The following is a 72,089-nucleotide window of genomic DNA, read 5'->3' on the forward strand; positions in this document are numbered from 1 at the left end:
TCTCAATTCCAAAAGAAAGTACTCTATTTTATTTTGGCACGAAAATCGAGAAAAAGGGGTAGATGGTTTCCATCTCTCAAAACTTTTAATCTCATGTCAAAAAATTAGAATATAAAGAACGTTCATATTTTCCAAACTAATGGAGTCAAAACTCATCAAAACTCCACTCATTTTCATAGTAAATGTCATAGTTAAAGGTTCCAAGTTTCGAATATAAAACTAGTGAAATTTTCCAAGAATTACTCTAGTCAAAACGCTTCCTTTTAAAGTTCCAATCTCATGGAAATCAAGGGCATAAGACTAGGGTTTGAAATCCATTTCTCAAGTATAAGGTGAGGTGCAATTATCCAAGAAAGTTAAACAATCAAGAAAACACATTAAGGGAAGTTTAATCCTTTGGAAACTAAGATTCAAAATGAAGGTCTAATGTTCAAAGAGACCTTGTATCAAATCATGAAATCAAACTTAAAACGGACCCCGACAATCTCAAAGGAAGGTTGAAAGTGATTAAAAGAGTCCTTTGTTTGAAACCAGAAAATTTCCAGTTTGGTGCGACACTATTTGGAAAAATCCTATCTCGAGTTCCATAAGTCCAAAAATTGGAAAATTTATACCGTTGGAAACTAGATTCAAGGTACTAAGACTTTCCAGAAGACACTTTTCCCAGATTCAAATCAGAAAGCATTCAAATCTCAGCTCAAACTGACTATTTTATTAAAACAGGGCAGAAACAGTCTTGATTTTTCAGTAAAGTTTGAAAATTCACCAAAATTCACATGAATTGAATTAACCTCTGAAATTTATAACACAGCAAGAATTTCAAGTCAAGTTTCAAACACAACAAGTGAAACTCAGTTTGGATTCTCCAACACCAAGATACAACAGTTTTAAGAAAACTGGTTTTCGCAACCTGTTCCGTTGATTCTCAGTCATAAAGCTTTGGCACAGTTTCGAAATCAGGCTATAACTAACGCTACACAAGTCGAAATTGGAAATGGTTTTTAACGTTGAAACTAAATTCAAAATTCCATAAATCATCAGAAGAAATCATGTTCAAACTCTTTTCACAAGAGGGATGAAATTGAGTCACAAGATGCAGCCGTATAATTTTCTCGGGTAAACAGGTGAAGCAAATTAGTCCACTTTGCCGGTTCGCTACGGCTCACTCAAAATGAATTAGTAGGGGAATTTTATACCGTTGGAAAGCTCTTGGTGTCTAGTTTCAAATGCCGTAAAAGGCACTTGATTTTGGCTTTTGTACAAAGATTTATGAATAGTCAAAGAGCCCCCGGTCGGCTGGCCTGGGCAACTTTTCCAGTTTTCTTTCTTTTCTCAAAACTCAAGTTTTACCCAACCAATTGAAACAATATTTGAGAGATAATTTTTACCCACACAATACAACATATGAAAAGCATTTTTGTATCCATTGGAGCAACAAAATTCGAAATTAAAGCAAGGAAACAAGACAACCAAATTCGGTCAGCCCCTTCCCCTTTATTTTCAAGTTCCTCTGACCTTTTGGCATTTTAATCACAACTGAAGCTACACTTATCAGATTGAGATGCATCTTATGGCGTTTCAAAGTTAAGACATAGACCTACATTTATTATGAAGACCCCTAAAGCCAAATCATGCATTTTCATGGTCAAAAATTGAAATCTCAGAGAAAATAGAAAGCTGTCGGTTAAACAGGGCATTTGGGCAGTCAGGGATATTTTAGTCATTTCACAAGTTACAGTGCACCGATTGATCTGAAATTTTCTGGGTAGAAAGCTAACTCAAATCCCAACAACTTTCATGCTTTGAGCAAGAACTGATTTGGCCTTTATCATGGACGAATATGCATTTCAAGTGGTGAGTGCAAATCTGGAATAAAGCTGGTAGCAAAGAAATAATTGGGAAACAAGAGATGTCTTCAACAAAACCTAACTTCCATGGCTCAAATCACAACTTTCAAGCCAACAACCAAGCTATAATTCACAAGAATACAATCAAACAAGCAAGAATCCTCAAGTCCTCTACCTAAAAGTTCACCTCAAGGCCACTACCTAGGATATAAAGCAAGAAACAAGGGTTTCCTCAAGTCCTCTAGCTTAGGTTGTGGTTAGGGTTTCCAAATCCAAGCAACAACCACTGACCATTACTAATCTTTGAAAAATTAAAGATCAAAGGGAGTAAAATTTGTTACCTCTTGAAGGTTTCTTGAACCCTAGTTGAAGGCAAGATTTTTCACCAACACTCCACCAAAAACCACCACAAGATAGCACCTTTCCTCTAGCTAAAGCAGTATCCAAAGGTCTTGAGGGTTGTGTGTGGATCTTTGAGTAAGATTAAGGCCAAAGGTTAAAACTTTTCCTTCCTCCTTTTGAGCTCCCAATTGGGAGCTGAAGTTTTTGATTTGTGGTGAAAAGGGAAGAAGAAATGTACCTTGTTGTTAGGTCAGAAAGTCAACTTTGATTAGTGGGGTAATAGTGTCATGCACTATTAATTTCCTTATTGTTTGCTACATTTAAATACTAATCCTTCAAGGTAGTTCCTCTAGTACTACAATTACTCATTCTTACTAGTCTAAAATTAATTCTCCAAATCTCCGATTAGTCGTGCCGGCGCGACTTTTGAAAATTTTTTGACGCGTGAACAATAAAAGTATAATTTAAGAAAAATTCACACTAAAATAATAAAATTAAATAACGCCAATGCAAATAATTTTAAAATAAGTAAAAATTAAAAATAAAAATACGAGTCCTCACAAAAAAAGGGTCCATCATGCTTTCATACCTTTCTCTGATTTTTTACCGCTAAAGCTTCGGTTACTTCCCTAAGAACTTCTTACTTGGGTGTTGTAGCCTCCAACTACTAGGCTGACTTCCTTTAAGAGCAGCTTTAGAACTTAGCAGCACGGTTTAGTTTCATTTCCTACCTCTAAGAATACTTAGATGTAAAGGATTCAAAGCTATGAAGACTTTTAGATATTATCTTTATATGGTAATTGCAAAAACAAAAATTCATATTAGAATTCCATCAAATTTTTATAAACTCGAGACAACAGGATTTGACTGTTAAAAAAAGTGTCATAGTAATGATAGTGAAAATAAATTACAATAATAAGATTAAAATCAAAATAGTTAAAAAAATTCATGAAATGTATGAGGTATGAAACAATTTAGATTTTATAGCCACAAATCTACCAAGGCAAAAGTTGTGATCAACTTTAAACAATTCAATTTTTTCTCATGTAGTGATTGACAATTGTGTAAAACTTTCAATATACATCAATTTTAAACTATTCAAATTTTTCTCATGCAGCAACTGACAACTATTCAAATTTATCAAGTCTAGTCATTCTTCAAAAAAGGATAATGAGGTTTTTAGGATGGAACAAATAATCAGTTTGAGAGCCAACACTATGATTTGGAAGGGCATTCATAGGTTTGTTATGGTGATACTACAAGACCAATCCTTTAAAAAAGTTTTCTTATTCTCAATATTATTCTATTTAATGTCTAGTTTTCTCTTCTAAGTTTGAGGATAACAATTTTAGTAAAACATTCAATAATTGGCTTATTTGACTAACAAAATATGACAATACTGTCCTTGTAACTATCTACATAAACATAAAAAAAGAAGAAGAGAAATTACTCTTTAACAAATAACAAGCTTAATAATCACATATGGTGTGAAAGGAAATCTGAGTTCACTATGACCACATAAGTGGGAACATCAATATTTTTAAAGAATTATTCTATAACACAATGTACTTAAATGAATGTTGTTACAAGCATTGCTTTATCACTTTTGTTATTTACACTAACCAACACTTCATTATTTAACTAGGTCACTAAAGTGAGAAAATTTGACTGCTTGATATTTAGGAAGGGCAAACTAACATTAAACTAATTCCTAGAAGAGAAAATTGAAATTATCTTTAGTGGATTTTGCCTTAACTACCAATTAAAACCAAATTCAGAAGTTCATGCACCTAATAAGTATTTTCTAAATGAGTCAAATTATTCAATTATGGATTACTTAACCAACACTACTAAAAGGGGCTAATCTGCCTCATTTTTTAATTCTAATGAAGCAAAATAAACATCACACCAAATCTTGGGAGAGGGGGTGAAGTGAAAATTATTATGTTTAGGTTCGTTTTGAAGGGACTATTTAGGAACAAATTTGTGAGTATAGTTACCAAATAGACACTTTTGAAAATTAAGGGACCAAATAGGATCTTTGATAAAAATTGAGAGACTATTGGAAGTCATTTTTAAAAGTTAATAGACCAAATAACTTGAGCTTAACCCTAAACCCTGCGAATAATAAATAAATTGTCCACTACTCTAAGTAAATTAAATTAACTGATAAACAACTTACTTTGCACTTTTCACACAAGAGAAACTTGCCTAAAAGAAAAAGGAATGACAAATTTCCTAAAATGGGTGTAGAATTTTCGTGAAAGAACATAATTATAAATTGTAAAATCACTAGGCATATATGGTCTTGTAATATAATAGGGGCTAAACTACGGTAAATTCTCTTGGTATTGTACTATTATCTAAATATTGAGCCCACTTTTTTCCTAAATGGACAATAAATTGGTTTCCCTATTTTTTTTTAAATTGGACAATAAAAAGGTTTCCTCAGATTCTTTGGACTGATCCACAATTTAATTCAATATGTTTATTAAGTTGAAGAAGTGCCCCATTGCAAAGTACTGGTGGGCAACGGGGCAAGTACACAAGTTGGAAGTCATATGCTTCTACCTTGTATATAAGAAGAATGGGAGGTTTAGTGTTTTGCTTCCCATTTTGCCACGTGGCTTTCTGGTTATTTGACAAGTGGCATGACTCTAATAGATTTCCCTCACAAATTGCTCCTGCTCCTTCCACTTTGTTCAGACCAAACCAAGAATAACACTTTGCTCCTTCCACTTTATTAAGGAATTTTGTTCTATTTGATGGGCTTCATTTTTTTTGTTATCCTAAGAGGCCCAAATGAATTTTTGCATTGTTTGTGTGTTGTTTGGCCTATTGGATTACAAAGACTTAACAAAAAGCAAGTAACAAACGGAACTATTATTATATCTTTTTCTTCTTCGGTTGAGAATACTAGCAACAACAAGTACTTTTTAGTTCCTATAGCAGCACTGACTCTTTCACATGCCGATTGTACTTGGAAATATAGAGGCCCTGAAATTCCTCATAGATTTGGTGTTTCATTTTTGCCCAAAATTCAGGGATTTTTCCCCAGAAAAGTGGTTAGCCATCCGATTTCATTCATGTGTACTGGATTTGGTTTTGCAACCATCCAGTTTTTCCACAAGCACCATTCTAAATTCTATTTTCCGAGATTTGATGTGATAGAAATAGAGCGGATAGTGATTTAAGTTTTTAGGTTTAGGAAAGGAAAAGAAAAGGGAAGCACCCATATAAAGGTTATTACTTCTTTCTGTGAAGAATTTCTGTTTGGAAGGAACCTCTTTTTTCGACCTCAAACTGTTTTTGATTAGTAAGAAAGTTTCTGATAAGTGTGTATTTTGTGTGTTTTAAGTGTATTTTTTTATTAGTTTTGGTATGTTTTAATTAGTTTTATAGCTTATGAACTAAGTTTCCAGTGAAAATATGCATTTTATGGTTTAAGTGATAAAAATTGTATTTCTATGGATTTTAATAGTGAAATATTCATGTTTTTGATGGTTTAATGATTCAATCATCAAATGGCATGAATTGAGAAGATAATGGGATGATTGATGATGGTTTGAAGTGATAAAAAGAAATATGAAGTGCAAGAGATGAAATGCAACTTAGTCTACAAGAAGGAAGTTTTACAATTTTGACACCTTGTGGTATTTCGGCTATATCTTGAATTACACACATTGGATTGAGGTTGTGACGACTGGAAAAATTTCCTTACATTTTTTCTTAAAATTCCTTTTTATTTGGAATTTATTACTTTAGAATAGCCTTACTACTCATTTACCCCACAATAAGTGCAAATAAACATAGAATCAAGGGTTTTTCCTTTCATTTTCAAGTTATCGTAAATTAGGGTTTTTACGCCTTTTCGTAGTGAAATTATTCGGCACGGAGTGTGTATCAAATTTAGTGATTTAGAGTGAGTTTTAGATGATATTAAGTGTGTGATTAGAAGTGATAATAATAAGTTAGTGAACTATAAGTTAAAACCCTAGTATACGCGATTTAAGGAAAATCGGCTTGAACCGACGGGTATCGTTCACTACCGATTGAACACACCGCTTGACCACCACTTTATTACCTTAATCCCTTGTTTTTACTTCACTAATCAGCCCTAAATTACCCCTTAATCCAGCCATCTTTGTTGACTAAGGAAAAGGAAAGAAAAGAAAAAAACATGAGATTGAATCCTAAGGTGACAAGTGGCAGCCATCCAATGGTTGTTTGACCAATTAATTTCCTATCATCTTATAACCAAATTAACCTCATTTCTTCACCATTTCTGGCTTGTTGGACGAAATTTTGAGGGGAGAAAAACACAAGAGAGAAAACTCCAACTTTCACCTTGAATCCATCTTGTTTGAGTGAAAAATCAAGAAACTAAACCGATTAATCCTTTCTTTGAGCACTAGGGAAGCTTGGTGTGCTAAAACTTTACAAGGAGAGGTGGTGGATATCTCTTACAAGCATCTTAGTGAGGTATATTGGCTGTCCATCATCTTTAGTTCCCTTAATCTTGCTTAAGTTGCTATACAACTCATATTCTTGGTTAATTGATAGCTATGCAAGTAGTTTTGATGATTATGGAGAATTTGTGAGTTAGGGTTGTGAATTGTTCAGCTATATTTCTTCTTGTTTAGATAGAATATGATGTGAATAAGCTTAGATAAGGAGGTGAAGTAGTGTTTCAAGCTAGAATTGTGAAGATTAGCACTTGAATGCATGAATTCCAGTTTTTCGGTTTTGTATTGCCACGTTGTCGGGTGGAGACTAGCCAATGTCCAGTAGGGGGAAATGAAATGAATGAATGAATGGCAAGAACAATGGAGGGGTTTTCACTTAACAAACAAAATTATTTTAATGCTGGAGGAATAAGGAAATGATTAGTGGAATGAATGAACGAAGGGCTCCACGTGAGCATATATCCTTTTAATGAATGTGTTATTATTGCTTTATATTGTAAATGCTTTCTGGACGACTTGTTAGTATCTGATTAATGTCCTTGTCTAATTGATTTGATTATTGCGTACGGAACCTCGCGGGGCTTTTAGCTCATTCCATTAGTTTTGTTTTCCTTACAGGGGATGCAAGCAAGGGCGATAGACTTGTATAGAATAGCGTAGTCTAGTTTTTTTGAAATTTTGCAATTGTACTCGCTCTAATGCCTGGATAGGGTTGGATGTATTGAGATTGAGAACCTTTGTTATATTTGGGTTGTAACAGCCCCACCTCACCCTAAGGCGAACCAAAGGGTTCGGCGGACCGCCTGCCCAGCTCTCGCCGGGACTCAGTCATACCTCCATCAAAATCGGAATAAAAATGCAAGAATCAAAACGAAATGGAAGGGCCGCCGCCATGCAGGATCCAACCAAGTACAAGGAAACTTTGTTCGCCATGAAAGTGGGTACATTCCCAAATACATATGTTACATAAACATGAGGAAACACTTCAAAATCTACATATTAGTAAGTTTACAGATCCAATAAAAAAAACATTGTATTAAGATACATTTAGGGTTTTCCATACATCGAGGAGCTACACAAAAGAAGATTAAAACTAGCTCAACTCATGCTTCAAAATATCAGAGTCTCCAAAAGGTGGTTTCCTGTAAGGAAAACAAGGATAACGGAACGGGGTGAGCTAGAAGCTCAATGAGGTACCAAAATAATAACAGTCAAGAACCAAGGAACTTCATGCTCAATTAATCACATAGGTGTATCAAATAAGGAGATGAGCAAAATAACTTAGATAGAAAGGATACATGTGGCTCTCAGGAGCCAAATCCCCGTTGCAGTACTTGATCCGACTACGTTGACCCTCCGTCAACTTCCAAATAAGGAAATCAGTCCAGTAGAACACCACTTTAACGCCAAATCCCGTTCACCAAACATACCCCCTTACCAGGCCCGAACGCCAAATAGAAACGGGAATGGTAATACTCGAGTATACCGGAATCAAGAGTCTCAATACTCAAAGATTCCATAAAAACAGGCACCCACGGATTGTCAATTTCCTCGACCAAGCCCTTGCATGGCTCGATTTAATTAACTCCCCATGAGGTTGAGCTCAGGTTTAACAAGGAGGTCGTTGGACACACTTCCAAACGACATTATAACAAGTGCAAATAACAGGCTCAAGTTCATAACAAGTACAAGTAATAGATTTCAGTTTGTACAACACAGGCAAGAGAACGAGTGTGATAAAGTACACCCTCGTCTCAATCAAACTAAACAGGATTCATAGTCATTCATGTCATAGATTTTAAGTACAGATAACTCAAATAACGACAATGCAAGGGAGTGGTACACTCACCAGTTCAAATAAGGATAACTTCAAAAGTTTCCTTCCCAAGTGTGGCTTTAATCGTCGGCACCTCCTAGAACAATCAAGGCAAACACTTAAGACTCGACTCCAAGACCTAGTATGGAATTCGCAAGTGAGACTCGGTTACGAGCCATATGCCTAGTCAAAAGAACCATTAATGCAAAGCGAAGAGGTGACCTCAGAGTGAAAAGGTAACAATTAGTCTTAAAGGCATGAACAACCTCAAAGCCCTACCTACAATGACTGACCAACTCCAAATTTGAAGTAGAAAATGAAAGTAAGATCGATACTAGGAAAACAGGATTTTCCAGTTTCGCGCAACCCTATATGAAAAATCATATCTCAAGTTTTGTAAGTCCAAAATTAGTAAAAGTTATACCGTTGGAAAATACATTCAAAGGGCTATAACTTTCCAGAGAACACCCTCATAAGATTCAGAACGCAAGTCAGTCAAATTCAAGCCTCAAGTTGCTGCTTTATCCAGTGAAAGACAGAACAGGTACAATATTTCAGTCAACTTTGAAAATTCACAATAAATTGTACAGACATAAACAGGGTCTCATATTTACATGGTTTATAGTCCTATGAATCTAGTTTAAAACGCAACAAACAGAACTCAATTCCGACATTCCTACATCAAGATATAGCAAATTTCCCGAGACTGTGCAGAAGCTCCGCGAAAATTTTGACAGCATTTCCCTTGTCTTTCTTTACTTTCCAACCAAACCTCAACACCCACAAATCACAAGCTATCAAACACCTTTAATTAGAGCCACAATAAGGCTCGAATATGAGTCATAAACCGAATCCACATATCACTAGAGTAAAATCTTATGGAACGTATAAGTGCAAAATCAAACTAGGACATATGCGGAAACGAAGTTTGGGTTGGGAAACAAAAGGCAGGTTTGCTGTTGCTTAGCGGAATTAACGTAACTGAAGCTATCCTTGTCGGATTGAGGTGTAATTTACACCGTTTCGAATCTAAGAGAAAGGGCTACAATGTTGAAGAAGGCCACTCAGTCCAGTTTGCAATGTATCTAGGTCAAATTTACCAAAACAATCCCAGATTTTCCAGTTTGAAGTTTACTATGAAATGCAACCAGCAGTCCTGATTCATTCACTCATATCTCAGCACCTACAACTCCAATTCAAGTGATTCCAAAGCCATTAAGAAGACATTAACAACTAAATCAGTAGTATTCCCAGTCAACCTAACCAATTACCAAAGCTGGTTATCAGTTTCGGACAGAAACAGGGCAGCAGGGGTATTTCAGTCTTTTCACAGGCCACGTTGCTCCGATTGGGCTGAAATTTTGTAGGAAACTATAAAACATCATTCTATACAACTTTCATGTTTTAACCTTAAGCTAATTCGTCCTCTAACCTTCTCAAATAAATTCAGACAGAACAGGCCTGTTTGAAACCCTAACCTGGAAATTTTGCCCCAAACCAGAATTTTTGCACAATCAACCATATCCAACATATATCAACTCCATTTTACACAATAAATAACCAACAATCCATGACTAACCAACACTAAACATATGAAATCAGAAAAATCAAGTATAAAATAAAAATCCATCAATCTTCACCACAAGTCATGAAATCATCCAAAAAAATCACTTATTCAACTACCACAAGGCACCAATTTAGCATTATCATGAACAAGAAAGAATTTCTTGGCTACTCACCTTACCAACCCAAGAAAGGAAGCAACTTAGCACCTTAATCTTCCAAACCACTTGATAACCAACCTTGCAACCACTAGACTAGGGGTTTTTATGGAGAGAATCCAAGTTTAATCGGTTAGATTTGAGGATTAAGCAAGATTGGAAGCCAAAGAGTTGAGAGTTTTCTTTTCTTTTCTTGTGGAGAGAGTCAGCCAAGAGAGGGAGAGAAATGATAAATTTTTGGTGAATTTTGGGATTATTTGGTAAAGTTGGCCAATTAGTCAAAGTCCAAGATGAAATAGGGATGTGACACTTGTCACCTTAATTAATGCATGGCTATCCTTTTGTCCCTCTCACACCAATTCATCTAGTAACCTCTAGTTATCTCTTAACACCTGCTAAATTAATCCCGGTATACGAAACTTAACCTAACTGGCCGAATTTTACCGAACTTTCCGCACTAGTGGGTCCCACGCCCGGTATATACTCTTAAAAGCTCATGAACTAACTTATACTAGAAAATACTTTTAAAAACCCTATTTACTCATAAACTTATTTAGAAAATTTTTTCCTAATAAAGAAATTGCATAAAAGGCGTGTAATTAAATAAAATAAAACCCTAGAAAATACGAAAATTTACGGGTTCTCACACTGTCTTCCCCTTAAAAGAATTTCGTCCTCGAAATTCCTTATCATTGTCTTTTTCGGGATACAAAAATTTTACTACTTCCTTCTCGCAGTCAAATTGAGTATCATACTTAGCTAACCAATCTGTACCCCTTCACTAACCAGGCTCATTGAATTCTTTGGTATAGTTTCTTCTTCCTTGCCAAATTGCAATTCCTCCTATACCATTCTAGTAGGCAAACGGTGGAATACCAGAATCTTACCCTCCACGTTCTCAAATGGGTCAGAGACTTGATGTTGTTCTAAGGAGTACACTCGAGCTGACACTTTTGATCCATTCTTTTCCCCCTTCGACTGGTCAGGGTTGGTGGTGGTTGGCTGTTGGCTCCTACTCCCTTCTCGAGATCGGCCTAGGCAATTTGCGATTTAATGGCCTGCACTCCCACAACGCAGGCATTTTCTTCCTTTCTTCCAGCAGACGTTTTCCGTGTGATTCGGCTTCCCACAGTACCCGCAGGGACCATGAGAAGCGGAGACTGAGTTTCTTTGTAAGGCACCACTTGACATTCTCGGTAATTGTACTCCCCCGTTTCCCCTTCCAATCTTAGGAGGCGTACCCTTATCCCCTTGCTCTGAGGTACTTCCATGAAATTCCCTTTTCTTAGCTTGAAAGTTTCTAATTTAAAATCTTGCATTTTCAACTCGTTGAGCTTTCTCTGCCGCATCACTAAATGTATTGAGTTGGGCTACAGCCAGGTCTTTCTGGATCTCAACGTTTAATCCTTGGACAAAACGCCTAATCCTCCTTTGCTCAGTCACGATTAGTTCGGGAGCGAACTTGGACAACCTGGTGAACTGGCTCTCATATTCGGCGATGGTTTGAATTCCCTGGCGGAGTCTAATAAACTCATCTTCTTTCTTTTCCTGGATCAGAGGTGGGAAATACTTCGTGTTGAACTCTCTCATAAAATTCACCCACGTCCTTGGGGTTTGTTCTCTTTCCCACTTCATCCTTATGATGTTCCACCAAGATCGGGCCGCTCCCTCCAATTGGAAGATGGCAAATGTGACCTGTCGCTCCTCAGTATAATGTAACGCAGCAAATAGATCAATCATCTTCTCTAGCCATCTCTCGGCCACGTCAGGGTCTGGTCCTCCCAGGAATTTCGGCGGCGAGAACTTCTGAAATCTTTCGAGGGCTCTATCCTCACCCTCTATATGATTACCAGGGTTCCCTTGCTGATTAATAGGATTTTGGCCTTGATGTCCTACCATGTGAGCCAAAAGGTCGGTCATACGTTGGATAGCGGCAGCCACCTGAATGTTAGGATCCATTCCAGGTTCAGGATTAGGTCCAGACATTGGTTCCCGATTTCCTCTTTCATTTGAGGTTCCACGCCCTCGGCCCCGGCCACTACGAGTACCCTCCATTTGGCTTAACCGGTCTAGGGTCGAAGCACGAATACAATATTAAAATAAAAGTATACAAGTACAGTGATAAAAGTAGGCCATATACATATAGCATGTCTTTAGCAGATAAATCACACAGTAACAGTCAATCAGATTCAAACAAAAGGTATCGCATCGCATGAAAGTTATTAAGAGAACAATGTACTAACTAGGCCAATAGTACACAAGCAACTAACCAAAAACTTCCTCTCTCAAGGCTCCGACCACAATCTATGAGAATAACACGATTTATATCCTAGGCAGGGTCAATCATCCTTAAGAATACCCTAACACATCGCATGAAGTTCCATAGAATCAAATTCTAGTTCGCTCAAGTCATTACTAACCTAGGCGCTCATCTATTTAGTAGTCGGGTACAAGAATCCCAAAATAAAATAATTCACGACTCGGGTTGGCCAGTCCCAAGGGTAATTCATCTACAATCGAGATTCTTACCTGACCTACAGATCTACTATCCCAAAGCACCATGATAAATGTTTATATCTTATAACACTTCACGATCCATAGCTTATGCTCAAAGAGCACTTATACATTCGTACACATTCACGGAATCGGGACCATAACACCACTTGGCCCAATCTCACTCCGCACAGAGACCACGCGAAGCAGCTCTGATACCACTGTGACAGCCCCACCTCACCCTAAGGTGAACCAAAGGGTTCGGCGGACAGCCTGCCCAACTCTCGCCGGGACTCAGTTATACCTCTATCAAAACCGAAATTATTTGCAAGAATCAAAACGAAATGGAAGGGCCGCCGCCATGCAGGATCCAACCAAGTACAAGGAAACTTTGTTCGCCATGAAAGTAGATACATTCACGAATACATATGTTACATAAACATGAGGAAACACTTCAAAATCTACATATTAGTAAGTTTACAGATCCAAAAAATATTGTATTAAGATACATTTAGGGTTTTCCATACATCGAGGAGCTACACAAAAGAAGATTAAAACTAGCTCAACTCATGCTTCAAAATATCAGAGTCTCCAAAAGGTGGTTTCCTGTAAGGAAAACAAGGATAACGGGTCGGGGTGAGTTAGAAGCTCAATGAGGTACCAAAAGAATAACAGTCAAGAACCACGGAACTTCATGCTCAATTAATCACATAGGTGTATCAAATAAGGAGATGAGCAAAATAATTTAGATAGAAAGGATACATCTGGCTCTCAGGAGCCAAATCCCCGTTGCAGTACTTGATCCGACTACGTTGACCCTCCGTCGACTTTCAAATAAGGAAACCAGTCCAGTAGAACACCACTTTAACGCCAAATCCCTTTCACCAAACATACCCCCTTACCGGGCCCGAACGCCAAATAGAAACAGGAATGGTAATACTCGAGTATACCGGAATCAAGAGTCTCAATACTCAAAGATTCCATAAAAACAGGTACCCACGGATTGTCATTTTCCTCGACCAAGCCCTTGCATGGCTCGATTTAATTAACTCCCCATGAGGTTGAGCTCATGTTTAACAAGGAGGTCGTTGGACACACTTCCAAATGACATTATGACAAGTGCTGGTAACAGGCTCAAGTTCATAACAAGTACAAGTAATAGATTTCAGTTTGTACAACACAGGCAAGAGAACGAGTATGACAAAATATACCCTCGTCTCAATCAAACTAAACAGGATTCATAGTCATTCATGTCATAGGTTTCAAGTACAGATAACTCAAATAGCAACAATGCAAGGGAGTGGTACACTCACCAGTTCAAATAAGGATAACTTCAAAAGTTTCCTTCCCAAGTGTGGCTTTAATCGTCGGCACCTCCTAGAACAATCAAGGCAAACACTTAAGACTCGACTCCAAGATCTAGTATGGAATTCACAAGTGAGACTCAGTTACGAGCCATATGCCTAGTCAAAAGAACCATTAATGCAAAGCGAAGAGGTGACCTCGGAGTGAAAAGGTAACAATTAGTCTTAAAGGCATGAACAACCTCAAAGCCCTACCTACAATGACTGACCAAATCCAAATTGGAAGTAGCTAATGAAAGTAAGATCAATACTAAGAAAATATGATTTTCCAGTTTACACAACCCTATAAGAAAAATCATATCTCAAGTTTTGAAAGTCCAAAATTGATAAAATTTATACCGTTGGAAAATAAATTCAAAGGGCTATAACTTTCCAGAGAACACCCTCATAAGATTCAGAACGCAAGTCAGTCAAATTCAAGCCTCAAGTTGTTGCTTTATCCAGTGAAAGACAGAACAGGTACAATATTTCAGTCAATTTTGAAAAATCACCATAAATGGTACAGACATAAACAGGGTCTGAAATTTATATGGTTTATAGCCCTATGAATCTAGTTTAAAACGCAACAAACGGAACTCAATTCTGACATTCCTACATCAAGATATAGCAAAATTCCCGAGACTGTGCAGAAGCTCCGCGAAAATTTTGGCCGCATTTCCCTTGTCTTTCTTTACTTTCCAACCAAACCTCAACACCCACAAATCACAAGCTATCAAACACCTTTAATTAGAGCCACAATAAGGCTCGAATATGAGTCATAAACCGAATCCACATATCACTAGAGTAAAATCTTATGGAACGTATAAGTGCAAAATCAAACTAGGACATATGCGGAAACGAAGTTTGGGTTGGGAAACAAAAGGCAGGTTTGCTGTTGCTTAGCGGAATTAACGTAACTGAAGCTATCCTTGTCGGATTGAGGTGTAATTTACACCGTTTCGAATCTAAGAGAAAGGGCTACAATGTTGAAGAAGGCCACTCAGTCCAGTTTGCAATGTATCTAGGTCAAATTTACCAAAACAATCCCAGATTTTCCAGTTTGAAGTTTACTATGAAATGCAACCAGCAGTCCTGATTCATTCACTCATATCTCAGCACCTACAACTCCAATTCAAGTGATTCCAAAGCCATTAAGAAGACATTAACAACTAAATCAGTAGTATTCCCAGTCAACCTAACCAATTACCAAAGCTGGTTATCAGTTTCGGACAGAAACAGGGCAGCAGGGGTATTTCAGTCTTTTCACAGGCCACGTTGCTCCGATTGGGCTGAAATTTTGTAGGAAACTATAAAACATCATTCTATACAACTTTCATGTTTTAACCTTAAGCTAATTCGTCCTCTAACCTTCTCAAATAAATTCAGACAGAACAGGCCTGTTTGAAACCCTAACCTGGAAATTTTGCCCCAAACCAGAATTTTTGCACAATCAACCATATCCAACATATATCAACTCCATTTTACACAATAAATAACCAACAATCCATGACTAACCAACACTAAACATATGAAATCAGAAAAATCAAGTATAAAATAAAAATCCATCAATCTTCACCACAAGTCATGAAATCATCCAAAAAAATCACTTATTCAACTACCACAAGGCACCAATTTAGCATTATCATGAACAAGAAAGAATTTCTTGGCTACTCACCTTACCAACCCAAGAAAGGAAGCAACTTAGCACCTTAATCTTCCAAACCACTTGATAACCAACCTTGCAACCACTAGACTAGGGGTTTTTATGGAGAGAATCCAAGTTTAATCGGTTAGATTTGAGGATTAAGCAAGATTGGAAGCCAAAGAGTTGAGAGTTTTCTTTTCTTTTCTTGTGGAGAGAGTCAGCCAAGAGAGGGAGAGAAATGATAAATTTTTGGTGAATTTTGGGATTATTTGGTAAAGTTGGCCAATTAGTCAAAGTCCAAGATGAAATAGGGAGGTGACACTTGTCACCTTAATTAATGCATGGCTATCCTTTTGTCCCTCTCACACCAATTCATCTAGTAACCTCTAGTTATCTCTTAACACCTGCTAAATTAATCCCGGTATACGAAACTTAACCTAACTGGCCGAATTTTACCGAACTTTCCGCACTAGTGGGTCCCACGCCCGGTATATACTCTTAAAAGCTATGAACTAACTTATACTAGAAAATACTTTTAGAAAATTTTTTCCTAATAAAGAAATTGCATAAAAGGCGTGTAATTAAATAAAATAAAACCCTAGAAAATACGGTTCTCACATATGTGTCCTATGACTTATTTTTCAACTGCCCAAATCCTCTAACCTAGACGCTCTGATACCACCTGTGACGACCCCACTGTACCCAGAGGCGTACCAAAGGGCTTAGCGGATCGCCTGCCTTACTCGTGCCAGAACTCGATTCCAAAAATGATAAAATAAATTTCACGCTAAAAGAAAGTTCTATATACACTATTACATCGTCAAAAGTTATATAAACTATTACATCAAGCCATACATACCTCTAGTACCAGAAAGTAAACCCTAGAGAAGCTACTAACTATAACCACCACAACAAATATATACATCTTACTAGTCAACTTATAACAAGTACTAGAGCAAAATCACTTATTCTATAAACCAAAAGTCTATACACCTTCCCGATCTTTCCCCGCGTCAGCCCCTGCTAAGGAAAACAAATGGAATGGGGTAAGCTATATGCTTAGTGAATAATCAGGGGTAAAAACGTAAAATCACATCCAAATAAACATGTAAACCAAGATATTTCACATTAATAGACAGAAATGTAACATCACCATGGTAGGATACGGGTGGCTTCAAAGCCAGTTCAATTCTCCGAGCTTGACCACCTGCTGACACTCCATCAACCAAAATACTCATAGTATGTAGACTCCACTTAACTTTCCCGGTTCACCTTATCAACCCCCGCTGGCCAGTCAACAGCACACAGCAGCTTGAGCAAAACAAAATCACTTAGTTTTAATCAAATCTTTAACAAAGAACGAAATCCCAAGGTTAGCAAGGAACTAACTTCGACCAAACCCCGGCCGGCTCAAATAGTCCGTCTATCCTTGGAATCGGGTTGGAACCAAGCCCTGAGATATCCAGTCTCTCAATAGAGGATATCTCTCAACAAAGTATTCATGTCATTTAATCACCCCAATAGCACACAGCACAAGGGGTTCAACTCAAGTCATGTAATCACCCCAACAGCACACAACAAAAGGGTGATACTCATCACAAGGCATGTATACTCACATATTGAGTCAAGAACAAAGAATGGGCTTAGGTCGAGTGATATAAAGTACACCCTCGCCTAAGTTCCCATTTATCATATACAAAGCACTTTGACAATTTATCACATAAATAAACCCAATTACTCACTCAAAATAGTTAGCACGCAAATCAAGGCACTTTATAGGGGTCCACCGACTCTGTCCGGTTCGTCACTGCCTGTGACAGAAGATTATACTCAATCATCCGTCAAACAACCATCACAAATGGAAATAAGGACTAAAACGGCCAAAACGGCAAAAACAGCCAAGAAATGCATGTGCGCGTGCGCGAAAATGAAAATTGTATGAAAACGGGTTGCACGGTTTTGACCATAACCAAAGTTGTGGTTATCGGATCATGGTGTTCTGGATAGCGTCTCGAAGTTAAAACAAAGGGTTACAATTTTCATGAAGACAACTCATCCCAGTTTTCAGTGGATCCAGGTCGAATTTGCAGATTACAGAACTAGAATTCCAAATGCTGGTTTGATCATACCTCGAGTAAAAATTTGGGCGGCATGCCCCTTGTGTTTACCTATTTTCCAGCCATGTATGGCTTCATTATTTTCCTCAAATCAGCCCCAATGTCACACATAGACAATGTTACCACAATACCCCCTTCAATTAGGCTCAAAATAATCCAATTACAACACAAGTCTTAACAAGGCAACCGGAAATCAAGTTTAAAGGCAAATAGCTAAATGACAGATTTAACGTCTCTTGGCGTTTTGATCACAACTAAAGCTACGCCTATCGGTTTGGGGTAGAATTTTATATCGTTTCGAAGCTAAGATAGAGAACTACAAGTCTCATGAAGACATCAACAACCAATTCGTGCATTTTCAATATCAAAATGTGACATCTCAGAGGAAAGCATAAAACTGTCCGCAAAACAGTACATTTGGTAGTCAAGTGTATTTTGGTCATTTTACATGCTACAATGCTCCAATTGAGCTGAAAGTTTACAAGAAACTATCATTTTCTACAACTTTCATGTTTTGACCTAAGCCTAATTCGGCCTCTAACATGGACGAATGAAGCTGGTCAGAAGCAGGACAGATTGGATTCACAGTTCTGGAATTAATGATTCAATGCTTGAAATTCACATTTATGTCTTAAATCACCATACTAAGTCCCTATCAAAGCTTATCAACATCATATGCTATAGAAACAACACTAAACACAACTGACCAACTCAAACCTAGCTCAACAATCCACTATATCAATCAAAACTAACCACTATATCAATCAAAACTAACCAATTAACCGTCATAAGGCAAAATTAAGAGCTTCTAACTAAACTTTAACATGATTAAATGCAAGAAAAGGATAGGAAACCATAATACCTCACCAAGGCTGCTTCCAAGAGAAAATCACAACCTTTCCTTCCAAAACTTTGCCACACAAAGCTTCCTAAGTACTAAAGGGAGAGTTTAATCTATTTAGAAGTTTAGATTTCACTCAAATCAAGCCAAAATTCAAAATGAAAATGAAGTGTTTCTTGCCCTTTTTTTTTTCTTTCTTGCTCTTGGCCACAATGACAGAAAAGAAGGAAGAAATAAAGCTCAAATAGAGATAAGAAGGTAGGATTTTTGTTTGGTCAAAGTTGGGTTGATCTTCGCCAAGTGTCGCCGTGAGATTCCATCTCAAATTTTTCTTCTTTTCCCTTTTATTTTGGTCAATATTTTCGGCCAACTAAAGCTGATAAAAGGCTGATATTTTATGCACTAATAACAAGGATGTTGAGTTAATCAAGTGGTGGTCAAATGGTGTCTTCAATCGGTAGTGAACGGTACACGTCAGTTCCAACCGTTTTTCCTTAACTCGCACGTACTAGGGTTTTCACTTATAATTCACTAACTTATTATTATTACTTCTAATCACACACTTTTTTCTTATCTAAAACTCACTCTTAATTACCAAATTTAGTACACACACCGTACCGCTTATTCACACTACGAAAAGACGTAAATACCTTAGTTTACCCTAACGATGAATGAAAAGGGAAAACTCTTAATTCTATTCTTTATTCCAACCATTGGGGACGTAAATGAGTAGTATAGCTATTATAAGGTAATGGATTTCAAGTAAAAGGGAATTTTAAGAAAAATATGAGGGATTTTACAACTCCATAGATTAAAATTAGGGTTTCGATTAAAATATGAGAGATTTAAGAAAAACCTGTTAGTCACAAGTAAAACTAGGGTTTTGAGTACAAGTAGGGTTTCTAGTCTTTAAACCAAAACAATGTCTTAAAACAAAAATAAAATAAAGAAACCGTAATATCCACTTTGAGACTTAAAAAAAACATTATCCTAAAAGTCGGGGTATCACAGATTCAGTTCATAAGTTGGTCCAAATTGAGCCGTGAGCTACTATAACATTCCTATTTTTACTTGTGCAGAGCAGAATTTTCAGTCAACTTTGCCAATTTTATGGAATTTATAGAGATTGAATCAAACTCTAAATTTTATACCATAAGAAGCCCTCTGAGTCTAGTTTCAAATGCAACAAATGGAACTCAATTCTGACTTTCCTATACGAAGTTATAGCCAATTTTCCAAAGTTACGCAGAGTCTCTTGCGAAAATTTCAAGATTTTCTAACAACTTGAGATTATAAAACTTTTCTTAACAAAATTCACTCCCTTGGCTCAAATTCAACTATTAAAACAACCAAGAATCTAAGGCAAGAATCTAAAACAACCAAAGTTCACTCCCTTGGCTCACACTCTCTCCCCCTTAAAAGAATTTCGCCCTCGAAATTCTAACATTTGCTCAAACAAAACTTGAAGCTACAGGATCTTCTGCATCTTGACTTGTGCCATCAACATTTATCTCAAATTCAATTGGAATATCAACCGTCATCCTAATACTTTTAACTCTTTAGTACTCAGGTACAGGAATCCGAAATAAGATAATTCATAACTCGAGCTGGCCAGTCCCAAGAGTAAATCATCTACATTTGAGATTCCTACCTAACATACATATCTATCGTCCTCAAGTACCATCATAAAGGTTTGACACCTAGAACAATCATGATTCACAGCTTATGCTCAAAAGAGCACTTAGTCCTTTGCACTCATTCACGAAATCGAAACCATAACACCACTTGGCCCAAACTCACCCCGCGCAGAGACCATGCGAAGCAGCTCTGATACCATCTGTGACGACTCCACCTCCCCCTAGGGCGTACCCCAGGGTTTAGCGGACCGCCTGCCTAGCTCTCGCCAGGACTCACTACTTACTTACTTCAAATAAAATAGTTCACAACCTCAAGCGTAAATGGAATAACAGTTCCCAAGTTTGGAACGTACATGTACATTCATTTCTATTCCAAACATTCATACAATCCCAAATATAACAAAAGATTTGAGTTCTAGATACATTCAACCCTAATCGAGCACTAGTGTGCGTACAATTGACAAAAATTCAAACACTAGACTATGCTAGCCTGTACCAGCCTCACGCCCTCGCTCGTACCCCCTTTAAGGAAAAACAAATTTAACGGAATATAGTGAGCCAAAGCTCAGTGAGGTTCCAAAACTTCATGCAGACCCAAGTAGCAAGTTGGCCATATGTAAAACTTGAACTCTTAAAATGAGCGAGTGTAAAAGTTCATAAAAAGAAACAATAACACGACAAGTAATAATCATTTCAAAGTATAAGGATACAGATGGCTCTCAAGAGCCAAATTCCCGTTGCTTCACCATAGCTTGATCAAGTAGTAGTTGACACTCCATCAACATTCAAGTAAAGTAACCAGTCCAGTAGTGCCCCACTTAACGCCAATCTCCGTCCACCATTCAACTCTCTTACCGGGCCCGAACGCCAAGATAAACACGTGTGGTAATACTCGAGCATACCGATTAGTCGAGAAGATAACACTCCACTCGACAAAACTAGATACTCATGATTCGTTATCTAATCGACCAAGCCCTTGTCGGCTCGACTCGATTAACTAGATAGTGGGGTTTGGGTCCCCAAGTAGTGAGTATAGTCGATGAGATAACATCTCCAATCGACTTAATCAAGATAAAAGTACGGAGAGGGAATGAGAGGCACCTCCCACTCGGATTGAGTGTGGTACATACTGCCGTTCAGCACTTACAAGTCAAGCACAAGTACAAACTCAAGTACATGTTAATCAAGTTCGAGTGAGTACAAGGTGATTCAAGAAGGGGAGGACGAGTGCGAATAAGGGCACACTCGCCTAGCCTTGACCAAGTCACAAATAATGCCAAGCATGTCACATTTCCACACATTTCAAATATTTCAAGTCAATATACATGTAACATGCAAATCAAGTTACTTGTACATGCATGAATGAGATATCAAGTGTTTAGTTGAATTAGGTCAAATGCGATAAAGTACACACTCGCCTAACCAAACCAATCAAATATCAAGTATTTAAATCAAGTATCATGTTCAATTGTGTACTTGGAAGCACTCACCAAAGATTTAGTGCTTTTCAAGATCACACTCAGGTACAACTCCTTGGTTGGAGTCCAAATCTGCAATAAAATATCATTTAAGAGTTTCAAATCAACTAGTGTTCGAAACTTAGGAGTTTCGCTTAAAGAAAATCAAGTAAATGAAACTCGTTTAGTAGTATTCATGTTACTTATCAAACTCTAGAAAATTCATGCTCGCTCGTTTAGTTTCGATAAAGAAGTGATTTATACTTTGGAAGTTGCACTTGGTATGAAAAATCGAGAAAATCGTTGTTATAAGGGTCTCTACTTTCACCTTTTAAAAGGGTACGAGTTTTGACAAAATTTCAGCTTATATACCTCTACTAACGGAAACTTGAACACCAAAGACAATCCAAGTTCACTTCGATCTCAAATCTTCACTCAAGTTTCAAGTTCACTCGCTTATCCTTCGAGCTAAAATTTGGGCAGTATTTCCCCTATTTTCTCACTTTTCCCATCCAAATACAACTTGGATTCACAAACCAACAAATCTCCAATCCAACCACAAGTGATAACCAACAACAAACATCTATTCAAGGCCTCAAAACCAACTAAACAAACCAAATAATAACTTATCACCATGGATATCAAAGCTGGAAACTAGTTTAGAGAAGAAATTATAAGTGATAGATTTGTCATCCTTCGGTGTTTTGGTCATAACTGTAGCTAGGTATATCGGATCGAGGTAAATTTTATGGCGCTTTGAAGCTAAGACATAGAACTTGTGACGATCGTACCTCCCCCTAGGGCGTCCCCCAGGGTTTAGCGGACCGCCTACCCAACTCTCGCCAGGACTCACTCACTCAGTTCAAATAAAATAGTTTACAACTTCAAGAGTAAAGGAAATAATGGTTCGCAAGCTTGGAATGTACAAGTACATTCCTTTCTATTCCAAACATTCATACAATCCCAAATTGTGACGCCCCGAAAAAAAATGAGTTTGAGAACCCGAAAATTTTCTAATTTTCTAGGGTTTATTTTTTTAAACGCCCGCCTTTTCTACATTTTCTTGATTAGAAAAATTCCCCAGATAAAGTTATGAGAAAAGATAGTTTTAAAATGATTTTTCTAGTATCGGTTAGTTTTTGAGAAATTAAAAGCGTATTTTGGACGTGGGACCCGCAAGTGCGGTAAATGCATTATATTTTTGACAACTTGTTGGAATTTTGTATTAAGTGATATTATTTTACAATGTGTTAAGATATTTGTATTGGAGAGACAAAAAGATAAGATTAAAACCCTAAAGGACCATTTGTCACAAAACCATTGGACCTTGACTTTTGACCAAGACTTTTCTAACTTTACTAAAACCAATTTGGACCCAATTTCTCTCCATTTTAGCTTGTCTTGGACGAAATTTTGAGAGAAAAAGAGAGAGAAAATCCATCATCTTGCACTTCAATTTCTTGTCCAAATCTTGAGTTCCAACCGATTAAATTGCAAATCACTCCATAAAACTTGCTAGCTAAGGAAGATTGAAGCTCTTGGTGGAGTTGTTTTGGAAGAAAAATCCCTAAGTCATCACCTTTCTTGATATTTGAAGGTATCATGTCTAGCCATCCTTTCTTTGTTCTTGATTATGCTAAATTAGAGACTTGTGATGGCTAAGGAGATGGTTTGATGGATTATATTTTGAGTTGTGGTTGGATGGATGAACTTTTATTATTTTTGGGGATTTTTCTGTTTTAATATGAGTATGATTATGTGGTTATGTATGATGATTGGAAATGATGTTTAATGATTCTAGAAGGTGGAAAAAGTGGAAGATTGCAAGTAAATTCTGTTTTGGAAGAAATCTGGAAAATTAGGGTTCTTGGTTCTTCATTCTGTCCGAAATTTTAAGTCCTAGATAGAGGCCGAATTGGCCTTTTCTTAAAACATGACAGTTGTAGGGAATGACATTTTAAAGGTGCCTACAAAATTTCAGGTCAATCGGAGCAGCGTAGAGTGAGAAAAGTCGAAATTACTATTGCTGTTCTGGTTTACCCGAAATTGGGATTTGCGACTGTAATTGGTTGTTTTGGCTGGAATTGCTTCTGAATTGGTTGTTGAGGTCTTCTGATAAATGTATTCCTGCTTCTTAGATTTTATCTGGTTTTGGAATTTCTGGATTTGGACTTGGAGAACCTGAGTTATGATGTTTCCGCTGGAATGCGTTCTGTGAATCTGTTTTTGTGATTCTGGTATAGTTTCTTGCATTTTTGACCTGGTTACACTCGAAACTGGGTTGAGTGACCTTCTGTAATATTGTACCCCTATCTCTTAGCTTCGAAACGGTGGGTCTTTTACCTTCATCCGACAATTGTAGTACCTTTGGTGCCATTACCGTAAAATGACGTCAAAACTATTTTTCTGGTTTTGAGCTTAACTTTCATTTCCGGACTTTTCCCTAGCTTGACTTGTACTAGTACTACTTGGAGCTTGCTGAATGGCTATTGGATGAACTTTTTGTTGTGTGTGTACCTTTGGGTTGGAATGTGGAAATAATGAAGCCATGATGGCTGGAAAAGTTAGCAAATTCAGGGGAAGTGCTGTCCGAACTTTGAAGGGATTTGATTGCATTGAGTTTGTGAACTAAGACTTGGATTTGAGCAAGGCAATGTTATATGCTGGATGATTTCTGAGCGTGGAGGTGAGTGACCCTAAACTATTTCCAAAGTACTTGTGAAATGTTTCTTGCATTATGTACTCGATTGCATCTCATGCGTGCTTGCATGTGAATTCATGACATGATTTGGCTTCAATGAGTTCTGGGAAAGTCTTGTGCTGGACACCAACGTCTCCACCATTTTCGTGAGTTCGTGACATGACGGAGCAAATGGCTCCGGAGCTCAAAAAGGGGCTCCCTCCTAATGTTAATGTTAATGTTAAATGATCTATTTGAGCGTTGGGTGTTCAAGTGCTGTGATTTCACCGGCTCACGAGAGCACTAAACGTACATTTGATCTCTGAATCATGACATCATCGAAATGATCGAAATGCAACATTGTGAAATATATTTGTTTAATGATTTTCCTGGTTACTCGCTGAGCTTCTAGCTCACCCCAAAAATATTTTATTCCCCTCCACAGGGCTCAAGGCGAAGGAAGGACTTGTTGTGCTTATTCACGTGATTGGATGGCTTAGTTGGAATTGTTATATTTTGTACCGTTTGGATTTGGAAATCATTTTATGTATAGTTGGGAATTATTTCCGCTTTGCTTTTGACATGTAATTATTGGAGACTTGGATGTATATTTGTGGACCATGTGCTGTATCTTTGAGGTTTATTCTTGTAATTCATTTGAGGACTTTAGTGAACGACTGAGTCCCGGCGAGAGCCGGGCAGGCGGGCCGCCGAACCCTCTGGTTCCCCTTAGGGGGAGGTGGGGTCGTCACAGTTGGTATCAGAGCTTAGGCTTCAGATCTCTGTAGTGTTTCCTAGGCTTAAGTTTAGGATGCCGGACTGTGGGTTTGATTTGACTCTTGAGAGATTTTTGCGGGATGTCTTGACTTGATTGGTACAAGAGGGAATGTCGAGGACGACATTCTTTTAAGGAAGGGAGTTTGTGACGCCCCGAAAAAAAATGAGTTTGAAAACCCAGAAATTTTCTAATTTTCTAGGGTTTATTTTTTTAAACGCCCGCCTTTTCTACATTTTCTTGATTAGAAAAATTCCCCAGATAAAGTTATGAGCAAAGATAGTTTTAAAATGATTTTTCTAGTATCGGTTAGTTTTTGAGAAATTAAAAGCGTATTTTGGACGTGGGACCCGCAAGTGCGGTAAATGCATTATATTTTTGACAACTTGTTGGAATTTTGTATTAAGTGATATATTTTACAATGTGTTAAGAATTTGTATTGGAGAGACAAAAAGATAAGATTAAAACCCTAAAGGACCATTTGTCACAAAACCATTGGACCTTGACTTTTGACCAAGACTTTTCTAACTTTACTAAAACCAATTGGGACCCAATTTCTCTCCATTTTAGCTTGTCTTGGACGAAATTTTGAGAGAAAAAGAGAGAGAAAATCCATCATCTTGCACTTCAATTTCTTGTCCAAATCTTGAGTTCCAACCGATTAAATTGCAAATCACTCCATAAAACTTGCTAGCTAAGGAAGATTGAAGCTCTTGGTGGAGTTGTTTTAGAAGAAAAATCCCTAAGTCATCACCTTTCTTGATATTTGAAGGTATCATGTCTAGCCATCCTTTCTTTGTTCTTGATTATGCTAAATTAGAGACTTGTGATGGCTAAAGAGATGGTTTGATGGATTATATTTTGAGTTGTGGTTGGATGGATGAACTTTTATTATTTTTGGGGTTTTTTCTGTTTTAATATGAGTATGATTATGTGGTTATGTATGATGATTGGAAATGATGTTTAATGATTCTAGAAGGTGGAAAAAGTGGAAGATTGCAAGTAAATTCTGTTTTGGAAGAAATCTGGAAAATTAGGGTTCTTGGTTCTTCATTCTGTCCGAAATTTTAAGTCCTAGATAGAGGCCGAATTGGCCTTTTCTTAAAACATGACAGTTGTAGGGAATGACATTTTAAAGGTGCCTACAAAATTTCAGGTCAATCGGAGCAGCGTAGAGTGAGAAAAGTCGAAATTACTATTGCTGTTCTGGTTTACCCGAAATTGGGATTTGCGACTGTAATTGGTTGTTTTGGCTGGAATTGCTTCTGAATTGGTTGTTGAGGTCTTCTGATAAATGTATTCCTGCTTCTTAGATTTTATCTGGTTTTGGAATTTCTGGATTTGGACTTGGAGAACCTGAGATATGATGTTTCCGCTGGAATGCGTTCTGTGAATCTGTTTTTGTGATTCTGGTATAGTTTCTTGCATTCTTGACCTGGTTACACTCGAAACTGGGTTGAGTGACCTTCTGTAATATTGTACCCCTATATCTTAGCTTCGAAACGGTGAGTCTTTTACCTTCATCCGACAATCGTAGTACCTTTGGTGCCATTACCGCAAAATGACGTCAAAACTGTTTTTCTGGTTTTGAGCTTAACTTTCATTTCCGGACTTTTCCCTAGCTTGACTTGTACTAGTACTACTTGGAGCTTGCTGAATGGCTATTGGATGAACTTGTTGTTGTGTGTGTACCTTTGGGTTGGAATGTGGAAATAATGAAGCCATGATGGCTGGAAAAGTTAGCAAATTCAGGGGAAGTGCTGTCCGAACTTTGAAGGGATTTGATTGCATTGAGTTTGTGAACTAAGACTTGGATTTGAGCAAGGCAATGTTATATGCTGGATGATTTCTGAGCCGTGGAGGTGAGTGACCCTAAACTATTTCCAAAGTACTTGTGAAATGTTTCTTGCATTATGTACTCGATTGCATCTCATGCGTGCTTGCATGTGAATTCATGACATGATTTGGCTTCAATGAGTTCTGGGAAAGTCTTGTGCTGGACACCAACGTCTCCACCATTTTCGTGAGTTCGTGACATGACGGAGCAAATGGCTCCGGAGCTCAAAAAGGGGCTCCCTCCTAATGTTAATGTTAATGTTAAATGATCTATTTGAGCGTTGGGTGTTCAAGTGCTGTGATTTCACCGGCTCACGAGAGCACTAAACGTACATTTGATCTCTGAATCATGACATCATCGAAATGATCTAAATGCAACATTGTGAAATATATTTGTTTAATGATTTTCCTGGTTACTCGCTGAGCTTCTAGCTCACCCCAAAAATATTTTATTCCCCTCCACAGGGCTCAAGGCGAAGGAAGGACTTGTTGTGCTTATTCACGTGATTGGATGGCTTAGTTGGAATTGTTATATTTTGTACCGTTTGGATTTGGAAATCATTTTATGTATAGTTGGGAATTATTTCCGCTTTGCTTTTGACATGTAATTATTGGAGACTTGGATGTATATTTGTGGACCATGTGCTGTATCTTTGAGGTTTATTCTTGTAATTCATTTGAGGACTTTAGTGAACGACTGAGTCCCGGCGAGAGCCGGGCAGGCGGGCCGCCGAACCCTCTGGTTCCCCTTAGGGGGAGGTGGGGTCGTCACAGTTGGTATCAGAGCTTAGGCTTCAGATCTCTGTAGTGTTTCCTAGGCTTAAGTTTAGGATGCCGGACTGTGGGTTTGATTTGACTCTTGAGAGATTTTTGCGGGATGTCTTGACTTGATTGGTACAAGAGGGAATGTCGAGGACGACATTCTTTTAAGGAAGGGAGTTTGTGACGCCCCGAAAAAAAATGAGTTTGAAAACCCAGAAATTTTCTAATTTTCTAGGGTTTATTTTTTTAAACGCCCGCCTTTTCTACATTTTCTTGATTAGAAAAATTCCCCAGATAAAGTTATGAGCAAAGATAGTTTTAAAATGATTTTTCTAGTATCGGTTAGTTTTTGAGAAATTAAAAGCGTATTTTGGACGTGGGACCCGCAAGTGCGGTAAATGCATTATATTTTTGACAACTTGTTGGAATTTTGTATTAAGTGATATTATTTTACAATGTGTTAAGATATTGTATTGGAGAGACAAAAAGATAAGATTAAAACCCTATAGGACCATTTTGTCACAAACCATTGACCTTGACTTTGACCAAGACTTTTCTAACTTTACTAAAACAATTTGGACCCAATTTCTCTCCATTTTAGCTTGTCTTGGACGACAATTTTGAGAGAAAAAGAGAGAGAAAAATCCATCATCTTGCTACTTCAATTTCTTGTCCAAATCTTGAGTTCCAACCGATTAATTCAAAATCACTCCATAAAACTTGCTAGCTAAGGAAGATTGAAGCTCTTGGTGGAGTTGTTTTGGAAGAAAAATCCCTAAGTCATCACCTTTCTTGATATTTGAAGGTATCATGTCTAGCCATCCTTTCTTTGTTCTTGATTATGCTAAATTAGAGACTTGTGATGGCTAAAGAGATGGTTTGATGGATTATATTTTGAGTTGTGGTTGGGTTGGATGGATGAACTTTTATTATTTTTGGGGATTTTTCTGTTTTAATATGAGTATGATTATGTGGTTATGTATGATGATTGGAAATGATGTTTAATGATTCTAGAAGGTGGAAAAAGTGGAAGATTGCAAGTAAATTCTGTTTTGGAAGAAATCTGGAAAATTAGGGTTCTTGGTTCTTCATTCTGTCCGAAATTTTAAGTCCTAGATAGAGGCCGAATTGGCCTTTTCTTAAAACATGACAGTTGTAGGGAATGACATTTTAAAGGTGCCTACAAAATTTCAGGTCAATCGGAGCAGCGTAGAGTGAGAAAAGTCGAAATTACTATTGCTGTTCTGGTTTACCCGAAATTGGGATTTGCGACTGTAATTGGTTGTTTTGGCTGGAATTGCTTCTGAATTGGTTGTTGAGGTCTTCTGATAAATGTATTCCTGCTTCTTAGATTTTATCTGGTTTTGGAATTTCTGGATTTGGACTTGGAGAACCTGAGTTATGATGTTTCCGCTGGAATGCGTTCTGTGAATCTGTTTTTGTGATTCTGGTATAGTTTCTTGCATTTTTGACCTGGTTACACTCGAAACTGGGTTGAGTGACCTTCTGTAATATTGTACCCCTATATCTTAGCTTCGAAACGGTGAGTCTTTTACCTTCATCCGACAATCGTAGTACCTTTGGTGCCATTACCGCAAAATGACGTCAAAACTGTTTTTCTGGTTTTGAGCTTAACTTTCATTTCCGGACTTTTCCCTAGCTTGACTTGTACTAGTACTACTTGGAGCTTGCTGAATGGCTATTGGATGAACTTGTTGTTGTGTGTGTACCTTTGGGTTGGAATGTGGAAATAATGAAGCCATGATGGCTGGAAAAGTTAGCAAATTCAGGGGAAGTGCTGTCCGAACTTTGAAGGGATTTGATTGCATTGAGTTTGTGAACTAAGACTTGGATTTGAGCAAGGCAATGTTATATGCTGGATGATTTCTGAGCCGTGGAGGTGAGTGACCCTAAACTATTTCCAAAGTACTTGTGAAATGTTTCTTGCATTATGTACTCGATTGCATCTCATGCGTGCTTGCATGTGAATTCATGACATGATTTGGCTTCAATGAGTTCTGGGAAAGTCTTGTGCTGGACACCAACGTCTCCACCATTTTCGTGAGTTCGTGACATGACGGAGCAAATGGCTCCGGAGCTCAAAAAGGGGCTCCCTCCTAATGTTAATGTTAATGTTAAATGATCTATTTGAGCGTTGGGTGTTCAAGTGCTGTGATTTCACCGGCTCACGAGAGCACTAAACGTACATTTGATCTCTGAATCATGACATCATCGAAATGATCTAAATGCAACATTGTGAAATATATTTGTTTAATGATTTTCCTGGTTACTCGCTGAGCTTCTAGCTCACCCCAAAAATATTTTATTCCCCTCCACAGGGCTCAAGGCGAAGGAAGGACTTGTTGTGCTTATTCACGTGATTGGATGGCTTAGTTGGAATTGTTATATTTTGTACCGTTTGGATTTGGAAATCATTTTATGTATAGTTGGGAATTATTTCCGCTTTGCTTTTGACATGTAATTATTGGAGACTTGGATGTATATTTGTGGACCATGTGCTGTATCTTTGAGGTTTATTCTTGTAATTCATTTGAGGACTTTAGTGAACGACTGAGTCCCGGCGAGAGCCGGGCAGGCGGGCCGCCGAACCCTCTGGTTCGCCTTAGGGGGAGGTGGGGTCGTCACAGTTGGTATCAGAGCTTAGGCTTCAGATCTCTGTAGTGTTTCCTAGGCTTAAGTTTAGGATGCCGGACTGTGGGTTTGATTTGACTCTTGAGAGATTTTTGCGGGATGTCTTGACTTGATTGGTACAAGAGGGAATGTCGAGGACGACATTCTTTTAAGGAAGGGAGTTTGTGACGCCCCGAAAAAAAATGAGTTTGAAAACCCAGAAATTTTCTAATTTTCTAGGGTTTATTTTTTTAAACGCCCGCCTTTTCTACATTTTCTTGATTAGAAAAATTCCCCAGATAAAGTTATGAGCAAAGATAGTTTTAAAATGATTTTTCTAGTATCGGTTAGTTTTTGAGAAATTAAAAGCGTATTTTGGACGTGGGACCCGCAAGTGCGGTAAATGCATTATATTTTTGACAACTTGTTGGAATTTTGTATTAAGTGATATTATTTTACAATGTGTTAAGATATTTGTATTGGAGAGACAAAAAGATAAGATTAAAACCCTAAAGGACCATTTGTCACAAAACCATTGGACCTTGACTTTTGACCAAGACTTTTCTAACTTTACTAAAACCAATTTGGACCCAATTTCTCTCCATTTTAGCTTGTCTTGGACGAAATTTTGAGAGAAAAAGAGAGAGAAAATCCATCATCTTGCACTTCAATTTCTTGTCCAAATCTTGAGTTCCAACCGATTAAATTGCAAATCACTCCATAAAACTTGCTAGCTAAGGAAGATTGAAGCTCTTGGTGGAGTTGTTTTGGAAGAAAAATCCCTAAGTCATCACCTTTCTTGATATTTGAAGGTATCATGTCTAGCCATCCTTTCTTTGTTCTTGATTATGCTAAATTAGAGACTTGTGATGGCTAAAGAGATGGTTTGATGGATTATATTTTGAGTTGTGGTTGGATGGATGAACTTTTATTATTTTTGGGGTTTTTTCTGTTTTAATATGAGTATGATTATGTGGTTATGTATGATGATTGGAAATGATGTTTAATGATTCTAGAAGGTGGAAAAAGTGGAAGATTGCAAGTAAATTCTGTTTTGGAAGAAATCTGGAAAATTAGGGTTCTTGGTTCTTCATTCTGTCCGAAATTTTAAGTCCTAGATAGAGGCCGAATTGGCCTTTTCTTAAAACATGACAGTTGTAGGGAATGACATTTTAAAGGTGCCTACAAAATTTCAGGTCAATCGGAGCAGCGTAGAGTGAGAAAAGTCGAAATTACTATTGCTGTTCTGGTTTACCCGAAATTGGGATTTGCGACTGTAATTGGTTGTTTTGGCTGGAATTGCTTCTGAATTGGTTGTTGAGGTCTTCTGATAAATGTATTCCTGCTTCTTAGATTTTATCTGGTTTTGGAATTTCTGGATTTGGACTTGGAGAACCTGAGTTATGATGTTTCCGCTGGAATGCGTTCTGTGAATCTGTTTTTGTGATTCTGGTATAGTTTCTTGCATTTTTGACCTGGTTACACTCGAACCTGGGTTGAGTGACCTTCTGTAATATTGTACCCCTATCTCTTAGCTTCGAAACGGTGGGTCTTTTACCTTCATCCGACAATCGTAGTACCTTTGGTGCCATTACCGCAAAATGACGTCAAAACTGTTTTTCTGGTTTTGAGCTTAACTTTCATTTCCGGACTTTTCCCTAGCTTGACTTGTACTAGTACTACTTGGAGCTTGCTGAATGGCTATTGGATGAACTTGTTGTTGTGTGTGTACCTTTGGGTTGGAATGTGGAAATAATGAAGCCATGATGGCTGGAAAAGTTAGCAAATTCAGGGGAAGTGCTGTCCGAACTTTGAAGGGATTTGATTGCATTGAGTTTGTGAACTAAGACTTGGATTTGAGCAAGGCAATGTTATATGCTGGATGATTTCTGAGCCGTGGAGGTGAGTGACCCTAAACTATTTCCAAAGTACTTGTGAAATGTTTCTTGCATTATGTACTCGATTGCATCTCATGCGTGCTTGCATGTGAATTCATGACATGATTTGGCTTCAATGAGTTCTGGGAAAGTCTTGTGTTGGACACCAACGTCTCCACCATTTTCGTGAGTTCGTGACATGACGGAGCAAATGGCTCCGGAGCTCAAAAAGGGGCTCCCTCCTAATGTTAATGTTAATGTTAAATGATCTATTTGAGCGTTGGGTGTTCAAGTGCTGTGATTTCACCGGCTCACGAGAGCACTAAACGTACATTTGATCTCTGAATCATGACATCATCGAAATGATCGAAATGCAACATTGTGAAATATATTATTGTTTAATGATTTTCCTGGTTACTAGCTGAGCTTCTAGCTCACCCCAAAAATATTTTATTCCCCTCCACAGGGCTCAAGGCGAAGGAAGGACTTGTTGTGCTTATTCACGTGATTGGATGGCTTAGTTGGAATTGTTATATTTTGTACCGTTTGGATTTGGAAATCATTTTATGTATAGTTGGGAATTATTTCCGCTTTGCTTTTGACATGTAATTATTGGAGACTTGGATGTATATTTGTGGACCATGTGCTGTATCTTTGAGGTTTATTCTTGTAATTCATTTGAGGACTTTAATGAACGACTGAGTCCCGGCGAGAGCCGGGCAGGCGGCCCGCCGAACCCTCTGGTTCGCCTTAGGGGGAGGTGGGGTCATCACACAAATATAACAAAAGATTTGAGTTCCAGATACATTCAACCCTAACCGACCACTAGCGCGGGTACAATCGCAAAAATTCAAAAACTAGACTATGCTAGCCTGTACCAGTCTCACGCCCACGCTCGTACCCCCTGTAAGGAAAACAAATTTAAAGGAATAGAGTGAGCTAAAGCTCCGTGAGGTTTCAAATAGCAAGTTGACCAGTATTTAAAAGTGCAAGTATCAAAGTAGTAAAGTAGCGAGCATAACAAGTCAAGAATTGGAACCAAGTAGCAAGTTGGCCATATGTAAAACTTGAACTCTTAAAATGAGTAAGTGTAAAAGTTTTTAAAAAGAAACAATAACATGACAAGTAATAATCATTTCAAAGTATAAGGCTACAGATGGCTCTCAAGAGCCAAATTCCCGTTGCTTCCACCAGAGCTTGATCAAGTAGTAGTTGACACTCCGTCAACTTTCAAGTAGAGTAACCAATCCAGTAGAGCATCACTTAACTACAATCTCCGTCCACCATTCGAACCCCATACCGGGCCCAAAATCCTCAATAAACATGGGTGGTAATATCGAGTATACCGATTAGTCGAGGAGATAACACTCTACTCGACAAAACAAGAGACCCAGGGTTTGTTACCTAATCGACCAAGCCCTTATCGGCTCGACTCGAGTAACTGGTCACAGGGTTTCTGGAATTCCAGGGAGTGCGCGCACCATACACAAATATCTCAAGTCAATTGCAACAGATAAACAAGTATATATCTGTGACGCCCCGAAAGAATGAGTGTGAGAACCCGAAAATTTTGTATATTTTCGAGACATTATTTTGTTTTCTTGTCTATAATTTTGTACCTTTCTTCAATATATTAATTTCCTATACATTTTTATAAGTAAATATAGTTTTCAAATCATTTCCTTGATACAAGTTAGTCCACGTTAATTTTGAAGTGTATTTTGGACGTGGGACCCGCTAGTGCGGTAAATGCAATATATTTTTGACAACTTGTTGGAGTTTTGTATTAAGTATTATTATTTTACAAGGTGCTATGAGATAATTAGATGTTACCTATATGGATTAGTATTAGAGAGACAAAAAGATAAGTGTTAAAACCAAAAGGTGACATGTGTCACCTTCTTATTCAAAGTTGGACTTTTGACCATCTTACCTCAACTTTACTAAAACCAAAATTTGACAAAAAACCAAGCCATTTCTTCCTTCTCATGGCCGAAACTTGGAGAGCAAGAGAGAGAGAAAAACCTTCATCTTTCACTCCAATTTCTTACTCCAATCTTGAATTCTAACCGATAGAATTGCCAATTCCTCCAAAAAAGTCACTTGCCTAGGAAGATTGAAGGTAGTGGTGGAGTGATTAGAGAAGGGAAAGGACTAAGCCATCACCTTTCTTGAGATTTCAAGGTATCATGTCCAGCAATCCTTTCTTTGTTCTTAATAATGGTTTAGTAGTGACTTGTGTTGGCTTAAGAGGTGATTTTATGGAAGATTTCATGGATTAAAGTGAAGTTAGTTAAATTTCTGATTTTTTTGGGATTTTTCTGTTTTCATATGATGATTATGGTTGGCTTTGGATTGATGGCTCTAAAGTGTGTTAAATGGATCCCTTGTGCATCAATTGCGGTTATTTGCGGAAAATTTCTGGTTTGATACGAAATTCCAGGTTTAGGGTTTGAATCTGCCCTGTTCTCACCGGATTTATTTGAGCATGTTAGAGACCGAATCAGGTTTAGATTAAAACATGAAAGTTGTAGAAAATGGTGTTAAATAGTTCCCTACAAAATTTCAGCTCGATTAGAGTACTGTAGCATGTGAAATGACTGAAATACCCTTGACTGTCCATGAACCCTGTTTCGCGCCCAGATTTCTGTTTTCGAAGAGTTTTCCATTTTTGACCATGAAAATGCATGATTTGGCTTTGGAGGTCTTCATAAGAAATGTAGGGTTATGCCTTGTCTTCGAAATACCATAAGATTTGTTTCAATCTGATAAGTGTAGCTTCAGTTATGGATATTGTGCCGAAAGGTGTATTTGATAGTCTATGATGTGTATGTGATTGATTTGAGATGAAATGGTGTTGCTTGTAGGATGGAAAAGTAAGGAAATGTAGGGGAAATGCTGTCCGATCTTTGAAACCATTTGATTGCTTTGAGTTTGAGTTGAAGGCCTTGGACTTGATCGAGGAAACTGTCTACGATGGATGAGGATTATGAGCCGTGGTTGGTGAGTGATCTCCAAAACTATTGCCAAGTTACTTTTGAATGTTTTCTTGCATTGTTACTCAATTTCATATCATGTGTGCGTGCATGTGTGTCCATAACATGATTTGGCTCAAATGAGTTATTGGGAATTCGTGTGCTTAGATGCAACGTCTACACTATCTGTTTACTAGTTATTTGGAGCACGATGGCTCCTCATTCCTGTTTATCTGTTATCTGAGCTATTTGAGCGTTGGATGTTAAGTGCCATGATTTCACAGGCTCACCAGAGCAAATATACGTAAATTTGATCTTGGAATCATGACATCATCGAAATGCATTATTGTGAAATATATTTGATTACTGATTTTATTGGTTACTCACTGAGCTTTTAACTCACCCCAAAAATATTTTATTCCACTCCACAGGGCTCGTGGCGAAGGAAGGCTTGTAGTACTTATTCACGTGACTGGATGGCATATATCTTGTACAGTTTGGATTTGGAATCATTTTATGTATAGTTTGGGGGATTGTTTCCGCTTCGCTTATGACATGTAATTATTGGAGAATTTGATGTAATATTTGAGATTTATCTTGTAATTTAATTGAGGACTTTAGTGAACGACTGAGTCCCGGCGAGAGCTGGGCAGGCGGTCCGCCGAACCCTTTGGTATGCCTTAAGGGGAGGTGGGGCTATCACAGTTGGTATCAGAGCTTAGGCTTCAGATCCCTGTAGTGTATCCTAGGCTTGAAGTTTAGGATGCCGGACTGTGGGTTTGGTTTGAAATATCAGTGATTCTTGTAGGACTGATGTGAGAGCCAGTAATTTTTCCATTTTAGGGTTTTATTATATTCAATGGCTTGTTTTCTGCACTTTCTGTATCCGGAAAATTTTCTAGATAATTTTTATGAGTAAATATAGTTTTTAGACGATTTTTCTAGTATCGAATAGGTTTTGAGAAATTAAGAACGTATACTGGATGTGGGACCCACTAGAGCGAAAAGTTCGGAAAAATTCGGCCAACTAGGTTAAGTTTTGGATACTGGAATTAATTTACCGGGTGTTAAGAGATAAGTAGAGGTTGCAATTTGGATTGGTGTGAGAGGAAACAAAGTGATAGACTTGCATTAAATAAGTGACAAGTGTCACTTGGCTATTGGGTTTACCTTTTGACCATTATTACTTGTTTTACCATTTGACTAATTTAAACCAAAAACTTACCAAAATAAGCTTCATTTCCAAGCTCTTGTGGCCGGCTCTCTCGAGGAAGGAAGAAAAAAAACCTTTTCAATTTCTTGGTTCATTCTTACTCCAATCTACCAAATCAACCATTGAATTTTGTTTTTGCTCCATAGAAACACTTAAGGGAGTGATAGTGAGGTGTTTTGTGGAGTTGTTTGGAAGGCTAAAGTGATTAGTTGCTCTATCTCTTGTGTTGCTAAGGTAAGTTGAGAAGGACCCCTCTCCTCCCTCTAATGATGCTTAAATCATGATTGGTGGTAGTATAAGATGCACTTTTATGGATTATATCTTGATTTTTGGTTGAATTGATGAAGTTTTATAATTTTTGGGATTTTTCTGTTTTCATATGAATATGATTATGTGGTTATGTATGATGATTGGAAATGGTATTTAAGGAAGCTAGAAGGTGGAAAAAGTGGTTAATTGCAAGCAATTTCTGTTTTGGAAAGAAAACTGGAAAATTAGGGTTTCTTGGAATTACATTCTGCCCGGTTTTGTACCTCATATTTAGAGGCCGAATTGGCCTTGTATTAAAACATGAAAGTTGTATAGAATGATATTTTAGAGATTCCTGCAAAATTGCAGGTCAATCGGAGTAGCGTAGCTTGAGAAAAGATGGAATTACCCTTGCTGCCCTGGTTTTACCCGAATTTGGGAATTGCTTCTGTAATTGGTTATTTTGGTTAGGAATGCTTCCGAATTGGTTGTTGAGGTCTTCTGAAGAAATGTATCCCTGTTTCTTAGCTTTCGGATGGCTTTGGAATTTTTGGATTTGGACTTAGGTAGCCTGATTTATGATGTTTGCACCAGAATGCGTTCTGTGAACCTGTTTTGGCGGTTCTGGTGTAGTATCTTGCATTTTTGACCTAGTTACACTCACAACTGGGCTGAGTGACCTTCTGAAACATTGTAGCCCTATCTCTGAGCTTCGAAACGGTGGTCTTGTACCTTCATCCGATAATCGTAGTGCCTTTGGTGCCAATATCGTAAAATGATATCAAAAACTATTTTTTTCGGGTTAACGCTTAACTTCATTTCCGGATTTTTCTGGTTTCCTCTAATGCTTGTGTATGCTTATGGAACCCTATTTTGGTAATCTTTGGCATTGGTTTATGACTCGTTATCGAGTCTCATTGTACTTGTTTGCACATTTTAGGGCGTGACGGTGGTTCACGACGTTCTTTTGACGGAAGTGCATGAAATATCACTTTCAAGCTTGGTGAGTGTACTACTCACTTATGTGTTACTATATGGCTTTGATACTTGAACTTGATGAGTTAAATGTTTATTGCACCATCGATATTGATTGAAGTGAGGGTGTACGTTATCACTCTCACTTATTTCTCATGTTATTGGAATGTTACATGAAATGAAAGTACATGACTGGGTGTCGTTTGGACGTGTATCCAACGACCATGATTGTTACCATTGAGCTCAACCCCATTGGTAGTTGATTGAATCGAGCCGACGAGGGCTTGGTCGTGCCAATTAATGAACCTTGGGGACTGTTATATGGAATCTTGTAGTATGAGAGACTCTCGATTCCGGTATACTCGAGTAATACCACAGTGCAAGTGTTTGGAGTTCGGGCCCGGTAGGGGTATGTTGGGTGGAAGGAATGGAAGTAAAGTGGAGTCTACGGTTGGTTACTTTGAAACATTGACGGAGAGTCAATGAGGTTCGATCAAGAATGCAAACGAGGAAAAGGGCTCTTGAGAGCCGCCCGTATCCTTTTATCACCACTATTGATGTGTGCCTTTGCTTACTTTTGATGAATTGAAATGAAAAGCTTTATGCTTATGTGAACTTTGCTGATTGAGTGGTATTATCTCACTGGGCGTAAGCTCACCCTATTCCTTTTGTTTTCCTTATAGGAAAATAAATACTTTTGGACTGCAATTGATAGTTAGTTGCCGAATTGAACTAGTTGGATATATCTTTTGTATAGCTCATTTATTGAAACGCTAAATGTACTTTTGGGACCGTTTCTCTTTTGATTTGGCAAACCATAATGTATCCACTTTTGAATACCACTTTGGCTTGTATCTGCTGCTAAATTTCAACATGTAAATATTTGCTTGATGTTTGGTTGGGTTTTGACGTGTCGGTTACTATTCATGGCCGACTCCGATTTTATTCATGGCCGACTCCGGTTTTATTTTTTTTTTTATTTTGACATTTTGGCTTGTTTACGCGCATAGTATGTTCCGGAACGTATTAGATCGCTCGAAACTGGACCGTTAGTCCTGGCGAGAGCTGGGCAGGCAGTTCGCTAACCCCTTTGGTTCGCCGTAGGGGAAGGTGGGGCTGTCACAGGTGGTATCAGAGCCACTTCGCGTGGTCTCTGCGCGGAGTGAGCTTGGGCTAAGTGGTGTTATGGTCCTGATTTCATGGATATGTCTAAGTGCTCGTTTGAGCGTAAGTTATGAACGGGGGGCATGTTATAAGTGTAAAATTCTTTATCATGGAACTTGAGGACGACAGATAAGTATGTCGGGTAGGAATCTGTAATATGGATGATTTACGCTTGGGACCGGCCGGCTCGAGTTGTGAATTATCTTAGATGGGATTCTTGCGCCCGGATACGAAATAGATGAGAGCCTATGTTAGAAAGGATTGGGCGAACTAGAAAGGTGATTCTATGGAACTTCGTGTTGTTTGTTCGGGTATGGTTAAGCGTGATTAACCTTGATTAAGATATAAATGGTGTTGTTCTCGTAGATGTTGGACGGAGCCCTGGGGAGGAGGGAAAGCTTTTCGTGAGTTCTTTTTACTCGTGACCTAGTCTGTCTATAGTACTTTTGGAGGACCCTTTTGTTTTATGGGATGACTTTGTATGTACCTGACTGATTGTTCTGTATAATTGTTGATCCTGTTATGTGTTCTCTGTATATGTGTTATGTGTTTAAATGCTCTACAAGGGAATTGTTTAGTTAATTGTTCTTGTTTACTTGTTCCTGTTTAGTGCTACGAAAAGGAGGGTTAGGTGCCCTTTAACAGTATATTTATTTTGTGACCTAGATCGACTTAGATTTTATGGAAGGCACACGTAGTGGACGGGGGCGTGGGCGCGGGAATAGGCAACCTACGCCTGAAAGGGGCACTGGGAAAACCTCCTCTGGACCTAACCCTGAACCGAGAGTTGACCCCAACGTGCAGATAGCTGCCGCTATGCAGCAAATGACCAACCTGCTGGCACAAGTGGTGCAGCAACAAGGCCAAAACCCAAACCCTAATCCTGGAAACCCTGGCAATCATGTCGAGAGCGAAGACAGAGCTCTTGAACGATTTCAAAAGTTTGCTCCACCCAAGTTCATTGGGGAACCCGATCCGGATGTCGCCGAGAGGTGGCTCGAAAAGATGGTCGATATTTTCGCTGCCCTGCACTATACCGAAGAACGGCAGGTGACTTTTGCCATTTTCCAACTGGAAGGGGCGGCCCGTTCCTGGTGGAATGTCATTCGGCAAAAATGGGAGCGGGAACAAACGCCCAGGACTTTGGTAAATTTTATGAGAGAGTTTAATGCGAAATTTTTTCCTCCTCTAGTTCAGGAGAGGAAGGAAGACGAGTTCATCCGACTCCGTCAAGGGGCTCAATCGGTGGCGGAATACGAGAGCCAGTTCACCCGTCTGTCCAAATTCGCGCCTGAGCTGATCATGACCGAGCAACGAAGAATACGGCGATTTGTCCAGGGCCTGAACGTAGAAATCCAGAAGGACCTCGCGGTAGCCCAAATTAATGCCTTCAGCGATGCAGTGGAGAAGGCACAACGAGCAGAGAATGCTAGGTTACAAGGGAGAAACTTCCAGGCGAAAAAGTGAGGATTTCCTGGAAGTAATTCGGGGCAGGGGGATGAGAGTACCCCTTCCAAGTTTGGGCGAGGAACTGGAGGAGAAAGGATGCCGGGAGTGTCACAAGAGAGCCCGTCACGAGGCGGCCAAGTGGGGAGAGGCCAGAAAGGAGGCTCGGCTTCTGCAGTACGCGGACCCTGCGGGTATTGCGGAAAGTCAAACCACTCGGAGGACAATTGCTGGAAGAAGGAGGGGAAATGTTTGCGCTGTGGAAGTGCAAACCATCAGCTCGCCACTTGTCCAGTCCTATCACGAGATGGAAAGGGGAGTCAGCAATCGACGAAGACTAATTCCGAACCGGCAACGGTGGAAAGGACCAAATCTAAGGTGGCAGCTCGAGTGTATTCACTGGAGCCACAACAGGTCCCCGATTCTCCTGAAATTGAAGAAGGTACGATTGTGGTATTTCTGCGGAAATATTAGTAGATCCCGGTGTTACTCATTCACTTGTCAACCCCAATTTTGATAGACGGAATAGATACCAAACCTGCTCGTCTACCCTACGACCTGAAAGTAGTATTCCTATGGGGACAACATCGTTTGAGCACTGGTATGGTTTGTAAGGATCGCAGTGTTTGGGTAGGAGAGAGGATAGTGTTCAGGAATTAAAGCGAAGGTTAACCATGGCTCTTCTTTTGGCCTTGCCTAAAGGTAAGGACAGTTTTACTGTTTACCCTAATGCTTCGAGGGAAGGGTGGGGTGTGTGTTGACGCAAAACCAGAATGTGATATCGTTTGCCTCTGGGAAATTGAAACCCCACGAACAAAGCTATCCAACCCACGATCTGGAGTTAGTCACAGTTGTTTCCGCTCGGGAAAAGTGGAGAAATCATGGGATAGAAGAGGCTACCTGGGAGGTGGAAAGGAATACCCAGAGCTGTTTGTTAACCAAGGTGAGAAATTTCGAGGACGAAATTCTTTTAAGGGGGAGAGAGTGTGAGAGCCCGTAATTTTTCCATTTTAGGGTTTTATTATATTCAATGGCTTGTTTTCTACATTTTCTGTATCCGGAAAATTTTCTAGATAATTTTTATGAGTAAATATAGTTTTTAGATGATTTTTCTAGTATCAAATAGGTTTTGAGAAATTAAGAACGTATACCGGATTTGGGACCCACTAGGGCAAAAAGTTTGAAAAAATTCGGCCAACTAGGTTAAATTTTGGATACTGGAATTAATTTACCGGGTGTTAAGAGATAAGTAGAGGTTGCAATTTGGATTGGTGTGAGAGGAAACAAAGTGATAGACTTGCATTAAATAAGTGACAAGTGTCACTTGGCTATTGGGTTTACCTTTTGACCATTATTACTTGTTTTACCATTTGACTAATTTAAACCAAAAACTTACCAAAATAAGCTTCATTTCCAAGCTCTTGTGGCCGGCTCTCTCGAGGAAGGAAGAAAAAAAACCTTTTCAATTTCTTGGTTCATTCTTACTCCAATCTACCAAATCAACCATTGAATTTTGTTTTTGCTCCATAGAAACACTTAAGGGAGTGATAGTGAGGTGTTTTGTGGAGTTGTTTGGAAGGCTAAAGTGATTAGTTGCTCTATCTCTTGTGTTGCTAAGGTAAGTTGAGAAGGACCCCTCTCCTCCCTCTAATGATGCTTAAATCATGATTGGTGGTAGTATAAGATGCACTTTTATGGATTATATCTTGATTTTTGGTTGAATTGATGAAGTTTTATAATTTTTGGGATTTTTCTGTTTTCATATGAATATGATTATGTGGTTATGTATGATGATTGGAAATGGTATTTAAGGAAGCTAGAAGGTGGAAAAAGTGGTTAATTGCAAGCAATTTCTGTTTTGGAAAGAAAACTGGAAAATTAGGGTTTCTTGGAATTACATTCTGCCCGGTTTTGTACCTCATATTTAGAGGCCGAATTGGCCTTGTATTAAAACATGAAAGTTGTATAGAATGATATTTTAGAGATTCCTGCAAAATTGCAGGTCAATCGGAGTAGCGTAGCTTGAGAAAAGATGGAATTACCCTTGCTGCCCTGGTTTTACCCGAATTTGGGAATTGCTTCTGTAATTGGTTATTTTGGTTAGGAATGCTTCCGAATTGGTTGTTGAGGTCTTCTGAAGAAATGTATCCCTGTTTCTTAGCTTTCGGATGGCTTTGGAATTTTTGGATTTGGACTTAGGTAGCCTGATTTATGATGTTTGCACCAGAATGCGTTCTGTGAACCTGTTTTGGCGGTTCTGGTGTAGTATCTTGCATTTTTGACCTAGTTACACTCACAACTGGGCTGAGTGACCTTCTGAAACATTGTAGCCCTATCTCTGAGCTTCGAAACGGTGGTCTTGTACCTTCATCCGATAATCGTAGTGCCTTTGGTGCCAATATCGTAAAATGATATCAAAAACTATTTTTTTCGGGTTAACGCTTAACTTCATTTCCGGATTTTTCTGGTTTCCTCTAATGCTTGTGTATGCTTATGGAACCCTATTTTGGTAATCTTTGGCATTGGTTTATGACTCGTTATCGAGTCTCATTGTACTTGTTTGCACATTTTAGGGCGTGACGGTGGTTCACGACGTTCTTTTGACGGAAGTGCATGAAATATCACTTTCAAGCTTGGTGAGTGTACTACTCACTTATGTGTTACTATATGGCTTTGATACTTGAACTTGATGAGTTAAATGTTTATTGCACCATCGATATTGATTGAAGTGAGGGTGTACGTTATCACTCTCACTTATTTCTCATGTTATTGGAATGTTACATGAAATGAAAGTACATGACTGGGTGTCGTTTGGACGTGTATCCAACGACCATGATTGTTACCATTGAGCTCAACCCCATTGGTAGTTGATTGAATCGAGCCGGAGAGGGCTTGGTCGTGCCAATTAATGAACCTTGGGGACTGTTATATGGAATCTTGTAGTATGAAAGACTCTCGATTCCGGTATACTCGAGTAATACCACAGTGCAAGTTTTTGGAGTTCGGGCCCGGTAGGGATGTGTTGGGTGGAAGGAATGGAAGTAAAGTGGAGTCTACGGTTGGTTACTTTGAAACATTGACGGAGAGTCAATGAGGTTCGATCAAGAATGCAAACGAGGAAAATGGCTCTTGAGAGCCGCCCGTATCCTTTTATCACCACTATTGATGTGTGCATTTTCTTACTTTTGATGAATTGAAATGAAAAGCTTTATGCTTATGTGAACTTTGCTGATTGAGTGGTATTATCTCACTGGGCGTCAGCTCACCCTATTCCTTTTGTTTTCCTTACAGGAAAATAAATACTTTTGGACTGCAATTGATTGTTGGTTGCCGAATTGAACTAGTTGGACATATCTTTTGTATAGCTCATTTATTGAAACCCTAAATGTACTTTTGGGAGCGTTTCTCTTTTGATTTGGCAAACCAGACATGTATCCACTTTTGAATACTTTTGTATGCCACTTTGGCTTTTGACGTGTCGGTTACTATTCATGGCCGACTCCGATTTTATTTTTTTTTATTTTGACATTTTGGCTTGTTTACGCGCGTAGTATGTTCTGGAACGTATTAGATCGCTTGAAACTGGACCGTTAGTCCTGGCGAGAGCTGGGCAGGCAGTCCGCTAACCCCTTTGGTTCGCCTTAGGGGAAGGTGGGGCTGTCACAACTAAAAGGCGGACAAGTAGGTGTTATTTGACTCTTAGTGTTTGCTTGGAATGCTTGAGTGATTCTTGTGGGATGTTTTGATCTGATTAGTGCAAGTTGGAATGTTGAGGACGACATTCTTTTAAGGAGGGGAGTTTGTGACGCCCCGAAAAATGTGTGTGAGAACCGAAAATTTTGTATATTTTCGAGACATTATTTTGTTTTCTTGTCTATAATTTTGTACCTTTCTTCAATATATTAATTTCCTATATATAGTTTTCAAATCATTTCCTTGATACAAGTTAGTCCACGTTAATTTTGAAGTGTATTTTGGGCGTGGGACCCGCTAGTGCGGTAAATGCAATATATTTTTGACAACTTGTTGGAGTTTTGTATTAAGTATTATTATTTTACAAGGTGCTATGAGATAATTAGATGTTACCTATATGGATTAGTATTAGAGAGACAAAAAGATAAGTGTTAAAACCAAAAGGTGACATGTGTCACCTTCTTATTCAAAGTTGGACTTTTGACCATCTTACCTCAACTTTACTAAAACCAAAATTTGACAAAAAACCAAGGCATTTCTTCCTTCTCATGGCCGAAACTTGGAGAGCAAGAGAGAGAGAAAAACCTTCATCTTTCACTCCAATTTCTTACTCCAATCTTGAATTCTAACCGATAGAATTGCCAATTCCTCCATAAAAGTCACTTGCCTAGGAAGATTGAAGGTAGTGGTGGAGTGATTAGAGAAGGGAAAGGACTAAGCCATCACCTTTCTTGAGATTTCAAGGTATCATGTCTAACAATCCTTTCTTTGTTCTTAATAATGGTTTAGTAGTGACTTGTGTTGGCTTAAGAGGTGATTTTATGAAAGATTTCATGGATTAAAGTGAAGTTAGTTAAATTTCTGATTTTTTTGGGATTTTTCTGTTTTCATATGATGATTATGGTTGGCTTTGGATTGATGGCTCTAAAGTGTGTTAAATGGATCCCTTGTGCATCAATTGCGGTTATTTACGGAAAATTTCTGGTTTGATACGAAATTCCAGGTTTAGGGTTTGAATCTGCCCTGTTCTGACTGGATTTATTTGAGCATATTAGAGGCCGAATCAGGTTTAGGTTCAAACATAAAAGTTGTAGCAAATGGTGTTAACTAGTTCCCTGCAAAATTTCAGCTCGATTAGAGTACAGTAACATGTGAAATGACTGAAATACCCTTGACTGTCCATGAACCCTGTTTATGCCCAGATTTCTGTTTTCATGGAGTTTTCCAATTTTGACCATGAAAATGCATGATTTGGCTTTGGAGGTCTTCATAAGAAATGTAGGGTTATGCCTTGGCTTCGAAATGCCATAAGATTCGTTTCAATCCGATAAGTGTAACTTCAGTTATGGATATTGTGCCGAAAGGTGTATTTGATAGTCTATGATGTGTATGTGATTGATTTGAGATGAAATGGTGTTGCTTGTAGGATGGAAAAGTAAGGAAATGTAGGGGAAATGCTGTCTGATCTTTGAAAGCATTTGATTGCTTTGAGTTTGAGTTGAAGGCCTTGGATTTGATTGAGGAAACTGTCTACGATGGATGAGGATTATGAGCCGTGGTTGGTGAGTGATCTCCAAAACTATTGCCAAGTTACTTTTGAATGTTTTCTTGCATTGTTACTCAATTGCACATCATGTGTGCGCGCATGTGAGTCCATAACATGATTTGGCTCAAATGAGTTCTTGGGAATTCGTGTGCTTAGATCCAACGTCTCCACTATCTGTTTACTAGTTATTTGGAGCACGATGGCTCCTCATTCCTGTTTATCTGTTATCTGAGCTATTTGAGTGTTGGATGTTAAGTGCCATGATTTCACTGGCTCACCAGAGCATCAATACGTACATTTGATCTTGGAATCATGACATCATCGAAATGCATTATTGTGAAATATATTTGATTACTGATTTTATTAGTTACTCACTGAGCTTTTAGCTCACCCCAAAAATATTTTATTCCCCTCCACAGGGCTCTTGGCGAAGGAAGGCTTGAAGTACTTATTCACGTGACTGGATGGCATATAACTTGTACAGTTTGGATTTGGAATCATTTTATGTATAGTTTGGGGAATTGTTTCCGCTTCGCTTATGACATGTAATTATTGGAGAATTTGATGTAATATTTGAGATTTATCTTGTAATTTAATTGAGGACTTTAGTGAACGACTGAGTCCCGGCGAGAGCTGGGCAGGCGGTCCGCCGAACCCTTTGGTACGCCTTAGGGGAAGGTGGGGCTATCACAGTTGGCATCAGAGTTTAGGCTTCAGATCCCTGTAGTGTATCCTAGGCTTGAAGTTTAGGATGCCGGACTGTGGGTTTGGTTTGAAATATCAGTGATTCTTGTAGGACTGAAAGGCGGACAAGTAGGTGTTATTTGACTCTTAATGTTTGCTTGGAATGCTTGAGTGATTCTTGTGGGATGTTTTTGATCTGATTAGTGCAAGTTGGAATGTCGAGGACGACATTCTTTTAAGGAGGGGAGTTTGTGACGCCCCGAAAGAATGAGTGTGAGAACCCGAAAATTTTGTATATTTTCGAGACATTATTTTGTTTTCTTGTCTATAATTTTGTACCTTTCTTCAATATATTAATTTCCTATACATTTTTATAAGTAAATATAGTTTTCAAATCATTTCCTTGATACAAGTTAGCCCACGTTAATTTTGAAGTGTATTTTGGACGTGGGACCCGCTAGTGCGGTAAATGCAATATATTTTTGACAACTTGTTAGAGTTTTGTATTAAGTATTATTATTTTACAAGGTGCTATGAGATAATTAGATGTTACCTATATGGATTAGTATTAGAGAGACAAAAAGATAAGTGTTAAAACCAAAAGGTGACATGTGTCACCTTCTTATTCAAAGTTGGACTTTTGACCATCTTACCTCAACTTTACTAAAACCAAAATTTGACAAAAAACCAAGGCATTTCTTCCTTCTCATGGCCGAAACTTGGAGAGCAAGAGAGAGAGAAAAACCTTCATCTTTCACTCCAATTTCTTACTCCAATCTTGAATTCTAACCGATAGAATTGCCAATTCCTCCATAAAAGTCACTTGCCTAGGAAGATTGAAGGTAGTGGTGGAGTGATTAGAGAAGGGAAAGGACTAAGCCATCACCTTTCTTGAGATTTCAAGGTATCATGTCTAGCAATCCTTTCTTTGTTCTTAATAATGGTTTAGTAGTGACTTGTGTTGGCTTAAGAGGTGATTTTATGAAAGATTTCATGGATTAAAGTGAAGTTAGTTAAATTTCTGATTTTTTTGGGATTTTTCTGTTTTCATATGATGATTATGGTTGGCTTTGGATTGATGGCTCTAAAGTGTGTTAAATGGATCCCTTGTGCATCAATTGCGGTTATTTGCGGAAAATTTCTGGTTTGATACGAAATTCCAGGTTTAGGGTTTGAATCTGCCCTGTTCTGACCGGATTTATTTGAGCATATTAGAGGCCGAATCAGGTTTAGGTTCAAACATAAAAGTTGTAGCAAATGGTGTTAACTAGTTCCCTGCAAAATTTCAGCTCGATTAGAGTACAGTAACATGTGAAATGACTGAAATACCCTTGACTGTCCATGAACCCTGTTTATGCCCAGATTTCTGTTTTCATGGAGTTTTCCAATTTTGACCATGAAAATGCATGATTTGGCTTTGGAGGTCTTCATAAGAAATGTAGGGTTATGCCTTGGCTTCGAAATGCCATAAGATTCGTTTCAATCCGATAAGTGTAACTTCAGTTATGGATATTGTGCCGAAAGGTGTATTTGATAGTCTATGATGTGTATGTGATTGATTTGAGATGAAATGGTGTTGCTTGTAGGATGGAAAAGTAAGGAAATGTAGGGGAAATGCTGTCTGATCTTTGAAAGCATTTGATTGCTTTGAGTTTGAGTTGAAGGCCTTGGATTTGATCGAGGAAACTGTCTACGATGGATGAGGATTATGAGCCGTGGTTGGTGAGTGATCTCCAAAACTATTGCCAAGTTACTTTTGAATGTTTTCTTGCATTGTTACTCAATTGCATATCATGTGTGCGCGCATGTGAGTCCATAACATGATTTGGCTCAAATGAGTTCTTGGGAATTCGTGTGCTTAGATCCAACGTCTCCACTATCTGTTTACTAGTTATTTGGAGCACGATGGCTCCTCATTCCTGTTTATCTGTTATCTGAGCTATTTGAGCGTTGGATGTTAAGTGCCATGATTTCACTGGCTCACCAGAGCATCAATACGTACATTTGATCTTGGAATCATGACATCATCGAAATGCATTATTGTGAAATATATTTGATTACTGATTTTATTAGTTACTCACTGAGCTTTTAGCTCACCCCAAAAATATTTTATTCCCCTCCACAGGGCTCTTGGCGAAGGAAGGCTTGAAGTACTTATTCACGTGACTGGATGGCATATAACTTGTACAGTTTGGATTTGGAATCATTTTATGTATAGTTTGGGGAATTGTTTCCGCTTCGCTTATGACATGTAATTATTGGAGAATTTGATGTAATATTTGAGATTTATCTTGTAATTTAATTGAGGACTTTAGTGAACGACTGAGTCCCGGCGAGAGCTGGGCAGGCGGTCCGCCGAACCCTTTGGTACGCCTTAGGGGAAGGTGGGGCTATCACAGTTGGCATCAGAGTTTAGGCTTCAGATCCCTGTAGTGTATCCTAGGCTTGAAGTTTAGGATGCCGGACTGTGGGTTTGGTTTGAAATATCAGTGATTCTTGTAGGACTGAAAGGCGGACAAGTAGGTGTTATTTGACTCTTAATGTTTGCTTGGAATGCTTGAGTGATTCTTGTGGGATGTTTTTGATCTGATTAGTGCAAGTTGGAATGTCGAGGACGACATTCTTTTAAGGAGGGGAGTTTGTGACGCCCCGAAAGAATGAGTGTGAGAACCCGAAAATTTTGTATATTTTCGAGACATTATTTTGTTTTCTTGTCTATAATTTTGTACCTTTCTTCAATATATTAATTTCCTATACATTTTTATAAGTAAATATAGTTTTCAAATCATTTCCTTGATACAAGTTAGCCCACGTTAATTTTGAAGTGTATTTTGGACGTGGGACCCGCTAGTGCGGTAAATGCAATATATTTTTGACAACTTGTTAGAGTTTTGTATTAAGTATTATTATTTTACAAGGTGCTATGAGATAATTAGATGTTACCTATATGGATTAGTATTAGAGAGACAAAAAGATAAGTGTTAAAACCAAAAGGTGACATGTGTCACCTTCTTATTCAAAGTTGGACTTTTGACCATCTTACCTCAACTTTACTAAAACCAAAATTTGACAAAAAACCAAGGCATTTCTTCCTTCTCATGGCCGAAACTTGGAGAGCAAGAGAGAGAGAAAAACCTTCATCTTTCACTCCAATTTCTTACTCCAATCTTGAATTCTAACCGATAGAATTGCCAATTCCTCCATAAAAGTCACTTGCCTAGGAAGATTGAAGGTAGTGGTGGAGTGATTAGAGAAGGGAAAGGACTAAGCCATCACCTTTCTTGAGATTTCAAGGTATCATGTCTAGCAATCCTTTCTTTGTTCTTAATAATGGTTTAGTAGTGACTTGTGTTGGCTTAAGAGGTGATTTTATGGAAGATTTCATGGATTAAAGTGAAGTTAGTTAAATTTCAGATTTTTTTGGGATTTTTCTGTTTTCATATGATGATTATGGTTGGCTTTGGATTGATGGCTCTAAAGTGTGTTAAATGGATCCCTTGTGCATCAATTGCGGTTATTTGCGGAAAATTTCTGGTTTGATACGAAATTCCAGGTTTAGGGTTTGAATCTGCCCTGTTCTGACCGGATTTATTTGAGCATGTTAGAGGCCGAATCAGGCTTAGGTTAAAACATGAAAGTTGTAGAAATGGTGTTAACTAGTTCCCTACAAAATTTCAGCTCGATCGAACACTGTAACATGTGAAATGACCGAAATACCCTTGACTGTCCATGAACCCTGTTTCGCGCCCAGATTTCTGTTTTCGTGGAGTTTTCCATTTTTGACCATGAAAAGGCATGATTTGGCTTTGGAGGTCTTCATAAGAAATGTAGGGTTATACCTTGGCTTTGAAACGCCATAAGATTCGTTTCAATATGATAAGTGTAGCTTCAGTTATGGATATTGTGCCGAAAGGTGTATTTGATAGTCTATGATGTGTATGTGATTGATTTGAGATGAAATGGTGTTGCTTGTAGGATGGAAAAGAAAGGAAATGTAGGGGAAATGCTGTCCGATCTTTGAAAGCATTTGATTGCTTTGAGTTTGAGTTGAAGGCCTTGGATTTGATCGAGGAAACTGTCTACGATGGATGAGGATTATGAGCCGTGGTTGGTGAGTGATCTCCAAAACTATTGCCAAGTTACTTTTGAATGTTTTCTTGCATTGTTACTCAATTGCATATCATGTGTGCGCGCATGTGAGTCCATAACATGATTTGGCTCAAATGAGTTCTTGGGAATTCGTGTGCTTAGATCCAACGTCTCCACTATCTGTTTACTAGTTATTTGGAGCACGATGGCTCCTCATTCCTGTTTATCTGTTATCTGAGCTATTTGAGCATTGGATGTTAAGTGCCATGATTTCACTGGCTCACCAGAGCAAAAATACGTACATTTGATCTTGGAATCATAACATTAACGAAATGCATTATTGTGAAATATATTTGATTACTGATTTTATTGGTTACTCACTGAGCTTTTTTAGCTCACCCCAAAAATATTTTATTCCCCTCCATAGGGCTCGTGGCGAAGGAAGGCTTGTAGTACTTATTCACGTGACTGGATGGCATATATCTTGTACAGTTTGGATTTGGAATCATTTTATGTATAGTTTGGGGGATTGTTTCTGCTTCACTTATGACATGTAATTATTGGAGAATTTGATGTAATATTTGAGATTTATCTTGTAATTTAATTGAGGACTTTAGTGAACGACTGAGTCCCGGCGAGAGTTGGGCAGGCGGTCCGCCGAACCCTTTGGTACGCCTTAGGGGGAGGTGGGGCTGTCACAATATCACATTAGGGCAAGTGCGATAAAGTACACCCTTGCCTGACCAAACCAATCAAATATCAAGTATTTAAATCAAGTATCAAGTTCAACCATGTATTTGGAAGCACTCACCAAAGACTTAGTGCTTGTCAAAATCACGCTCAGGTACAATTCCTTGGTTGGAGTCCAAATCTACGATAAAATATCAATTACGAGTTTAAAATCCACTAGGGTTCGAAACATAGGAGTTTTGCTTCAAAAAAATCAAGTAAGTGAAGCTTGTTTAAGTAGTAGTCATATGGCTTATCAAACTCGAGAAAATTCATTCTCGCTCTTTTAGTTTCGACAAAGAAGTGATTCATACTTTTGAAGTTGCACTTGGTATAAAAAATCGAGAAAATCGTATTTCCAAGGGTTACTCCTTTCATTTTTTTCAAGGGCACGAGTTTTGGTAAAATTTTAGCTTATATACCTCTACTAAAGAAAACTCGAATACCTTAGACGATCCAAGATCAATTCGAGCTCAAATTCTCGTGCAAGTCACGAGTACATATGTCTAACCCTCGAGTGACAATTTGGGCAGCGTGCCCTTTGTATTTAGCTATTTTCCAGCCACTTAGGGCTTCATTTCTTTCCTCAACTCAGCCTAAATTCAACATATAAGCAAGCTTGACAAGATAGCTCTTCAACTAGGCTCAATATCATCCAAAGACAAGTCAATTCTAGCAATGAAACCATCAAGATCAAAGGTGGAAACCAGTTTTAAAGAAGAAATTATAAATGGCAGATTTATCATCCTTTGGTGTTTTGGTCATAACTACAGCTAGGTATATCGAATCGAGGTAAATTTTATGATGATTTGAAGCTAAGACATAGACCTACATTTATTATGAAGACTCCAAAGCCAAATCATGCATTTTCATGGTCCAAAATTGAAATCTCAGAGAAAACAGAAAGCTGTCAGTTAAACAGGGCATTTAGGCAGTCAGGGGTATTTTAGTCATTTCACAAGATACAGTACTCCGATTAAGCTGAGATTTTCTGGGTAGAAATGATATAGGCAACCCTAGGGGAAGACCCTCCTAGAACTTTCCAACCTTGTAATTATCAGAGTTGGATCTTTTCTCCCAACAGAAATTGAACTCGATTGTTCTCATGAACTCAAGACCTCTGACACACAAAGGTAATCAGCAACCTTAAGCAAATAAGGATGGATGAAGCGACACCACGATTAGGGAACAAGCTAATCGATAAAGTCTGATTTGAATCCTAAGCCATGAACTCAAGAATTCAAGAGTAAGTTCGATTAAGAACTTGAAGGAAAATTCCTCACGATTTCTGGTTGTAATAATCTGTGTTTTACTCTTACAAGAGGTGCCTTTTTATAGGTTAAAACTAGGGCAAAATCCGGCCCACATAAACCTGGAAGAGATTCGGTCCGCATAAAAGAGCTTAAAGAGCCAGCTCTTTAAGGCTTTCCGATAAGGCCCGATAAGTAATAAAATACTCAACGCCTAACAACTACTAAACGGGACAGTTTTAAAACAACTACCAACTAAGCTAACAAGTATGAGATCATTCTTTCACTTTAAACGTACAAGTGAACAAAGTAACTTCATGGTCCATCAAATCTTCAAACTTAGCTTGCTCCTTGCTTGTATGGTGAATGATCAAGGCTCGTAAAGCTTCCTTCACCCTCTTGGATCTTGATCTTGTCATCGGACCGCCAATGTGGACCAAAGGATCCTTGACCCAAGGTTGAAGTTAATTATTGCACACCCGTATCCGCATCATTCCCTCTTTCCTCGAAAAGATTCGTCCTCGAATCTTCAAAGTCTCCTCTTGAAAGTGAGTTGTCCACAAATCGATGGTGCGCTTAAAGGACAGCAGTGTTGGAAGTAGACGAATGACTACGAGCCATGTTGCATGTCGTTTGGTCAGCTTCGGGAAGCGCTCAAACAAGGACATGCGCCAAGGTAGGAAAGAGCTTGTGTAAGGCGTGTGAAAATCCCAAGTGGCAATCCAAAACTCTCTAATTAGCCTTTGGTCATGAAGCTTCACATTGACACCTTGATTGTGCAAAGGTGTAAAATCCAGCACTAGTTGACATTGATTTGAATCATCTTGCATGGATAAATTGGGAGCAACTTGTTGCATGGATGAGACACTAAACAACTCGTGGAGGACAGCTTTGGGATCTTGCGTGACACACAATTTCTCATATTCCAACATATAAGGTAGCAAACAATTGAATTCCACTTCATGAGGGTTACTCGAACTAGCACAAGTTGAAGCTGACAAATTGAGCACTTGGCCACCAGCTTTTGGCTGTGTGAATAAGCATGAAAGATCACCACCTTTAGTTGGAATAAGCACAAAATCAGGTTGTAAGTCTTGAATCAAAACTGGAAAATTGTGGACAGCTTTACAACCTACAAAAACAAAATAAACTTCAACTTGAAACAAATTTGAAATCGGGTAAAGAAGTAATGGTACATTATCAACTAATTGGTAAGAAGGTATAGAACAAGTTTTATGTGTGAAAACTCCCTTTGACACTTCATCATTCCTTTCACCAATTGATTCAATTTGAGAAGGCATTGCTAGCCTTTTACACTTTTCTTCAAAATCTGGATAAGAAATACAAGTGTTAGGATGGAAATTATACTCAAAAGAAGGAAAAGATGATGAATGACCCATAGGTAGCAAATGAGAGTCAAATTTCGGAATTCTCCCTTCATGGTGGATTTGACGTGATTCCCCTTTGGTATGGACAGATTTGAATTGAAATTGTTCCATGAGATGATTCCAAATCGATTCAATTCCTAAAAGATAAACTCCATGGAAACTAGTGAATTGTACAAGTGACTTTGGAATGGAGCATGGCATGACTAACTTCACTTGACTTTGCTTAATCTGCACAAATGAAGAAACACTAAATAAAGCAAAGGTAAGTTCGTTAGAAAAACAATAAGCCCTCACATTTTTGCTCAAAATCGTCTCACTTTCTCTATTTTCTTCCTTTTTACCACTCATCTCATCAGATTTTTCCATCTCTTTATCTAGTTTAACGCCCTCGATTGTTTTCTCATCATCAACCTCCTCAACAAATGGTTCAATAGGATGAGATACTCCTTTGTTGGGAATAGGGTCAGCTATCTCCTTCTTAGAAAACTCACTTTGATAGCATCCATTTGACTCCATTTGTTTTTGGTGTAGAAGACGTTGATATGTCTCCCAAAATGACTCCGCATGAGGTGGTTCAACTCTAAGTTTAGTCTTAGAAAATGCTGAATGAACCTTCTTATCACCTCTTGCATAAACCGGCTTTAAAGAGGTAGATTGCATGGAACCCCTCCTCTTGAGAGGTTCATTCTCTTGCTTGAGTTTATGTTCGTTCTCTCGATTGTACAAGTCCGTGGTATAATGGAAGGGTACAAATCGTTTCCTCATCACTTGCTTCATTTCAGTCCAAGTGGCAATCGGTTGTTCCCTATTTCTCCTTCTTGTGGCACATACTTGCTCCCACCAAATAGATGCATAATCTTGAAATTCAATAGCTGCAAGTTTCACCTTTTTATCTTCGGAGTAATTGTGGACTTCAAACACTTGCTCAACTCGCCTAACCCAATCCAAGTAAGCTTCAGGATCATTTTTCCCATGAAAGGTAGGCATCTTAGTCTTGATGGAACCAAGATTGTCATCGGTTCTCCTAGGTCGGTCTCGGCCTTCCCTCGCTTCCCTGTGGCTTTTCCTTGATCGGAATGAGGTGTTAGAATGATACCCCTCATCATCCGCATCATGCTCAACACTCTGAGCACTTGAAGCCCTATTGGGAATATCTCCAGTACCTCGCATCTCAATGGCAGCCACCCTGTCGGATAGTTGTGTCACCACAAATTCAAGCCTCCCCGCTTGTTTTTGGAGAGTTTGGAGCACCAATTTGAGTGACACATCGGTCTCAGACGGCTCGGTCATGTTCCCCTCTTGAGACATATTGTCAAACCTGCAAAACAAATGTATCCTAGTCTACCTTGCAAAGCACTCGTGTATCACTCAAGAAAACACACTCACTCTCAATTTTCCTTCTCGAAGTTCTTAAGACAACTCAACTCTAAAAAATTCCAGAATTAATTACCCTATAAGTAATAAGACACAAAGCAGAATTTTTGCGAATCCTAGAAAACAAAAACTCTACCTGAAACTGGAACTTTTTTTTTTTTCAGCTGTTGCTTTGTTGAGTTTCTGGTCAGTATTTTGGAGTATAAATGGTGCTTTTGGGGTGCTCAAATAATGTACGAACCAGTCCTCAAATTTCAGTCAAATCGGGTTGCAAAACTAGCTCAACCGATTTTAGAAACTCAAGAACTCCCAAGGCGGTTTGGGCTAAGGTGTTTGGTTTGGTTTTGAAAACGGAATTGGGTGTGTTTGGGGCTGGTTAGGTTGTTTGGGGTCTTTGGAATTCAATCAAGATTGGAACTCAAGAGTTGGAAACCAATCAAAATTAGGAAACTCAAGTTTTGGGAAATCAACCAAGATTTGGAGACTAATCAAGATTTGGGAACCCACCAAGAATTGGAAACTCACGATTTTTTTTGGAAACTTGATTTCCTTTGTATGAGAGCCAATTCCTTCTCTTCTTCCTTTTTTTTTTCTTTTTTTTTCCGGCTCTTCAAGGAACACAAATTCAGATCACACCAACAAGTTCAAGAAAACGGATGAAAGGTTATGCCAATTCCAAGAAAACCCTAGTTCTTGGTTTATTGTTCAAGAATTTTCAAAATAAGACTTGGTGGTCCAAGAACTTCAAGAATTTGTTCAAGAAACACAAGAATTTCCCCAAATTATGTTGCGGTGTTAGGGTTTGCAAAAACAACAACCAATTCTCAAGAAATAGGCAAAACAGAATTTCAGCAATACTCAAAAGAAAATTCCAGCAATACTCTAGCAACTTGAATACTAAAACAAGATAAGATACGTGACTCTTTTTTTTTTCTTTTTTTGTCTTTAAACCCTAACAACCCAAACACAAATATAACAAACCCAAGAACTTGGACAGAAAACACAAAAAGACAACACCCAAACAGTTTTTTTTTTGACTCGGATGAACAGTAACGTGAACAGTACGCTACAGTATGATGAACAGTATTTCGGAATAGTAACGATGAACAGTAATCGCTACAGTTTTTTTTTTTTGACAAAAAGACAACTAACAAGATATGAACAACTTCAATTAAAAGAGAATTAACCTGATGCTCTGATTACCAACTGATATAGGCAACCCTAGGGGAAGACCCTCCTAGAACCTCCCAACCTTGTAATTATCAGAGTTGGATCTTTTCTCCCAACAGAAATTGAACTCGATTGTTCTCATGAACTCAAGACCTCTGACACACAAAGGTAATCAGCAACCTTAAGCAAATAAGGATGGATGAAGCGACACCACGATTAGGGAACAAGCTAATCGATAAAGTCTGATTTGAATCCTAAGCTATGAACTCAAGAATTCAAGAGTAAGTTCGGTTAAGAACTTGAAGGAAAATTCCTCACGATTTCTGGTTGTAATAATCTGCCTTTTACTCTTACAAGAGGTGCCTTTTTATAGGCTAAAACTAGGGCAAAATCCGGCCCACATAAACCTGGAAGAGATTCGGTCCGCATAAAAGAGCTTAAAGAGCCAGCTCTTTAAGGCTTTCCGATAAGGCCCGATAAGTAATAAAATACTCAACGCCTAACAACTACTAAACGGGACAGTTTTAAAACAACTACCAACTAAGCTAACAAGTATGAGATCATTCTTTCACTTTAAACGTACAAGTGAACAAAGTAACTTCATGGTCCATCAAATCTTCAAACTTAGCTTGCTCCTTGCTTGTATGGTGAATGATCAAGGCTCGTAAAGCTTCCTTCACCCTCTTGGATCTTGATCTTGTCATCGGACCGCCAATGTGGACCAAAGGATCCTTGACCCAAGGTTGAAGTTAATTATTGCACACCCGTATCCGCATCTAGAAAGTTAACTCGAATCCTTATAACTTTTGTGTTTTGAGCAAGAACTGATTTGGCCTTTATCATGGACGAATATGCAGTTCAAGTTGATTCCAAAAACAGGGCAGAACCTATCAAATGCTGGAAATTCAATTTTTAACTCTACAAAGTCACAATCAAGCCGATAATCACTTCACAAGTTCCATTTTCTAGCTTAATAACACCATTTACTAGGTAACCAACAATAATCAAAGCTGAAAAATGCAAACCCTAGCTAAACATTCCACTACACCCTCAAAAACTAAACAATCAACCATAGCAAGGCAAGATTAAAAACTCATATACCAAACTTAGCAAGATTAAGCAAGAGAAAAGGAAGTTGTAGCCTTATACCTTCCACAACTACTTGAAAAGTGAAGAATCAAGCAACCACAAGCTTCTTTCTCCAAAAACTCTCCACCAAAGTTCCTCCTCCTACTTAAAAATCAACTTTTATGGATTGATTTGCAAGGTTGAGGTAAAAACTCAAAGATCAAGCAAGGTTGTTGTGGTGGAAATGGAGTTTTCTCTCCTCTCTTATTTTTTCAGCCAACATGAAGCAAAATGAAGAGGATTTTAGCCAAAAGGAAAGATAAGAAGGTAGGAAATATCTTGGTCAAACATCCTTTGGATGCCGCCACTTGTCGCAACAAGATTATTCCTTATTTTTGTTTTTTTCTCCCTCTTCTTTTGGTCAAGAATTTCGGCCACTTTAAGGGTTAATTAAGGGCTAATTATCTGAAATAAAAGCAAGGAGATTAAGGTAATAAAATAGTGTTCAAGTGGTGTACTCAATCAGTAGCAAACGGCGGTTCAAGCCGATTTCTCTTTACTCGCGCGTACTTGTAATTGCACTTCTAATCGCACGCTTTCTCTTCTATAAAACTCACTCTTAACCACCAAATTTAGTACACATACCTCCACAATTAATCACACTACCAAAATATGCAAAAACCCTATTTTACCCTAACTTTAAGACTAAGGGCAAAACTCTTAATTCCATTATTCATTACAACTATTGAGGGAGTAAATGAGTAGTAAAGATATTATAAAGTAATTTAATCAAAATAAGAAGGAATTTAATCAAAATATGAGGGAATTTTAAGAAAATATGAGCGAATTTTCCAGTCATCACAGACCTACATTTCCTATGAAGACATCTCGCATTTTCAGGGTTAAAAATGGACGGTCAGAAGCACATGAAAAATAGGTTAGGAAAATTAGAGTTTTTTTACGCAGTCAGGAGTGCTCTAGCCAAATCATAAGCTAAAATGATCCAATTGATCTGAAATTTTGCAGATAGAAAGTTAACTCAAATCTCTATAACTTTCATGTTTTGTCCAAACACTGAATCAGTCTAAAACATGGAGAAATTCGCAGCCCAAGTTGAATCTAAAAATAGGGCAGAACTGACATTCACCACCAAATGCTGGAATTTTGCATATCAACCCTAAAACTACTCATCAAAGCTGGAAATTACTTGACAAAGCTGAAATTTCATCTTTTAAGGCTAAATATCACAATCAAGCCACTAATCATCTCACAAATTCCATTTCCAAGCTCAATACCAACATATTAGAGATAAACATCATAAATCAAAGCTGAAAAATCACAAACCCTAGCTGAAATTCGCTAATCTTCACCAAAACTAGAGTGTCTTCCAACATAATTCAATATTCAAGGCATCTATCCCATGTTTTGTTAAAACAAGAAAGAAAAAGGAAGTTTTAGACTTATACATTCCAAAACACTTGAAGAAAGTGAAGAACCAAGCTATTTCTCTCCAAACAACTCCACAATAAGCTTCCCTAGCTCCTTGGTGCTAGTTTAATCGGTTTAGATTTTAAGATTTCAACTCAAACAAGGCTAAATCAAGATGAAGTTGGAAGTTCTCCTCTCTTGTTTTTCTCTCCCAATTTTCGCCCAACACAAGAAAGGAATGAAGAAAAATGAACCAAGAAGAAAGATAAGAAGAAAGAAAACTCATTTGGTCAACCAACCCTTGGATCTATGACACTTGTCAAAGCAAAGTTTTCTCTCCTTTTCTTTTCTTTTCTTTCCTTTTCCTTAGTCAACAAAGATGGCTGGATTAAGGGGTAATTTAGGGAGGATTAGGTGAAATAAAAACAAGAAAATTAGGGTAAAAAAGTAGTGGTCAAGTGGTGTACTCAATCGGTAGCAAACGGTGCGCGTCGGTTCAAACCTATTTTCCTTAACTCTCTCGTACTTGCATTTTAACTTGTGATTCACTAACTTATTATTAGCACTTCTAATCACACACTTCCTCTTATTTAATACTTGCTCTTATCCACCAAATTTAGTACACACATCTCACTAAGCAATGACACTACCAAAACGCACCAAAAATACACCAAAAACCCTAGTATTCACCATTCCTTTAGAAGACTCATAACTTGAGTTATAATAATCAAATATTCATACAACTTGGCCTGTTAAAACTAGACTTCAAATATTAATAATCTTAGAAGATACCTCAAAGAGATTCAATTCATAAGTGGTCCAAATTGAGCGGTAAACTACTATAACATTCCTATTTTTACTTGTGCAGGGTAGAATTTTCAGTCAACTTTGTCAATTTTCTGGAATTTATAGAGATTGAATCAAACTCTAAATTTTATACTATAGGAAGCCCTATGAGTCTAGTTTCAAATGCAACAAACGGAACTCAATTCTGACTTTCCTATACGAAGTTATAGCCAATTTTCCAGAGCTGCGCAGAGCCTCCTGCGAAAATTTTCAGATTTTCAACAACTTGAGATTATAAAACTTTTCTTAATAAAATTCACTCCCTTGGCTCAAATTCAACCATTAAAACAACCAAGAATCTAAGGCAAGTAAGTTCAAATAAGTGCTATCAAGACAAGTAAAATTTCGGGACCTCACAAATGGTGAAGGGTTGATATTCAATTTTAATAAAAGTAAGGATCTTGATTTATGGCATGGAAAAGCTTTTAAACCTACGGAGGTTAATCTTACACAAGAGTTGTGTGAAGAAGATTATCACAAAACTCTCATGCTTTATAGCCTAATATGAAAAATAAAAGAAAAGAGATCTTTAATCCTAAAATTCAAGTGGATAAAGGCAAGAAATCAAATAGATTTTACGATTGTCTTAAATGTTTCTCAAGAAGTCCTTATACATATTGTGATCATGCTAACTTTTCTTTGTTTGATGGTGAGGATGACTTGGAGGAAGGGCAAGTTTAAAATATAGTGGATGGAAAGAGAAGTTTTAGCTCTAGGGAAGGAACAAGTTTCTTTTCCCCTCTAAAGTAAATTTCAAGAAGAAACACTTTTGAGTCGACCCAATGACTATAAATAAAAGTGCTAATTAGGAGGTAACCAATGTTTAAAGTCATTTTTTAGTGTGTTTTCATGTTTATTATATGAATTAAGTTGTGTCTGTTATGTTTATTTTGTAGGTTTCAAAAGTTGATGCAAAAGTGACCTTTTAAAGGTTGGCGAGAAACAAGAAATATGAAGAACTCAAACCCCCTTTTGCATTTTAGATGTTTTTGATTCATTATGAAGGGTTAGATCACATGTTTAGATCATTTTAAATTTGTTTGAACTATTATACTTCACGAAAAAGATGATCGGATTCATGTTTCTATAAAAATTGAAATTGAAGGGAATAGTGAAAAGTGCAAAAAGCTGCACTTTAAGAAAAAAAATTCAGAAATCCGTGAGGCAGATCCGCGAGGTCTTCTTCATTAAACAAGCTTTGCGAAAAATTTGATCTTCATTTCTTTTTTCCCTTTCTTCAACAACACGAACTTACATGCACAACACTTCATCAAATTTTCATTTCCCCTGTTTTTCTTGCTTTAATTCACCATACAAACACCTCAAATATCTTTTAAAACAACTTTTACTAATCAAATTCACCCAAAAACGTTTAAACTTTTGGGTAGAGTTAAATCATCCTAGAATTTGCAATTTTGAATTTCAGTCATTTGGGAACCATTTTGGGTGAACTTTTTGAGGGTTTTTGCATCGTGTGTATCATCATGCATCAGTCTACCAATTTGAGGTTTTTATTACTAATGGTTATCCAATGGAACTTATGAAGATTGAGAAATAAGCAGACAATGATTTGAAACTTCATGACATGTCAATCACATCAATAGGGGAGTATTCTTTTCCTTATCTTACTTACTTTCTTTACACATTGAAAACAATGTGCATTTTAATTGTAGGTGACAGGAAAAATTGAGATTATGTATATATGTTGGTTGTGATTGATTTGTGATTGGAATTATTGGACTTGCCTTGGAAATCTTTCTTATGTTATGAAATTGTTGAAACTTGGATTTATTGGCAAGGAGTTCATGTACAAAGGAAAACTCTGTCAAAATTTTTTAAAATCTTGTCTAAAATTTTAAATTTTCCCCTAAATGTTTCAAATTTAACCTAGTCGTCAAAATGTTATCGCACTTACCGTACTAGCGGGTCCCACGTCCTTAATACACTGCCAAATTGAACGTACACTAACTTATACCAGAAAATGATTTAAAAATAGTATTTACTTATAAAATATATAGAAAATGTATTATTTTAAAGGAAAGGAATAAAAATGTAGGCAAAGAAATAAAATAATGCCTGTAAAATGTGAAAATTTTCAGGTTCTCACAGCTAAACTAATTTCTTTTGGAACTCTACTTCCTTTCGAAGAATCTCTATTTCCTTATACATATTAGCCAAATGTGCATCTCTCCGATTCGCTTGAACTCAAGTGATAGCCTGCCCGGCAAATTAATGGATCAAAATAAGTAACTAAGTACAATTGGAACTCTAACCATATAACTGTTAAGTTCCTTCACTCCCAATCCAACCAACGAAAGATTACACTTAGATTTTCTCAAATGAGATAGACGAGAAAGCAGAACATAGTTAGGACAATATCTTAAGATACTATGCCGCTTATCACTTATGTACATAACGAAACCTAAAGCATGCTTCGTATATCAAAAGTTCCACACCCTATCTCAAGCTTTTGCATATAGGTATAGAACCCAAATTCTTTTTCTCAAATCCCGATACATAATTTCAAAACTCTCGATCTCGCCACGATAATAATCAAGCCATGTCCATCCTTTGACATAAATGGATAGGTATCGAGGAAGTATAGGCAAGGGTAGTTCATCATGAACCAAACTACGAATATCAAATATCAGAAGAGGGTAGAAATACCTATATAGTTGCAGTTAAACCGCCTTAAAATCAAATAAACACTTATCAAGTCCACGTTCATAGGAGAAGAGAAACAGGTCTTCAGTGCAAATTTTCCAATGTATACTACAACCTGGACACCATCTATAGAACCCCTAACCAGACTATTACTAGATTAGTCCATGGTAACACTCCTAGATCCAATCCTCTCGATCAGTCCAATTACTAGGTTAAATGTTAGAATCTTCCATGCCTTGTCATTTGCCATCAAATTTACCTCAAGTGCAATCAAGATACAGACCCTTATTCTAGTTCTCTCCATTTTTTGGTACTCAAGTACAAGAATCCAAAATATGATAATTCACAACTCGAGCTGGCCGGTCCCAAAAGTAAATCACCCATATTAGAGATTCCTACCTGACGTAAATATCTATCTTCCCCAAGTATCATGAAAAAAGGATTTACACTTATAACTGTCATGATTCATAGCTTATGCCCAAGAAGAGCACTTGATCCTTTACACTTATTCACATAATCGGGACCATAACACCACTTGGCTCCAAGCTCATCCTGCGCAAAGACCACACAGAGCAGCTCTGATACCACCTGTGACAGCCCCAACTCCCCCTAGGGCGTACCCAAGGGTTTGGCGGACCGTCTGCCTCGCTCTCGCCAGGACTCAGTCACAATTCATGAAAACTTACACGCAAAACCATCAATAATAAAAAAATGATAGTTATTACAACAATTAACATATACACTCATGGTCCTCCAACATCCACACGACCTATAAGTACAATCAAAGAATCAGACTTACAAAAATCGAACCAAACAAACTGGCTAAATATATATGAAGTACACGCTCGAGCAATTAACAATCTTAGAAGAAATCGAGGCTTTCCTCAATTCAACCTCTCATGTTCTCATCCCTATAAGGAAAACAAATGACGTGGAATGAGCTAAAAGTCCAGTGAGGTTCCAAGTAACCAAACAGGTAAAGTACGAGACAAGATAGCATACCCAGACATCAAGAAACAAGTCAAACTCAAATAAATCACGATCCAATATATAGTTAAGCAATTGGCCAGATAAATCATGCAAAAGGGTACAGGAAAAAAAAAACACATTCAGGGCAAAGGATATAGGTTGCTCTCAAGAGCAAGTTCCACAGTAGCTTGATCAAGGTCCGTTCACTCTCCGTCAACCATGAAAGTATAACGTCCATAGATCTCCACTTTACACCAGTTTTCGACCACCGATCAACCCCCTACCGGCCCGAACGTCTAAGAATTACCCAAGGTTCATTGATCTCCTCGACCAAGCCCTTGCTGGCTCGATTCAACCAACTAACCCTAGGTTGGATTTATAGTCCCAAATATTTAGCAATTCAGGATATGGCTTATAGCCCCAATTATTCAAATAATCAAGATTGGAGTCGTTGGCTGTTATTCAACGCTCACACAATAAAGCTTGGAGACGTTAGTTGTCACTTAACGCTCCGTATTCAGAAATAAACAGTGGTGGTAGCATTCGAGCATACCAATTAGTCGAGGAGATAACACTCCACTCGACAAAATAGGATAGAGGTACTGAGACGGGACGAGAGGCACCTCCCACTCGGATGGAATGTGGTACATGCTACCGTTCAATACTAGTGTCGACAAGATAACTCTCCAATCGACTTAATCAGGATAAAAGTACTGAGATGGGATAAGAGGCATCTCCTACTCGGATGGAGTGTGGTACATGCTACCGTTCAGCACTTACAGGTCAAGCACAAGCACAAACACAAGTATAGGTCAATCAAATGCAAGCGAGTACAAGATCATTCAAGAAGGGAAGGCCGAGTGCGATAAGGGCACACTCGCCTAGCCAGAATCAAGTCACAAGTAATGTCCAGCAATTCATATTCTCAAGTATTTCAAGTCAATACACAAGTCATATACAAATCAAGTTACTTGTTCATGCGTGAAAGAGATATCAAGTGTTTAGTCAAGTCGGGTCAATTGAGTGTACACAAGAGCACACTCATCTAAACAGGTTCAAGTCACAAATAAGTTCAACATATCATGTTTCAAGCATTTCAAGTATTTCAAGTCCAAACAGTTGAAAATTAGGTGGTTAAGAACTCTGATCAAACAAGAAAACTGGAAGAAAGCTACAGAAATCAGAAATTTCCTCAGCAAATCCGGCCACAAATCCGTCCGACAATCCTGCCAAATTCTGGCCACTTTTCAGTTGTAACAAAACAGCTAAGACATGTTTTAACAAAATCTCACAAATTTAGTCAAGCTAGGCTAATTGCGATAAAGTACACACTTGCCTATGAGACAAGAAATCAAATACCTAGCATTGTCTAACAACAATGAGCATGTAACGCGTAAGTCGGTAGGATAACCACCCGAGTGACCAACAAGTCAAGTGCAAGCAAATCAATTCATTTCATATCAATATCAAGAAGTTAACTACAAAGGATCGACTATGATAAAGTACATCCTCGTCCCAAAAGTCATCAATTCAAGAGCAATTGCTTTAACCAATTAAGCATGTTATTCAGGCAAGGAGACATTCCATGTAAATATTTTCATGTACTTGGAACACTCACCAATCAATTGCCACCCTTCACTTTAACCTTGGTTCGTCCTCTTGAACTCTCTCGAGTCCTGTGGTCACATATTATATAAAAAGGCTAGCAATACAAAACCAAAATACATGAAAAAATTAAGGTTTCTAAGACTTCATTTCCTTTCACTTATACCTCAATTTCACTCATAAACCATACCCAAAATGATTTACCAACTCCGACCGTAAAGTGGGAATGAAAGTAAAAATGGTTCTAAGAGAATAGATTTTTCTGATTTTTACACAACATTATTTGAAAAATCATATCTCAAGTTTCTTAAGTTCAAAATTTATAAACTTTATACCATCGAAAAATAGACTCAAAGGGTTACAATTTCCTAGAAGACAGATTTGTAAGTTTCAGTCCACAAGTTAGTCAAATTCTAACCTCAAGTTGCGGCATCATCCAGTCAAAAGACAGATCAGATATGGCAAATCAGTCAATTTTGAAAAATCACATATATTCATAGAAATTGAGAAAAGTTATGAAATTTGCACGGTACAAATTACTCAAAATGTAGTCTCAAACAAAACAAACAGAACTCAATTCTAACTTTTCTACACCAAGATATAACAGATTTCGTAAGACTGCCCAAGGTTCCCTGCGGACAAATTTTCAGCAGCACTTCCTTTGTGTTTACCAATTTTTTTTCCAACCAATTCAAGCCTTCATTCTTACCACAAAATAGCCTCAACTCAAGCATATACATACCATGCCAACAATTCACTAAATCAAGCATATATATAGCATATAACCATCGCCTCCGTTTTCCAAATCCTAGGGCAACGAGCAAAAGTCGTTAACATTCTTGGTTCATTTTCCAACCCAAAAGTGAGCTCATTAGGTGACCAAGTGAGTGGTTAAATCTACTCAATTCACCATGAAAGTTAGGCCCAAAATGTAGAAAAAGGTCATAAGAAAATAAGTTTGACAAGTGCAAGAAAAGTGAGCAAAAGAAAAATCTCATTTAACTTCAAAGTAGTCTTCGTGGGAAAACAGTCGTGCCCTCGTAGTTTCGGGAAAATGGCCATATGTCGCTGTAAGAAGGTTAGAATCAGGTGTCGTTAGTGGCGTTGGAAACTAGACTCAAAGGGCTTTCCAATGGTACCAAATATACACTCTAGTTCCTCTCCTATCAATACCAATGATCCGGGGAAGTTGGCTGATTTTTCGGTTCTGATCAGCTCAATACCAAGACAAAGTTGCCCTATTTCTTCTTTCTAACTTCACTTGTTTTGGCTCAAATTCACCCAATTCAAACTCCTAGAGTTCATATACAGGGGATCAAGTCATCTAGCACCATTGGAGCTTAAATGTTACATACATAATGCTTAAGTGAACCAAAACAATCTAGCCAACAAAGGAGAACCAAAACAGTCCACTAGTTGCCCAAAACAACCACTTTGCTTGCTTTATTTCCATCGCAACTCACACATACGCTTAACCAATGTTTAGTCAAGTTTTCTAGGTTTAATTAAGGTGTAAATGAGTCACAAAAATCAAGGAAAACTATCCACTCCATGGCCGGACAGAAAAGAGAAACCAAAACAGTCCACAAGTTCCCTTGCAACACCAACCTTCATCCCTTCAATGTAGTTAACTTAAGCATCATTCCAAGAGTTGTCCTGTGACGCCCCGAAAAAAATAAGTGTGAGAACCCATACTTCTCCCATTTTCTAGGGTTTTATTTATTTAATGGCTTGTTTTCTGCGTTTTCTTTAGTAGGGAAATTTTCTAGATATTTTTAATGAGCAAATATAGTTTTTGGATGATTTTTCTAGTATCGGTTAGTTTTTGAGAAATTAAGAGCGTATTTTGAACGTGGGACCCGCTAGTGCGGTAAATGCATTATATTTTTTTTATAACTTGGATAAATTGTTGAAATTTTGTATTAAGTGATATTATTTTATAAGGTATTAAGATATTTGTACTTGGAGAGACAAAAAGATAAGTTTTAAACCTAAGGGTGACAAGTGTCACCATAAGATTAAGTCTTGGACTTTGACTTACAATTCAACCTTTTACCATTTACCATAATAACTTCAAAAATTGACCAAAATATCTTCATTTTCTAAGCTTCATATGGCCGGCCACCTTCAAGCAATAAGGGAAGAAAAGCTCTCCAATTTCTTTGCTCCAAGCTTGCTTAATCTTCACTTTGAACCGTTTAATTTTAGTTTTACTCCATAAAAACTCTTCTCTTGGTAGGATTAAGGTTCTTGGTGAAGTGATTTGGAAGATTTAAGTGCAAGGTTGCTCCATCTCTTTGGTTACTAAGGTGAGTTGAGAAGGACCCCTCTCCTCCCTCTAATGATGTGTAATTCATGATTGGTGGTTGTATAAGATGCAAATTTATGGATTAAATCTTGATTTTGGTTGAATTGGTGAAGTTTTATAATTATTGGGGATTTTTCTGTTTTAATATGAGTATGATTATGGGGTCATGTATGATGATTGGAAATGATGTTTAATGATTCTAGAAGGTGGAAAAAGTGGAAGATTGCAAGTAAATTCTGTTTTGGAAGAAATCTGGAAAATTAGGGTTCTTGGTTCTTCATTCTGTCCGAAATATTTGGTCCTAGATAGAGGCCGAATTGGCCTTTGCTTAAAACATGAAAGTTGTAGGTATTGATGTGTTTGAGGTGCCTGTAAAATTTCATGGATTGAATGACTTTGCTTATTCATGTGAATGAATGGATTATATCTTGTACGGTTTGATTTTTGGATTGCCTCTTGTGTAATAGCTATTAGTAGTGATTGTATGAACGTTTGGACTTGAGTGGGTTTGTGATATGTAATTATTGGAGAATGTGATGTAATTATCATGGATTATCTCATGTATGGATTGATGGATTGAACTTGGATTTACTTTTGTGTAATCGTTCATATTGGGATTGTATCGAACGTTTAGAATTGATTGGATGTGTAATAGTCTAGCTTTGGACTTCCTCCTGTATAATAGTTGGTATCAGAGCTTAGGCTTCAGATCTCTGTAGCGTATCCTAGGCTTGAAGTTTAGGATGCCGGACTGTGGGTTTGATTTGACTCTTGAGAGATTTTTGCGGGATGTCTTGACTTGATTGGTACAAGAGGGAATGTCGAGGACGACATTCTTTTAAGGAGGGGAGATTGTGACGCCCCGAAAAAAATAAGTGTGAGAACCCATACTTCTCCCATTTTCTAGGGTTTTATTTATTTAATGGCTTGTTTTCTGCGTTTTCTTTAGTAGGGAAATTTTCTAGATATTTTTAATGAGCAAATATAGTTTTTGGATGATTTTTCTAGTATCGGTTAGTTTTTGAGAAATTAAGAGCGTATTTTGAACGTGGGACCCTCTAGTGCGGTAAATGCATTATATTTTTTTTATAACTTGGATAACTTGTTGAAATTTTGTATTAAGTGATATTATTTTATAAGGTATTAAGATATTTGTACTTGGAGAGACAAAAAGATAAGTTTTAAACCTAAGGGTGACAAATGTCACCATAAGATTAAGTCTTGGACTTTGACTTACTATTCAACCTTTTACCATTTACCATAATAACTTCAAAAATTGACCAAAATATCTTCATTTTCTAAGCTTCATATGGCCGGCCACCTTCAAGCAATAAGGGAAGAAAAGCTCTCCAATTTCTTTGCTCCAAGCTTGCTTAATCTTCACTTTGAACCGTTTAATTTTAGTTTTACTCCATAAAAACTCTTCTCTTGGTAGGATTAAGGTTCTTGGTGAAGTGATTTGGAAGATTTAAGTGCAAGGTTGCTCCATCTCTTTGGTTACTAAGGTGAGTTGAGAAGGACCCCTCTCCTCCCTCTAATGATGTGTAATTCATGATTGGTGGTTGTATAAGATGCAAATTTATGGATTAAATCTTGATTTTGGTTGAATTGGTGAAGTTTTATAATTATTGGGGATTTTTCTGTTTTAATATGAGTATGATTATGGGGTCATGTATGATGATTGGAAATGATGTTTAATGATTCTAGAAGGTGGAAAAAGTGGAAGATTGCAAGTAAATTCTGTTTTGGAAGAAATCTGGAAAATTAGGGTTCTTGGTTCTTCATTCTGTCCGAAATATTTGGTCCTAGATAGAGGCCGAATTGGCCTTTGCTTAAAACATGAAAGTTGTAGGTATTGATGTGTTTGAGGTGCCTGTAAAATTTCATGGATTGAATGACTTTGCTTATTCATGTGAATGAATGGATTATATCTTGTACGGTTTGATTTTTGGATTGCCTCTTGTGTAATAGCTATTAGTAGTGATTGTATGAACGTTTGGACTTGAGTGGGTTTGTGATATGTAATTATTGGAGAATGTGATGTAATTATCATGGATTATCTCATGTATGGATTGATGGATTGAACTTGGATTTACTTTTGTGTAATCGTTCATATTGGGATTGTATTGAACGTTTAGAATTGATTGGATGTGTAATAGTCTAGCTTTGGACTTCCTCCTGTATAATAGTTGGTTTCAGAGCTTAGGCTTCAGATCTCTGTAGCGTATCCTAGGCTTGAAGTTTAGGATGCCGGACTGTGGGTTTGATTTGACTCTTGAGAGATTTTTGCGGGATGTCTTGACTTGATTGGTACAAGAGGGAATGTCGAGGATGACATTCTTTTAAGGAGGGGAGATTGTGACGCCCCGAAAAAAATAAGTGTGAGAACCCATACTTCTCCCATTTTCTAGGGTTTTATTTATTTAATGGCTTGTTTTCTGCGTTTTCTTTAGTAGGGAAATTTTCTAGATATTTTTAATGAGCAAATATAGTTTTTGGATGATTTTTCTAGTATCGGTTAGTTTTTGAGAAATTAAGAGCGTATTTTGAACGTGGGACCCGCTAGTGCGGTAAATGCATTATATTTTTTTTATAACTTGGATAACTTGTTGAAATTTTGTATTAAGTGATATTATTTTATAAGGTATTAAGATATTTGTACTTGGAGAGACAAAAAGATAAGTTTTAAACCTAAGGGTGACAAGTGTCATGTTATTCTTGGTTTTGGTGATCACAAAAGTTCTTTGAAATACAGTCCAAGAAAGTGAACACTTTGATCAGGCCTGATGGAACAAAGAAAGCATATGTTTGATTGACTCCAGACTACGATGCTTTGGATGTGGCAAACAAGATTGAAATAATATAAATGAATTTAGTCATTGTTTTGTTCCGATCAAAGATATTGTCTTTTAAGTGTGTCATTCCTTGCACTTTGAAATTTTATCTAACTTCTTCAAAACAGTGTTTGTCTATCCAAGCATCAGGTCGAATATGTCATAAAAGCAAACAACAAAATGTGAAGCAAAAAGGACAATCAGTGACGGCCGAAAGAAACTGTCGGACGTCCCGAGAAGGATGAAGAAGCATTCAGGAAGGAAGCACCGTCGGACGCTCACATAGAAGCATCGACGTCCGGGAAGGATCGGACGCTTGCCATCGGAACGCTAAATCAATCGCATCGGACGTCCGAAAAATTCCAAGATAACTGCTAGCTCTCGGCCCAAGGTCGGACACGCTGTGCTTGTCGGACGACAAAAGAACTTATCGACGTCCCGACTACTTGGCTATCATTCGGAACGATTGGTTCGGACGAGAATTCATCGCGGACGTCCGACAGCCCCAAACGCTATTGACTCTTCAGCTGCCTTCTATCGTTGGAAGCATTGATGAAGCCCATTTCTGGTTCCTTTAAAATCAAACTGGTTAACGAAGTAGCGGACTTTTGCACACTTTGTTTTTACGAATCGATCTAGTGAGATATTTAGCTAGAAAATAGTCTCCAAGCAGCATTTGTTTTAAAGTGCTGTGATTTCTGTTGAGCAATTTCTTTGTTGGGTTGAAAGGATCTTTAGTGTAGCTTGTTGAGGGTTTTCTGAGTGATTGTAAAAACTTCTAGCTTGACTAAGTGAGGCTAGGGCAAGGAGGAAGTGCTCCTCCATTGTAATTCTAGTTGATTTCGTTCTCAAAGAGAGTTGCCTCTTCCTAGTGTTTGGTCTCAAGTTTGGGTTAAGCTTGGTAGACACTTGGTTTGTCTCTCTATTTTAACATTTTCTGTTAATAAAATATTCATTGCTTAATTATACTTGCTTCTCGCTGATAATATGCTATTGTCCTCTTATCTATGGTTGATCATTCTAAAAAGGAAGGTAAATTTTCATTAACGAAAAAGTGCATAACTTGGTTAAGATTTTATCAACCAATTCAGCCCCCTCCTTGGTTGTTGTGGGACTAAATTGGTATCAGAGTTGCTCCTTGAGATAACTATAACGGCTTGGAGTATAAGATGACAACCAGTCATGCTATGTTTGTTGAGGGGCAATCTGTTACTAGGCCTCCCATGTTCAGTGACTCTAACTATGTTAGCTGGAAAGAACGAATGATTATCTTTTTACAATCTATTGATATTGAACTATGGTTTATTGTCAGTGAAGGACCGCATGAAGCTAACTTTCTTGATGCAGATACAGGGTTGCTTCGGCCAAAAATGAGAGCTGAAATGAATGCTCAAGATAGAACTAACCTTACATTGAATGCCAAGGCCATGAATGTTCTTTATAGTGCCTTAGATTCAAATGAATCAATTAGAGTGAAAGGCTGTAAATCAGCCAAAGAAATGTGGGATAAGTTAAGAGAAATCCATGAGGGTGGTGACAATGTGAGAGAACAGAGAAAGGCCATCTTGGTCACAAAGTATGAATCTTTTAAGATTGAACCTCTTGAGGATATTGACAAAATGTTTTGCAGGTTCACTGACTTGATCAAAGATCTCGAGGTGTTGGGCAAAGAGTACACCATGGGAGAGAAGAACAGGAAAATTCTCAATGCTTTGGGCAAAGAATGGGAAAATAAAGTGACTGCAATAGAAGAGGCTAAGGATTTAAGTTCTGTGCCTATTGAATCTATCATTAACTCACTAACCTCTTATGAGTTGAAACTGAAATCTAAAGTGCAGGAGGAAGAGGATGCTAGAGCAAAGAGAAACATTGCTCTAAAGACTACTCAAGGTGAAGATGATCCAGCTCACCTGGATGATGAAGACTCGGATTGTGATGATAATGATCTTGCTCTTATCACCAGAGGCTTCAAAAGGATTTTGAATAAAAGAAAGTTTAGAAGGGGAGGTCCTAGCAATCAATTCCAGAATAACATCTATCGGCAAGTACAAAGGAAACAAGAATTTTCAACAAGAAACCAGTTGGACAAATGCTTCGATGTGGACAGATTGGACACTATGCAAATGAAATGCCCAT

The sequence above is a fragment of the Coffea eugenioides genome, unplaced genomic scaffold, assembly GCF_003713205.1.
Source record: "Coffea eugenioides isolate CCC68of unplaced genomic scaffold, Ceug_1.0 ScVebR1_1315;HRSCAF=2143, whole genome shotgun sequence".
In the NCBI taxonomy this organism is placed as follows: domain Eukaryota; kingdom Viridiplantae; phylum Streptophyta; class Magnoliopsida; order Gentianales; family Rubiaceae; genus Coffea; species Coffea eugenioides.